This window comes from Portunus trituberculatus, unplaced genomic scaffold, assembly GCF_017591435.1.
Source record: "Portunus trituberculatus isolate SZX2019 unplaced genomic scaffold, ASM1759143v1 PGA_scaffold_413__1_contigs__length_259272, whole genome shotgun sequence".
In the NCBI taxonomy this organism is placed as follows: Eukaryota; Metazoa; Arthropoda; class Malacostraca; order Decapoda; family Portunidae; genus Portunus; species Portunus trituberculatus.
In genome coordinates this window covers 56110-128198 of record NW_025541581.1, presented here as the reverse complement: position 1 = coordinate 128198, position 72089 = coordinate 56110, and the positions used below count along the sequence as shown (strand labels likewise).

Below are 72089 nucleotides of genomic sequence, written 5' to 3'. Positions count from 1 at the left end.
AAGACACCCAAGGTCGACAGCAGAGGGCAGTCCGACCTGGGGACATTTATGGTCCCCTCCCAGAGGGGACTCCGAGGCAGGGCGTGGTGAAGCCATTATTAAATTTTGATTTGAAGAGAGTGTAAAAGTGTAAGGTGTTGTAGTGTAGTGTAGGAAGTAGTAGAAGTTGTCTTTAGAGGGCAGGCTGCAGCTGCTCAATTGTATAAATGAGACCACAAAGGGAACCGGGAAGAGAGGACACGGGAATCACTCAGTCTGCAGCACTGCCTACATCCCCGTAAGTACCTCTCCTGGAGTGAACTTTCCACACTGTGTCGGGGCTATTGATGGTAAGCACGTCACTTTGAAGTGTCCCATTGCAAGTGGCAGTGAATACATCAACTACAAAGGTTTTTCAGCATTGTTCTTCTTGCATTAGTTGATGCTAACTACAACTTCATGTTTGTAGACGTGGGATGCCAAGGACGAATATCAGACGGTGGTGTGATCGCAAACACACAGTTGTACAAGCTAATGGAGGAAAAAGCTTTAAATCTACCTGAGCCTGCTCCTCTAAACGAGAGGGAGGAAGTTGTACCATTCTTCTTTGTGGGAGATGAAGCTTTTCTATGAGTGAAACCTTGATGAAAGCATATCCAGGTTACCACGTCAAAGGATCAAAGCAAAGAATTTTTAACTACAGGATTTGTAGAGCTCGCAGAGTAGTTGAAAATGTATTTGGCATAGCATCTTCAGTTTTCCGTGTGCTGAGGAAACCGTTGCTACTGGAACCAGAAAAGGCTTCATGTGTAGTGATGACAACTACTTTACTACACAACTACTTGCGCCGAAGACCAGATTCAGCGGAACTCTACACTCCACCAGGAACATTTGATTCAGAAGAGGCAGGTGTTGTGAGAAATGGAAATTGAGAGAAGCAACGCACGAGATGGGATCACTTCTTCCCTGAAAAGAGTTGCACGCAAAACAAAGGCTACATTGCTGAATGTAAGGAGGAGATAGCTGACTATTTCTTGAATGAAGGAAAATTAGCGTGGCAAAATGACTACGCATAGAAACTTGCGGCTTTTTGTTGTGGGTTCCCTCCCCCAGGTTAAATAACTAAAGTTTTTTTTTTGGTGTGTGTGTAATTCACCTACGGTCTGCTGCTTGTGTGTGTGTGTGTGTGTGTGTGTGTGTGTGTGTGTGTGTGTGTGTGTGTGTGTGTGTGCTGATTAGCTGATCAGAATTTCCGGCAAATATAAATGGCTTGTAATGTAATATGATGCAGGTTAGCATAAAGAAATATTAATGTTTAATATATTAAATACTGTTCACTTACTGTACTCAATGTTGGTTTTGGTTGGTTCTTGTCCCATAGGAATTGCATACTTTCAAAGGCAAACCACGAGCTAGTGTAAGTCTCATGTGCTCCTGTAAAGAAAAAAAAAATAAAATAAAATAAAATATTTTGGTAGGAACGGGGTAGAATGTAGTTTAATAAGCTTATATATATATATATATATATATATATATATATATATATATATATATATATATATATATATATATATATATATATATATTATGCTCAATGTTAATAGTTGCCTAATGTGTACATTAGGCAGCGGAAATACTAATGTATACTTCATCTTCAATTCTATAGACAACAGTTTAAAGTGCACAAATCTGAGGTTAAATGGTGCACAACATTCCGTGGTGGTTAGGTTAGGTTAGGTTAGGCGGGCCTGTTAATGGATGATACAGTGGTGCTGGCAGAAGTGGGAGATTAGTGGATGTTTCTGACCCTAACCTAACCTTACCACCAGGAATGTTGTGCACCATTTAACCTCAGATCTGTGCACATTAAACTGTGGTCTATAGAATTGAAGATGAAGAGTATACACATTAGGTTATTTCCGCTACCTAATGTACACATTAGGCAACTATTAACAACATATATATATATATATATATATATATATATATATATATATATATATATATATATATATATATATATATATATGTTCATTTTCATATTGTTTTGAGTCATTGAAATAAATCAATTATAGGAATTTATTTATCCTATGTAAACATTTCTTACTAAATGTAGCCTAGTTACTATTTTTCATATTGTTAGTTATTGGTTTGAATACATGATATATGAATACCATATAATTATAGAGAGCTGTATACATCACTTTATATGCAGAAGAAGAATATTAAGTATATATGTATAATGAGTTCATATATTATGGTTGAATAAAGAATACGATATCATTTACTCACCTTTTCCAGTACCAGTACTCTTCGTCATTTTCATTTTCTCCTTCTCAAGGCTGCCAAAAGATATTCCATCTTCTTCTTGCACACATCTGCCGATGATCCCATTTCCTTGGCAATTTCCTCCCATGCATCTTGTTTACGAAGCTTATTGAAATGATGAACATGTTTTGGGTCCCAAATCACGTCCCTCTTACGGTAAGTTTCTATCAGACGTATGATATCCTCCTTACTCCACTCCATTTTTCTAGTACCTAGATAGTTCTTCACACTAAAAAAGGTGTAATATATATATATATATATATATATATATATATATATATATATATATATATATATATAATATATAATATAATATAATTATATGAAACACAATCACACACGAGCTACAACTGTACTCCTGGCTATCCTCTACAAGACTGAGCTTGCAACGGGAGTCACGGGACGATGCAACGCTCCCCGTCCACATGAAGGTAGATGCGTTGCGTATCATTCCTTTGATGTGACGGCAAAAGACCGACAAATGATGGATCGAGCCCGTTGCGTATCTTTGTATCATATTTTGATACGCAACGGTGCAACGCTCTCCCGTCCACACTGCAACGCAACGATGATACGATACGTGTAAATGCAACAAGTGTGGACCCAGCTTAAGAGCCTCATGAGCAGTCGAGAAAGACTAGCCAAGGCATTAGAGGTGACGCAGGCCCACCTGTGTAAGGCCCAGCAGAGTATGAAGGGGTATTATGACCGAAGGGCCGAGTATCAGAGTTTTGCCCCTGGAGATGAAGTGCTTGTGCTGTTACCACTTCAGTGCCAGCCGCTTGCTGCCCGCTATAATGGCCCCTATGTTATAGAGAAGAAGGTAGGTGACCTCGACTACCTGGTAGTCACTCCTGACCGGCGCAAGAGGGCTCAGCTGTGTCACGTTAACATGCTGAAGCCCTATTTTCGTTCTACTAGCCAGAAGGGCTCTTTTAGTTCTGCCGTGAAAGAGGCATATTTAGTTTTATTTTTCTGCCGGGAGGGAGAGGCTCCAGAAGTTATTGGGCCTGAATCTGTTGTTCCTACAGGGCAGTGGGAACGGAATAGCCTCCATCTTTTGAAAGAGAAGGTTGCACATTTAGGGGATCAGCAATATGAGTTGCTTCGGCGGCTGAGAAAGTACTCTTCAGTGTTTAGCAGTGTCCCGGGCAGGACACAGTTAAAAACACACGATATTAATATTGGGGACGAAAAGCCTGTCAAGTGGCACCCATACAGAGTGAGCCCAGGAGTACAATGTCATAGTAAGATAAATAAGAGGAGCAGACAACATTGTGGCCGATTGTCTGTCCCGGGGCCATTCCCTTTAATCTGTTCTGTGTCTTTTAAAAAAATTTTTGTAAATGTTTTTTATTTCCAAAATTTTTTCTATTAAGGGAGGGCGTGTGAGGGCCAGCGCATTATTTCCCCTTTATTTAATTATTTTATATGTATAGCCTCTGGCCCAAGCGCGAGCTGTTGCTGTTCCGCTGTGCGGCCACACCCCTTCTTTTTGTTTCCACCATTTTATACGCCTGCGAGCTTCACGTTAGTACAGAGGTAGCCTTCAGCGGAGTTGTGCCCTCTTGTTGAGTAGCTGCCCTTCCTAAAAGAGTTTAGGAAGGGCAGGAAGGTCAACAGGAAACATTTAATGACCCAGGTCAGTTGACCCAGGGCAGCCCGGGCAGATATATATCGCCCAGGTCATGTAAACATCCGGTGGTAGTGTTGTCGTCTTGGATGTTGTTCATACCACACGTGGAGTTCATTTGAGCTTGTACTTGATTGGTGAAAGGTACATTCTGAGGGGCGTGTTGTGTGTCAAGACACGCCCCTATAAGTTCCTGAAGGGAAATTGAAGAGGTTTGGGGCAGAGAGAGACAATTTGTGCAACGTTTATATCCCACCGCTGCCACCATGTCGTGTTCCGAGCTGTTGCACGACGTTGCACAAATTGTCTAGCTACTGGCTATAAATAGTCAAAGGTTTTTTCTATCTTTAATTTACAAAAATAATATCTATACATAAGGTGTTCGATACGGCGCCGACAAGTAACAATCACAACTCTTTCTGTTGCCTTCTCCACTGCAATTATTACAATTTCTCTTATAAACATCCTTAAGAATTGCATTAATCTCGTAAATATTCTCGCATCAAAACGGATTTCACTTCAAACATCATCCACTTTATCTTCATAACGTATTACAACATCTGAACACGGTGCTTTATTTCTCCGTAAATCTCATATGTAGTACGTACAATATTACCCCTTTTTCCCAGCTACCCGTATATAAGGATGACCTTTACTTGGTGCATGAATGCAAGCAACCACATGACGTACCATCAAATATATTAGCATACACATATAATTACCAGACTCCGTTCAACAAAAATGACAACGTAACACCACCGAAATATAATGACAAATATTGATATTTCCACACACGTGACTTCCCTCAAGTAATCTCTTTCTCTTACTACCCATACATGGAACCACGTTAACTTCGTACACAATTACATACTAGTAAATATGTTATGTAACTTATTCGTCAGAGCAACACACATGCACATACGTAGGTAGCCGTATACAAATTCCCTTACTCATAAATGAAAACGCAAGTATATAACGACGTCATTATGAACCAAAGTACAACCACATAAACCATAATAAACTAATACCACATAATACCTAAACCTCCTATCATGTTTCTTCCTCCATTCTAATTTACCTCAAAAGACTGCATTGCAACTTATAAGCTCCACTTACTGGTTATATATGAAGTACAAAATGCCGCCCTCAGCTATGCAGCCGAGGGTGGCCCGCTTAGAGCCGCGGTTGTCCTGTCTGCTTCCTCTCTCCTCTCTCTCTGCCCCAAACCTCTACAATTTCCCTTCAGGAACTTATAGGGGCGCGTCTTGACCCACACAACACGCCCCTCAGAATGTACCTTTCACCAATCAAGTACAAGCTCAAATGAACTCCACGTGTGGTATGAACAACATCCAAGACGACAACACTACCACCGGATGTTTACATGACCTGGGCGATATACATCTGCCCGGGCTGCCCTGGGTCAACTGACCTGGGTCATTAAATATTTCCTGTTGAAATTCCTGCCCTTCCTAAACTCTTTTAGTGCTCGATACGACTACACACCGCATACTGGCGAACTATCATACTTCCATATATCTTTATTTCTTGTATCTTCATATTTCTCATATTGCACTTATGATGTAGGCATCTGACATATATATATATATATATATATATATATATATATATATATATATATATATATATATATATATATATATATATATATATATATATATATATATATATATATATATATATATATATATATATATATATATATATATATATATATATATATATATATATATATATATATATATATACTAAGAGAGAGAGAGAGAGAGAGAGAGAGAGAGAGAGAGAGAGAGAGAGAGAGAAATAGCAAGAATCTAAGCTGCTCTCCGAGGGATCTCATTTAGAGCAGGGAAGAGACATGGTAACATATGGATCTTATAAAGAGATCAGCGGTAAAAAAAACACAACCCACTTATCCCCTAAAAAGAGCCCCCCCAGATGGGAACCCCCTTGTCGTGGTGGGGGGCTTGCGTGCCCCTGTGACCTGGCGAGCGAGGCTATAGGGGGCTTAGGCCCCTGCTCTTCCCTTTCGAGGGGAAGAGGGGTACCCATGCTAGTAAGGTCGGTAGTGAGGGGCCAGACTAAATGGTTCCTACGTAGTGGACCAGCAGAGCCACCAGCTGGAGGGATCGCCCAATAGGGGCTGTCCTGTGCTGGATGGTTGGGTGTCCAGGCTGGGATGCTTTGGGAGGAGGGTCTCAGCTCTGTCGTGGACAAACTTTCGTATCATTTGGGACCTTTTTTTTTAAACGACTGGTCCGCATGGAGACGAGGTACCCCGTCCACGGCAGCCAGCGCTCCCTCCCATTGTACTTCCAGAAGGTGGTTTCCCTTGCCCCTGGAGCCATTTTTTGTGTAACTATATATATATGGTGAAACACAAAAAAACTGTCAGGTTCTTGTGAGGTGGCTGACCTGTCCCGCGAGAAGTCATCTTCTGAGTGGAAAGGAGGATTCTCCTCCACAAGAGCCTCCCGCAGCAGTCTCCTGTTCTGGGAGTTCTTCTGAGGGACGTATTTCTGCTGCATATGACTCCCTTGTGATGGTAAATGTTAACCCATCATTTTCTTATCACGCCTTGCACTCACTTCTGAAGGTGTATGGCACGGTTCTTCGTATTCAACTTGTTTATGATAAGAATTTTCCATCTAACCGCTGCTCTGTGACTTTTCTATCATGTGACGAAGCCCGTCTAGCTTATGAACATGTAGCATCTCTTCCCCTCGCTGGCTCTGGCTTTAAGACAGAACTTCTCCACTCTCGCAATATTTCGGACAGCGACACGGACTACATTCACCATTCTGAGAGTTCAGTTCCTGAAATCCGTCAGATCTGGCCTCCACGTTGGTTTGTGGCCTACTACAAAAATGGGCGCGGGAATTTCATACATGCCTCCCGGTAACTGTCAAAAGAGATCGGCACGATTCATGAGGGAAACCTCAAGAAATACGGTAAGATGGTGCTAGTACGAGCGAAAGATATCACGCAGGCAAGGATGTTGCAACATCTACCATGCCCTTCTGAAAGCATGTTTGAGACTATAAAGGCACATCCCACCTTTAATTACAGCAAAGGTTGTGTGTACAGTCAGGATCTTTATGAATTCCCTGATGAGGAAATACTAATAATGTGTCCTAGCTCAGTCCAAAAGGTGACAAAGATGAGGAACTCCTCCAACATGGTCCTCCTCACCTTTTTTGGTTCCACCCTTCCTGTTCGTGTTAATATCGGACCTATTAATCTTAGGGTGAGGCGTTTTGTTTCTCGCCCTCTTCAGTGTTTCTCATGTTATTCGTACGGTCACGGTAAAAGCTCCTGCAAGGAGGCTTCCCGATGTGGTAATTGCTCTGCACTAGACTCACATTCTGAGGAGCATTGCAATGCTGCTGCTTATTGTTTTCATTGCCGTGATGCTCACCAAGTACGTTCCAGACAATGCCCTAGGTATTGCCTAGAACAGGATATTTTACAGCTCGCTAACAGTCAGTTTATTAGCCTTGGCAGTGCCCGACGCGAATTCCTTCACCGCCAAAAGGATGGTACTGGTTCGACATCCTATGCTTCATTGGCCGCACGCTCTTCAGGTGAGTCTGCTGGTCAAAAAACAACTCTTTCTGATACCTCTCGCTCTGTTAGGGCGAGTGGTCCTGTTCTTTTGGCCAATAGGTTTTTCCTTTTGTCCGATGACTCGGTTGAGTCATCTCTAAGAAGTGACGAGAATAGTAGTAGATGTCCATTTGCCACCTGTATCTCCTAAGCCTTTGAAGGGCCTGACCAAACGGCACCGTGGCTCTGCGGAGTCGATTGATTTAGCTCAGTCTAAACAATCTAAGGTTTCTCCCGGTGTACGTGACCGTGAGTCCTCCAGGGACTGCTCTGCAATGGTAGCTCCAGTTGTTTCTGTCCAGCCTTCTGTGACGCCCTCTGTCTCAGATCGGGCTTCTTGTGATGAGGACGGTCTTAGCATGGAGACGTCCGAAAGTGCAGTCTTGCCTGATCCTCGTCCTCCGAGGACCGGTAGAAGGGAATATGGTTTGCATCACCCACCGATAGGCCGAAAGGTTGCGGTCCAACGACCCGGCACATCTGAACTCCCGGTGTGTCGTGATCCGAGCTGTTGCACAAATTCTCTAGCTACTTGCTATAAATAGTCAAAGGTTTTTTCTATCTTTAATTAACAAAAATAATATTTATACATAAGGTGTTCGATACGGCGCCGAGAAGTAACAATCATAACTCTTTCTGTTGCCTTCTCCACTGCAATTACTACAATTTCTCTTACAAACATCCTTAACAATTACATTAATCTCGTACATATTCTCGCATCAAAACGGATTTCACTTCAAACATCATCCACTATATCTTCATAGCGTATTACAACATCTGAACACGGTGCTATATTTATCAGTAAATCTCATACGTAGTACGTACGTACAATATTACCCCTTTTTTCCCCAGCTACCCGTATATAAGAATGACCCTTACTTGGTAAATGAATGCAAGCAACCACGTGACGTACCACCAAATATATTACCATACACATATAATTACCTGACTTCGTTCAACAAAAATGACAACGTAACACCACCGAAATATAATGACAAATATTGATATTTCCACACAATTGACTTCCCACAAGTAATCTCTTTCTCTTGGTACCTATACATGGAATCACGTTAACTTCGTACACAATTACACACTAGTAAATATGTTATGTAACTTACTCGTCAGAACAACACACATGCACATACGTAGGTAGCCATATACAAATTCCCTTACTCATAGATGAAAACGTAAGTATATAACGACGTCATTATGAACCAAAGTACAAACACATAAAGCAATATTGTTACGGCCCGCCCGTAACATGCATTACTACCATCACCTCCTCCGCTTGTTACCTCGTTCGCCACCTCTCCGCCTCCCCTTCCACGTCACCGTCTCGTGAACCTTCCACGCCACCGTCTCGTGAACCTTCCACGTCACCGTTTCATGAAGCCCCGCTACGTACTGTCCCGAAGTTGGATTCACGCGGCCCCTTTCGACTCAACCGAAAGTGTTGAGCCAGCTCTTGGCTTTCTGGATTGGGAGTTGAGATCCAAGCCTCAACCAGTGAACACAACGCCTCTTGGGTCTACCGTGGGATCAACCATCACCCAGCATTTCACCACTGCATAAGTATCACTTCCCCTCGTCCGTGTTTTCCACATTGCCTCTATATAGGATTAGGATTATCGTTAGGTATTAAGTTGGGTTCTTTATTGTTGTATTTATTACTGTGTTATATGTATATGTGTATGTCATTTTCCTGTGTTTCATGTTATATATCTGTGTTTCATGTTTCTTGTTATATATGTGTCAATTTCATTATGGGTTATTAAAGTAACTTTTTAAAGTGACCCCCTTTTACATTTCCTCACCAGTTGAACCTGCAGTGTTTTTTTTTTTATTGTTATTGTTCACCGGCTCTTCGATGCCAATCTTACCAGTTTAGTTTAACGCGGCTTAGAGCCGCGGTTGTTCTCTCTGCTTCCTCTCTCCTCTCTGTCTGCCCCAATCCTCTACAATTTCCCTTCAGGAACTTATGAGGGCGTGTCTTGACCCACACACCACGCCCCTCAGAATGTACCGTTCACCAATCAAGTACAAGCTCACGTGAACTCCACGTGTGGTATGAACAACATCCAAGAACGACAACAACACCACAGAATAATTACCTGCCCGGGCTGCCCTGGGTCAACTGGCCTGGGTCATTAAATTTTTCCTTTTGACCTTCCTGCCCTTCCTAATCTCTTTTATGGCTGGATACGGCTACACACCGCATACTGGCGAACTAGCATACATCCATATATCTTTATTTCTTGTTTCTTATATCATTTATATTTCACTTGTGATATGGGCATCTGACAGGTGTCTTCTCGTCGTTTGATTATTTCTAGTCAGGTGAGTCACGGGCAGCCCCTTCAAAAGACTCGCCCATCCACTGCACCTAAATAGTCATCTTCAAGCTTCTACAGTGGAATTCTAGAGGCCTTCGCGCCTCGTGGGGGGAACTCCGAGCTTTGCTGTCGAAGTTCTCTCCAGCCTGTGTAGCTCTACAAGAGACTATGCTAGGTGATAGTACTTATTCTAGTCCTCCTTGCTATCGTGTCTATTTTTGCACTCCTATCCCTGATCAGGGCCACCACGGTGGCACAGCTATTCTTGTCCGTCACGGTATACCTGTTATCCCATTACAACTTAACTCTCCTCTTCAGGTGGTTGCTGTTAAAGTCTTTATAGGACGACTGTACACCATTTGCAGTTTATATCTCCCTCCTTGGCTTCCTGTCTCCAGGGGTGAGCTTGATGGCCTGGTGCGTCAGCTGACTCCGCCTTTTCTTTTGTTGGGAGATTTTAACGGCCGTCACCCATTGTGGGATGTAGGTGCTAGTAATCCTCGTGGGGTTTTAATCGGTTCTTTTATTGAGGATGAGGATTGAGGTTTTAAATTCTGGGATGTTACACATTTCCACAGTCCTACTGGGACTTTTACCGCTATCGATCTTTCTCTGTGTACATCTAATACTTTCCTTGATTTTAACTGACGGGTCCTACCTGATTTACACGGTAGTGACCACTTTCCGATTTTATTACAATCTGTGAACACTGAGCCACAGTCCCGGCCCCCACGCTGGGTTTTAGACAAGGCAGATTGGCCTCGATTCACAGACCTTAGGTCTTTTATCCGTCCGTTGGCTGACTTTTCTACCTGTGCTGAGGCTGTTGATTATTTTACCGACTTTTTAATTTCAGTAGCGCTTCAGACAATCCCTAGGACGTCAGGTCGCTTTACTAAGCGTCCCGTTCCTTGGTGGAACGCAGCATGTATTAAAGCTGTGCAAGAGAATCGGGCGGCTATCTCTCGTCTCCGGCGTCATCGTGGGGACCCGCAGTGCCTGGAAGCTATTCGGCGCTGCCGAGCTCGGGCCCGCCGCGTTTTGAAAGAGAGCCTCTTGGAAAGCCTATGTCTCTTCCATAAACGTTCGCACCCCTCTTACGGATGTCTTCAAGAAGGTCCGCCGAATTGCTGAGAAGTATTCTGCTCCTTCCCCACCAGTTTTGTTGTCTACTGGGCGGAGGGTGGCAGACCCTACGAATGTCGCCGACCTCTTCGCGGAGCACTTTGCCAGTGTTTCCCAGAGACATCCTGCAGCCCCGGGCGTATGTCACCGCCAGAGAATGGAATCTCTCGGCATAAATTTTTCTTCTACTGGAGGGGAGTCTTATAATGTCCCCTTCTCTGCCTCCTAGTTTCGGACTGCTTTGTCCCAGTGTCACGACTCTTCTCCTGGGCCAGATGATATTCCTTATGCCTTCTTGCGCCAGATGTCTGACAGTGCTTTTAACTTTTTATTAAATCTATATAATATGATTTGGCATACCGGTGAATTTCCATCTTCTTGGGCTGTCACAGTAGTTCTCCCATTTCCGATGTCTGGGAAAGATAATTTGCAGGCTACGAACTACCGTCCCATATCTTTGACATCTTCCTATATCTTTGATATCTTTTATTTGTAAAGTGTTAGAAAAGATGGTAAATATAAGACTCATGTGGTATTTGGAGAGAGGGAAGTACTTGTCACCGGTACAGTGACATGGCATTTTACAGTCTTTGTTTAATTTTTGCCTTCGTGGCCACCTTCCTATTTTTATCCTGCAGTTTTTATCCAGACGTTTTTTACGGGTTCAAGTTGGGAGTGTTCTCTCCGATGCTACAGCTTTAAATGACGGTGTCCCACAGGGAAGTGTCTATCACCTCTCTGAGGTCCTTGGACTAGCGTGTCTGGCCCTTGGCCATGATTTATTCGTTTTTTTTGGAAGAGGCTGGTCTTCTCCCTTATTTGTGAATTTTAGAATTTTATTTATATTTTGATATTTTATTCGATTATATTGTACTTTTAGTGTTTTAGCAACTTTTAATTGTATTGGTTTTATTGTTTTTAGTTTTTTATAATTGTTATTTTTCTTTATTTTTTCTTTTTTCTTTTTAAAAATTGTTCGTATATTTTAAAATTTTGGTAGCGGCGCCAAATGACCCTGGTTGTTGCGGCGCCTACATCAATATCCATCCATCCCCTAAAAAGAGGTGGTCAACGTTACTGATACACACACACACACACACACACACACACACAGGAAGAGTAGATTTTATAATTGTTATTATTCATGAATGATTTCTATAATAATGGAGAGATTACATTTACCTAGATTTAAGAAAAACTTATGAAAAGGTGGCCAATTAAAACTAAAATATAGATACCGGAGAAGATAAGAGGCGTTAATGGATAACTTCTGGAGTGGATAGAGGATTTTTTTTTAATTAGAGATGGGAACATTGGTAAGGGACCGATTATAAATTTGGAGCACAGTAACAAGTGTGGTCGCGCAAGGATCAGTATTATTATGAATATCATTCGTGGTGACATGTATCCAATTACGTGAGTCTTTTTGCTGATAATGCATAAAATATGCGGAGTTGGATTGGGAGAAGTTACAGCGATATCTAAAAACAAATTTCGTGAAATGAGATGTCAAATGAAATTTCACATTTGGAAATCCAACAATAGAGTTTCGAAAGGGTAACAAAAGGTGTAGTTATAGTTAAAGGATGAGGAATAAAACAATGAATATCATAACGTAGTAAATATATTTTTTTTGCAGAATTATCACTAGAAAAAAAAAAAAAGATAACAGGTGAAACTTTAAACCTACTAAAGAAAAAAATAAGATGCCTTTTCTTATTTAGGTGAAGAAAGAGGACAATAATTACAACATTAATAAACATTGGAATCCGCTCAGTATTTTTTTTTTATTTCCATTAAATAATCACATTATTCTATCATTGCAGTGCTGGACACCTGAATCCTCGAATGCTGGTTGAGGCCCACCAAAGAGCTGCAGAGCAAACTGGCACACATTTGTTGAGGGAGGTAGTGATGACAGTTCGTCCTACACAAAATAAGATGCACAAGTAAGTATGCACTAGGGTAATTTTATTTGGCAGCTGCAAATGTGGTCTTGCAAAAACTCCTCTTCCTGCAACATAGAGCAACCATTATATTTCATTGTTCATGATGTTTGGTTCTATTTAGGTATTTCTCATAGCTCACTGACTACAAAAGGATGGCCATAGTAGAAAAGCCTTTGCTGTTTGTCATATCCTGGTTTCCTTTTTTTTTTTTTATACCATGTGGGCTTTTTACGGAAATTTAAGTGCTAAAGGGGATACTTTTTTCGGTACCTCCTATCTCAAAGCCTACCCGGTAGGAAACCATTGCCCCTAGTGAGGAAGTCCACACTCAAACCGTGGACAGGATTGGAACCCGTGCGCTTGAAGACCTCGCGGACCCCAAAGCACGCATGGTCCCACTGTAACTAAAGAATGGACAGTACACTGGTCCCAGGAGGCTGTGAAAATATAGATTTAAAGGGGGGTGTTGAAGTTTCCCACTCGACCTATATGAAGTGGCTGTACATAAACAAACACTCCACAGAGTCCCCACTACTATAACTCACAGCCGCCGTAACCATCAGGTTCTTTCAAGGTCGCCAACAGTGCATAATTTCCCCCACTGTAAGGGAATCTCCTCAGCAACTCCTTCTCCTCCTGTACCCAACCAAGTAGAATTTATAAATGGTAGATGCTATGTGTAACAGGGCGAGGCCTTAATACCCCCTAGAGAAACCGCCCACAAGGACAATTCCACCCACTTCTCTATGAAGTATTAATGCCTCTCCACAAGCCTTGTCCACAGACTTTGATAACTCACAGACCGGAACAACATGCGCGGTATTTTATATTACTGTACTATCCTACTACAACAAGTGCTTCCTAACACCTGTCAGAATGACATCCCTAGCCTACTACTACTGCAATATATGATGTGTACAGCACATCCGGTGATGTACACACAAGCCCAGACGCCACTTACGGGTGACAACAGCTATATACGGAGTCCAGATGCTCGTCACAGACAAGTCTGGCGGACGACAACTACGCAGCCTCTCAGCATTCGATAGTGTGCGTGGCTACTACCACTACAATACAGTATACTACTGAAACTATACAAAAGAGGGGACGAACGCAAAAACACGGGAAATGCAGCCAACTCTCCTTCACTTCCCTTGGAACAACAAGCCCGTTGCTCCACACCGTCACGGCCTACCCAGCAGCAAACCAGCTATTCAAAAAGGAGGGCACAACTCCCAGACCGAGACTGGTGAGCACCCAGAAAAGCCCAGCAACACGTGTCTCCACCCTGTGCCAGAAACCAAGAGCGCACGTGTCTACTGCGAGGCTCGCAGACACATATATATATATATATATATATATATATATATATATATATATATATATATATATATATATATATATGTAACAATGTGGAACAGGTGGGTTGGTGGGTGGTGGATATATATATATATATATATATATATATATATATATATATATATATATATATATATATATATATATATATATATATATATATATATATATATATATATATATATATATATATATATATATATATATATATATATATATATATATATATATATATATATATATATATATATATATATATATATATATATATATATATATATATATATATATATATATATATATATATATATATATATATATATATATATATATATATATATATATATATATATATATATATATATATATATATATATATATATATATATATATATATATATATATATATATATATATATATATATATATATATATATATATATATATATATATATATATATATATATATATATATATATATATATATATATATATATATATATATATATATATATATATATATATATATATATATATATATATATATATATATATATATATATATATATATATATATATATATATATATATATATATATATATATATATATATATATATATATATATATATATATATATATATATATATATATATATATATATATATATATATATATATATATATATATATATATATATATATATATATATATATATATATATATATATATATATATATATATATATATATATATATATATATATATATATATATATATATATATATATATATATATATATATATATATATATATATATATATATATATATATATATATATATATATATATATATATATATATATATATATATATATATATATATATATATATATATATATATATATATATATATATATATATATATATATATATATATATATATATATATATATATATATATATATATATATATATATATATATATATATATATATATATATATATATATATATATATATATATATATATATATATATATATATATATATATATATATATATATATATATATATATATATATATATATATATATATATATATATATATATATATATATATATATATATATATATATATATATATATATATATATATATATATATATATATATATATATATATATATATATATATATATATATATATATATATATATATATATATATATATATATATATATATATATATATATATATATATATATATATATATATATATATATATATATATATATATATATATATATATATATATATATATATATATATATATATATATATATATATATATATATATATATATATATATATATATATATATATATATATATATATATATATATATATATATATATATATATATATATATATATATATATATATATATATATATATATATATATATATATATATATATATATATATATATATATATATATATATATATATATATATATATATATATATATATATATATATATATATATATATATATATATATATATATATATATATATATATATATATATATATATATATATATATATATATATATATATATATATATATATATATATATATATATATATATATATATATATATATATATATATATATATATATATATATATATATATATATATATATATATATATATATATATATATATATATATATATATATATATATAAGGAGCTGCGGTTGTGTGTGTGTGTGTTCACTAATTTTAAAAATAAAGACTTCTTACTAAGTTGAGAGGGAATAGCAAAACTGGAGAAATGAGGATCAGAACTCACCTTGTATTTTTGGCCACCTTTCCTCTTAGGAGCATGCTTCAGGGCCTCACTAATTTGATGCTCCACTGCAGAGGTTTTTGCTTCTTTGTAGGTTCTCATGCATGCTCCTTTGGGTAAAGAAACCAAAGCATATGAATGTCAGACAAATTTTTGTTTTAGTGTCAAGCATAGGACACACTATTTTCATAACATTACTACATATACTGCTTTGAGTCAGATGAAAACAAGCAATTCTGCACACTTACTGATGATAACTTTGCAGATGGGAAGATCACTAAATGGTAGCTTCCCTTTCTTTCCTTTGAGGCTGTAAAACGACCACACGGAATTAGTTCCAAGCTTTTAAAATCCTCCGGACAGCATCGCCAAGGCTGTGCCCTCCAAAAGATGACAAATACAGTGTCTGCAACAAATAATAGTAGGACCATAAATACAAGAAGATATGATTCTTCAAGACAAAAATAATCTTATATCAATATTCAAAATATCATGAAACTTTCTCATATTCAAATTTATACATTTTTATTTTACCAAATTCCTTTTGAAAGATTGATCAGCCAATTTAGAGTTTAGGTCATCCAGTTCCTCCAAGCTGCTTACTGGAGCTGGCAGTACATCCTCCACATCATCCCCTAGCCCACTGGAAGAAGACTGTAGGCAGCTTAACATCAGCCGCTGGTTTTCCTGGATTGTCTTGAAGTTTGCCATTACAGCGCTCTTGAACTCTGCATCAGGAAGAAAGATTTTCAGTCACAAAGTAATATTTCTAGAAGGTTGATTGTTACTGTCACTGGCAGACTATGAAAAAAAATGCAAGTTTTAATTTTTAAATACACTTAATACGTAAACAATGAAGGCATGCTCTACCTGCAAACTCTGTCTGTGAAACAGGTACAAGTTCTGTTGCACCTCGGTCTGATGAAGCTGTCAGAAATTTAATGTGTATAAGCACCTTGTGTGTGTGTGTGTGTGTGTGTGTGTGTGTGTGTGTGTGTGTGTGTGTGTGTGTGTGTGTGTGTGTCTGTTAATTTCATATATCAGCATTGCAGTTTAGGTCTACCCTGAGATGAGGTGAATGAAAATAAATCACTTTGTATAATCATAAGGATATGGATTTCGTTTACATATCATACAAATTAAAATTACCTGATGTGTATTTTTTTTTCAAATCTTGTGCGTTAACATGTATTATTTCTGAGGACCGTGATGAGGATCTGGTTTTGAAGGATGCATCAGACCATTCTGTAGGGAAAATGGTAATAAAAATAATAGTGGAACTTATATAACTACTATGGTGAAAGTTTCCCCAAAGACAGAAATTTGTAAATACAAGCTTTGTTGTCATACATACCTGGGGAGGAAAATCTTTCATGAACAACTGAGTTTTTGGTATGATGCGAGCTTGTTTTGGAAAGTCCAACTGAAAGGTAATTGGGTACAAATTCACTGTATGTTGTGGTTCTTAACTCATGGAATTGTGAACATATTCGCACACATACTGGCAAAAGTTTCGTGCAATATAGAAAAAAAAACATGCTTACCATTTAGGTGAGGAGATTGTGGCAGAACAGCTACAGATGGAGTGTGGGAGAACTCAGGATTATCGCCTTCATCTGTATAAGTTTACGAGCATACTAGTCATTTTGAGTTTGTCTTGTTGTCATAATGAATTAATTAAGGACACATATATGAACAAACCATTCTGTTCAATTGCCAGCATAAGCTATTACAAACCAAAGAATATAATAACGTATAAGAAAAATCTTACCATCAGCTTCATCTGAGAAGTCATATCTAGCAGGCTTTTTGGTAACTCTGCTTTTTGGACCTTCAGGTTCTGTTTCAACATTTGACGTAACCTCTGCTCTCCTGGACAGTTCCTGGGCCTTGCTGTAGGTTTCTGTGGCGCAAAAAAAATTTACGTATGTAGTTTAAATTTTCATACATGGCATTACAAGCATAAAATTATTCAGATGTTAATAATAATTTACACCTGTCATACCTGCAGATGAAAAATCCTTATCTCGTATGAATTCCATTTTTCTTTATCTGGGATTTCTTCCTTTTTCACCTTGGCTGCAGCACCTGCCCTTGGAGGCCAGTAACAAAACAGACCCTGAAATTAAAAGATTAGCACACTGTTAATATCAACGATGCATATACAAAACCAAGATTTATATTTCAAGTACTTATATCTTAACTGTCAGAGAGTATTTGTATAACGAGCAAGATCATCTGTCTGTTACTCCTTAAACCCGTTAGCATGCACCATCAACATCTTTAAAGGAAACTCACTTTTCTTTATGCATTATCCATGACTTGGGAACAACTTCAACTGCCTTTTCATCCAGAAACTCCACAACTACAAATGACATCTGTTAAAATATATTTAAAATTAATGATACATTTCCATGATCACAGGCAGCAAATTCTACACTGTAACCATTTAACATTCAAACTTTTCTACTTAAAAGTTTCCTCACCTGATAGTTTTCAGAATTCATGCAGTATTGCTAGGATTTTTGTGTGTCTTCCACTTCTACTATGTACCATAATTGCCTTTGTTTTTAGGTCGCTTTTTTTAATAAATTTCATATAACTTTTTGCTGTATTTATCTGATAAACTCCAATAATCTTGGAATCACATGGGTCATTAAATGCTGATTCTGTTCTGTTGTACACTCTGCACAGTATTTTCTGGTTTCCTTCATCATCTCTTTGGTGTGATAAGGCCACTGCTTCACAACAAGATGAATCATCCAAAATATATGTATTGTCAGGTTTGTTAGTGCAGATGATTTTCTTAAACTTTGCAGGTTTCATTTCACCTGGGTCATTCTCCAGTTCATGAATTCTTTTTACAACTTGTGATAAAGCATTTTTTCCTGATCTAACCATTTTCTTCAGTTTATACAGATAGTTCTCAAATGGAAATGCTGCACAGACATCCAAGCTTCCAAACCAACCAGCATCTTCTGCAAGGTGAAGCATGCTATGGACATTGTACACTAAGAACTCATTGCCATAGAGTTCCCGACCTCGTTTAACAAAATACACCAGTAGTTGGTGAGCATAGCCCTTATGCATCTGAATAAGTCTTGGTGACACAAGAATGCACAGAGCAACAGAAAGAGTCATAAAATGAGCATAAAGGTCACCTCTTAGGCTGCCTTTAAGAACAAGTTTGCCAGTATACAACAAAAACTGTCTGAATTCGGTTGCCTTCCATCTGTCAATTTCAGAAGGCTTCTAGGTTTTCGTGCAAAGTTGCTGGGGACAAACTGTTGCATTTCTAAGAGTTTCTTGTTGATTTCTTCAACATGCCTCTGCGTAATCCTAGTTTCTTTTTTTCCTTTTATCCATATCAGGAGTAAGCGCCTCATCACACCAAGGCAGGCTTGATGCATGTAATCTATTGGAAATGATTTTATTAGATCCACAGGAAGAGCTGTAAAAGGGGAAACCCCACAATGGTGCTCTTCTTGAATCTGGTCTCTAAATGACTCATTAGTGCGCAAGACAATATTATCAATTTCCTGATAGGTAAGCCTTCCATACCAAACTCCTTTTTGTGTACACTTATCGCATCCATAGTAACCTGAATATTGTTTAGTGGCTTTAACCATTGCTCTTGCAGGGGCATCACAAACGATGCTTTTCAGTGTTACATGTATTTTAAACTCCTCATACTGAATGCCATGCTGCAGTATGTCATTCAGCTCTCTGATCGTGTCATTCAAGAAATCTAAATTGCATGGCTTTGACGATCCACACGTTAAAGCGACAGGAAAGACAGTTACTGGCTGAATCATGATAGCACACAGCACTGGCCACATGCATGTGTTTGAGCTTTTAAATAGTGGAAGGCCATCAATATTGAGGGACACTTCCAGATTTTGTGTATTTTGTTTTGTTTGTCGAGGATATTTTTCAAAATTTTTAGTAATGATTCTTTGAGTCCCAAATAAATGTAGCTCATTCCAGATTTGTCTTCAATCTTCACATTTCTTTCAGTTTTCAATAAGGTGCGAGCAGATAAGGGTAGAGAATTATGGCCATTTGATCTTAATAGCTTTAGCAAATCATCAGCAGCATTGTGTTTTATTTGGTGTTTATTTATCCAAGATATTAGGTCACTTGAAATATTTCTTCCTTCATCTGATGACAATGAATCAGATGAATAAAAGGATTTTCTTCAATCAAACACCATGTTTCATCACCATCCTCACTACTTTCTGTACTATGTGGTGCTACATCTTCCACAGACAAGTCCTTCGCATTTTCTGAAGAGTGAATTATATCTGCACATAAATCAACAGAATCGTTACTGTCACTGCTACGGTCTTTTGTTGAACATGTTGCAATTTTTTTTGCAAATCTTTTTCTAGCTATCCAACTTCTCTGATATTGCTTTCGTTTTTCCTTTCGATCCATTTAAAACCTGGAAATCAAAGAAATGCACTAGTTTCATACTACAGATATTAGTTACACTGAAAAAAGTTGGGTGAGATAAAACAAATATCTTTTATGACTTAAAAACATTAATGACGGAAGACGCATTGATTGCTGTACAGATTTAGGGTCAGCTAGTGGCCGAAGAATCTTTTGGATATCGATAAAATTCATTGGGGTGTCATTGAAGTATCTTTGAACATCATTGGTGTTCATTGGGATAACACTGGGTTAACTGAAGGCAAAGTAAGTAAAAAAATTATAGATGTTAGTCTACATGTTAACTACTTTAATTGTAATGCCCATGCATGTGTGTGTGTGTGTGTGTGTGTGTGTGTGTGTGTGTGTGTGTGTGTGTGTGTGTGTGTGTGTGTGTGTGTGTTCATAGTGCTTAAATACAAAACATTACCTTAAAAAAACTCGTTTACTTGAAACCAGAATGGCAGGCAGGTACAGAAGCAAGGGCAAGTACAGCTACACCAAGGATTATGGCATTCACACCCTTGGGATATGTAGTTAATTATGGTGGAAATTGTATTCTGCAGCTCCAGAGAACAGCTGATGCGTAGAATGACGTATGTGCCATCAAATGATACACTAATGTTCATTGCAGGGATCCCACTGTTTGAAGCTGTTGTCTTTGTCATTCTGTCAGTGGAAAAAAAAAGACTTACAAGTTCCTGGATTCTTACTTTATAATGCCATCCTCTTATTATAGATAAAGCTACTTACTGTCTGTCAGGCCTAAAAACCTCCAATATATAAAAATTACATAATTACACCTCAGCCGCGATGTTACCAGGCCACACACAGACTACGTGACAGCTATACACTTATATAATTCCAACCGCGCACTTAAAACACCAGAATATAAGTAAACTAAGTGAAAATGTGTAACACTAAATCACACATAAAACCACATGTGATTACACCAAAATTATGTTAGATAACAGCTAGCCAGACCACGTACGTGACGCCTCTACACACTTAAATGCTTACAAAACATGCACGCACTTAAAAAATCATTATGGCATTCACACCCTTGGGATATGTAGTTAATTATGGTGGAAATTGTATTCTGCAGCTCCAGAGAACGCTTTAAAAAGTATTACACTCCTCTAAATCACGCATGAAAACCAATTATACCACCAAAATTACGTCAGATTACAACCAGGCAACGTAAAGTACCATTATATAAGTAATCTAAGTTAAAAAGGTTTAACACTCCTGTAAATCACACATACAAAACCACTACTACACCACCAAAACTACGTTAGATTACCTCATCAGCCATGGTATAAGTTTGCGCAAGGACAGACAAACAGGTACCAATCATGTACTAGAATATGGGGCTTGCGTTAAAATATATCCTACGCACGTTAATTTCACCTCTTATATGTAACTTGCACGTCTACTTAAGCCTTGGACACTCCAGACTAAGTTAGAATGGTGAATAATGACATGGAAAGTGTAAAAATTGTGATACACGGCGTGCATTGTTAACCCACGCTGTCCCTCGCCACTACATTTTTCATCACATTTCACCTTCAACACAATTTACAGGGATGATCTGCCGCTCTACCTAATCCCTGAGCACTTAATGTCATGTGTGTAGGTGTAACAAAGGTGGGGGAAAGGTGTAAATGACGTAAAAAAGATAAAAACTCACCACATTATCCGTGGCGGGTAAGCACATGCAGCAGGCGGCGGAGGAACGTGCGGGAGAGTTGCCGCTGATCGAACACTTTACAAACTATTAATGTTTATTTCGTCATATTTATATATATTACTGTTATTCTTAGTGTTTATCACGTTTTAAATTACACTGATTTGTTTTCCGGAATTGTATTTAACGTGGAAGATCTTATATACGGGGTTCTGTGCATGCTGCGTCAGCTGAAATTTAATCCCCGGCTGGCTGGCGGGAAGAGTGCCGAGGCAGCAAATTTTAGCGTAAACACCTCCGACGCTGCTTCGTCCTTCCTTCCTATACAGGGCCCATTGAATTATAGGGTCCCTCCACGCGCAGGACTGGGTAGCCGTGGGCGGGACCAAAGCAGCAGCAGAGCTCCCCGTGACGTCACAGAGCTTTGGTCCCGCCCACGGCTACCCAGTCCTGCGCGTGGAGGGACCCTATAATTCAATGGGCCCTGCCTATAGAGGAGGAAGCCATTATAACAGAAAGGAGTAATAATAATAATAATAATAATAATAATAATAATAATAATAATAATAATAATAGTAATAATACGCATGACAGGTTCTTCATATATAAATATCAATATATATAATATATATATATATATATATATATATATATATATATATATATATATATATATATATATATATATATATATATATATATATATATATATATATATATATATATATATATATATATATATATATATATATATATATATATATATATATATATATATATATATATATATATATATATATATATATATATATATATATATATATATATATATATATATATATATATATATATATATATATATATATATATATATATATATATATATATATATATATATATATATATATATATATATATATATATATATATATATATATATATATATATATATATATATATATATATATATATATATATATATATATATATATATATATATATATATATATATATATATATATATATATATATATATATATATATATATATATATATATATATATATATATATATATATATATATATATATATATATATATATATATATATATATATATATATATATATATATATATATATATATATATATATATATATATATATATATATATATATATATATATATATATATATATATATATATATATATATATATATATATATATATATATATATATATATATATATATATATATATATATATATATATATATATATATATATATATATATATATATATATATATATATATATATATATATATATATATATATATATATATATATATATATATATATATATATATATATATATATATATATATATATATATATATATATATATATATATATATATATATATATATATATATATATATATATATATATATATATATATATATATATATATATATATATATATATATATATATATATATATATATATATATATATATATATATATATATATATATATATATATATATATATATATATATATATATATATATATATATATATATATATATATATAGAGAGAGAGAGAGAGAGAGAGAGAGAGAGAGAGAGAGAGAGAGAGAGAGATCACATGCTTAAGTCAATGTTGAAATGCAACGTTATATAAACGTTCCACAACCCCATAAGATCTTTCTTATTACAGCATATTTATTAAGATCCTGTATCATCATAATTATATTGCACAAAGTATTTTAACAATATACCTAAAACAAGAAACACCTTATAGTTTTGTTAGGAGGATGACTTCCTTTGATGATCTCATCCTTCATATCCTTCATTGTTACCTTTCAAAGCGCAAGTCGATGGTGAAACGTAACGTTATGGAAACATGATCGTTACGTTCAACGACCTCAAATTTTTTTTATTTCATTACAGTACATTTAGTTAGGTCATACATCACGAGAAAACAAAGTATTAACATTCAAAGTACAAAAAGTGCATTAAACTGTTTTAGGTGGATGGCCTTCGCAACGTGGATACTACGTGGCTCTTACGTGAAAAAAAAAAAATTCACCTTATTTCATTACAGTATATTTAGTTAGGTCATACATCACGAGAAAACAAAATATTAACATTGAAAACACAAGACATGCCTTAAACTTTGTTAGGTGGATGGAATTCGTGACGTGGATACTACGTGGCCCTTACGTGAAATAAAAAATTCACCTTATTTTCACCATTACGTCACGTGAAAATTACGTAGTGTGTTTGCTGGGGTATTATCTGAATGCCACAATCGTCAAGCCAGTGTGTTACTGCTCTGGGCGTGTGGCAGGTTGCTCCGTCTTGCTGGAAAATCTCCGCATGTGTTTTTCCAAAGCACTCCTCTAGATGGTCATTAAGAAGTTCAAAATACACAATTTTGTTTACAGTTGCGTTTTTTGTGAGAATAACTAAATTCCCAACACCATGGTATGTAAAGCATCCCCACACCATTAAACTTGGGGGGTGTTTTGTGGTCTTTTGCGTGTACCGGGGGTCGGTAGGGTCTGAACCGGGGCGACGTTACACTCTAGTTCGTCCTTTTCCACTTACACAGAAGGTGCTTTCGTCATTCAAGAGCACAGTGCGCTACTTTTCAAGAGGCCAATCTTTGTATTTCTTGGCAAACTTAACCCTCTTCTTCCGCTGGCGTTCATTAATTAGTGGCTTTTTGCGCGCAGGGTAGCACTTGAACTTAAGGTCGCGTTGCAAAGTTTCCTGCACAGTACGAAGTGACACATTAGAAAAAAGTTCTGGGATTTGTTCTTTTAATTCCTTCTCTGTAATGATAGGAGTGATGTCAATTTGTCGTTTTAGCACATTCCTGGTCCTGCTACCAATTTTCTTGGGTTTCCCTGGCTGCTTCACAGGAAGCGGAAGCACTTTCTCCCTGCCAGCCTTAAATCCCTGGACGAGGTTTTGTACTGTTCTAAGCTTCAGTTTTTTTATATGACAAATTTCCTTATTGCTGTGCCCAGCTTTGTAAAGATTAATCATTCTTTGAATTGTTTTGGGATCTGTATGTTTTCAAGGCATAAGGTAATGTAAGAAAATAATGCAAAAACAGTGCGTGGTACGGAGAACCTAGGCGGTCACTTCAAACATATTCAAAATGTCAACTGTCACCAGAGGAAAACGGGGTGAGGGTAACATCCCCATACTCCCACCACTGAGTGGGGAAGAAAACGTGCATCGCTACCAGACACACGATTCATGCTGCTTTATTTTATTTTTTTTTTTTACATTACGGGAGGTTTAAAGATTTGTGCGCCAAACACCGCTATAAGGACTACGGCGCAAAGATTAGCATAGCTTGTATATATATATATATATATATATATATATATATATATATATATATATATATATATATATATATATATACATACACACACACACACACACACACATATATATATATATATATATATATATATATATATATATATATATATATATATATATATATATATATATACACACACACATATATATATATATATATATATATATATATATATATCTTGATCTTGATCTTGATGGTACAGGTGACGCAGAATTTCTTCTGGGTCAGGCCTTTGTATCGGCAGCTCCTGTAGGGAACAAAAGAACACCAGACAACAAAGAGGGCAATCACCATCTTTCACACCACTAGTTCCTGCATCTGGCACGCCACATTCTCTCCAGGAACTCTTTCACAGCCTCAATCATCCTTTCATTCGTCTCCCACACAGTCCCAGCAGCAACACCATCCATTCCCTTCCTGTCATCTCCACTCTGTCATGCCCCAGCTCCCTCAGCACCACTTGCATCATCTCATGCCTGTCTCTGGCATACTTCACACACTCCACCACCACATGTTCCACTGTCTCATCCTCTCCCAAGTCACACATCTGGCACACTTTGCTGCAGGACTCTGACCATCTATAATTCCTTGCATTCACATCCATGCACTGTGCCCTAGCTCGGAAGAGAAGATCACCACCCAGGCTTCCGTCATACCACTTTTCATACATTGGGGCCTCTTTCTCTCTATACCATACCAAGGTACTCTTTTGCTCCATCCTATTTCTCCAGTCATCCAGTCCCACACCTTTCACTACTCTGTCAATCTCACTCTTCCACTTCCTTACATCCCATTCTCTACCTTCTCCATTTCTAACAATCATACTCCAGTCTCTCTCTAAATGTCTTCCTTCTACCTGTTGAAAACCCAACTACTTACTAACCCACTCTTTGCTACCAGCCTGACACACCTCTTCCCCACTTGCTACTCCTGACATTCCACAGAAACACTTTTCTCACTATCCTTGCATCATTCATTCGTTCTAACCTAGCCTTATACTTTAGGGTCGCTTTCACATATCTCTCTCTAAAAGTGCTCCAACCCATATCACCCCTAAGGGCCTCTACTGCTGCATATCTAGGTGCATTAAGTGCCATTCTTGCAACTCTATTCTGCCCTATTTCTAACTTATCTAGTTCACTCTCATTCCAAGCAATCACATCCATACCATACATGATGCTCGGAACAGCCACGCTCTTCCAAACTTCTCGCAGCACGTCATATTTACTCGCCCTCATCCTTGCTGCACTTCCTAGACGACCTACCCACTGATTTGCCATACTTATCTTCTCATTCTTAATCTTTACACAGCCATCCGGACTCATCCACATCCCCAGATACTTATATTCATCTGTCTGCTGCACCTCATTCACTCCTAATCTCCACACATGGTTCCTCTCATCCTCTGACCTATGCACAACCATTACCTTACTCTTTTCACTACTAAATCTCACTCCAAAATCTCTTCCATACCCATCTACTACATCAAGCATACTCTGTAGCTCTTCTGCCGACTCACTCATGACTACAACATCATCTGCATACAAGAGCACACCTATCTTATCATTTCCCACATTTACACCTGCATTCATTCTCCTCATTCTAGCAGCCAATTCTTCTGTATATAAGCTAAAGAGGGTTGGTGATAATATGCAACCCTGCCTAACTCCTCTTTCACTCTTCACCCAGTCTGTCTCTATATCCCTAGTTTATACTTAGCTCTTGTATCCACATACATACTTCTCACTATGTTAACTATCTTTGCACTTAACCCAATTTTTCTAACACCCTACCTAGCATTTCTCTGTTTACCCTATCATATGCTTTCTCTATGTCTAGGAAACCTAAGTATAGTTTGCTACCATCCCTTTTCTTTCTCTCAATCAATTCATTCACTACAAACAGATTGTCTTCTGCTCTCCTGTCCACTCGGAATCCATTTTGCTCTTCGCCTAACACTCCAACTCTCTCAATCCATTTGCACAATCTCTCATTCAACACCGCACTGAACACTTTGCCTACTGTGTTAACTAACGCAATCGGCCTGTAGTTCCTCAACTCATTCTTACTCTTATATCCTCCCTTATGCAACAAGGTCACCCTGCATTCATTCCACATTCTCGGCACTCTCTCCTCCTCCCACACCTGGTTGAACAACTCAGTCATCCTATCAATCACTACTTCTCCTCCATTTTGTACATTTCATACGGTATCTCATCCGGCCCTGCTGCCTTCCCATTCTTCTGCTTCTTCACACATTTCTCCACCTCCTCCCTGCTGATCCTTTCATTCAACTCATCTGCATCCTTTCTCTCCAGTGACACATGTCCTTCATCCACATCAAAGACCTCACTTACACCTCCAATCTCTTCCCAAAACTCTTTTATTGCCCTTCTCATTTCTTCCTTATCAGTCACCACTGCCCCATTCACCTTCAGGCTCTCCACATTCTCACTGTTAGGCATCCCCTCACCCCTCAGGAATCTATACCATTCTCGCCCACCTTCCATACCTTTCTCTCTAAGGGACTGAATCACACTTCTCTCACTTGTAACTTTAGCATTCATTATCTTTCGCTTCGTCATTCGCTGCTGACTCACATACGCTGCCCATGCATTCAGGTACTCCCTTTCAGCTTCCTCACTCTCATGTCTCCTCTTTCTTAACTGTCTGCACACTCTATTCAGTCTCTTCCTTTCCTTCCTAGCATCCCTGATCTCATTATTCCACCACGGCCTACATGCATGCTTTCTGGCACTTGTTCTTGCATACCCTATCTGGCTTACTGCTGCATTTCTCACATTTTCTACAAATCTATCATTCAGTTCATCCACGTCGCTTAGACTTTCATCCTCCCAGCTCCTCTCACTCAAGTCCACCTGGAAATTCTCCCATCCTACATCTCTCAATCTCCACTTTTTCCTCTTGGCCTTGGCATTTGTTCCATCTCTTCCATTCAACTTGCACTCTAACACCAGCATGTTATGGTCTGAGACTATGTCAATCATCCCATCTTCATCAATCCACATGCGGTCAACAACTTCACGCATTCTCCCATTCACTAGCATGTAGTCAATCGCAGACTCCTGGTTCCTCCCACACCAAGTCACTCGTCCTTCAGCCAGGGTCTCATTGAGATTCTCCAAACTCACCTCATTCACAAGCTCATCCAGCATCTCACCGTTCCTGTTCATTTGTTCACCTAACATACCTATGTGGGCATTCATGTCTCCCATAACAATCACTCTCTCTCCAGCATACTCTCTTGCAATCTTTTTCAAAACACTATATTTTCTGCCATTCTCCTGACTGCTCTGTCGCCTTCCACTGTCATATACACTACCACTACGACTATCCTCTCAGCTCTGCCACTTTCACTCCTGCACTCCACTCGAACAGCTAGCACGTCCTCACTCTCAGCACTGTCTCCTATGTCCAGCTCTTCCACTCTCAGGTTCCTCACCTTTTTGTGGAGCAAGGCTACGCCTCCTCCTAACTTATCCTGTTTTCTACGCCCTTTCCCTATCATGACAAACTCATTTCCTTCCATATGCACCACGTCCCGCAGGTGAGTCTCCGTGATACCTACCACATCCAAGCTCCATTCATTCAGCTCCTTGCATAAATCCTCAAACTTGCCAGTGCCCCATCCTCTCACATTCACACACCCAATCCTCATGCATCCTGACGCCCTGTGGGTACCTCCTCTTCCTTTTACATTTACCCACTCTCCTCCCGCAGGTTCCCTTTCTCTCGGTAACCTGCTCTCTTTCACGCTTCTGTCCTCCTCTCTCATACAAACACCTGCCCCTTCTCTCTGGATTCTATCCTATTCCCTGCTGCCTTCCTCCCAACGCTGAGCCCACTCCACCAAGTTCCAGGCCACCCACACCTTTCCAATAGTGGACATGTGTACGCCATCCTGTGTCCACACCTGCCTCCAGTCCATCCTCTCCCACAGCTGCATCCCATCACATTTCCAGTCTTCCAGTCTTTCTACTACCTTTCCATTCACCCATCTCCTCTCCCGGCCAAAGACCTGACCCTCCTTGTCCCTCCTCTTAGGGATACACATCACCAGGGGCCTCCTGTGTGTTTTACGCTCCACCACTCTGACTATCTCCTCCATCACTCTCACTGTCTCTCGTCCTCCTATATCCTCCAGCCCGTTTCCTCCTCCCTCTACCACCACCAGGTCTTCAGGCTCCATCTGGTGAAGGAGCTCATCACCGCCTCACGGATGACCCGAATATTGGCCCCTGGTCTGCTTTTGTCCATCACTCTATACCCACCTTTCGACAGGAGTATATCTCTTTCTCTACTCCTCTCATCAGGCTATCTCCAAACAGCCACATCCTCCTAACTTTGCTCCCTGTCTTCAGCCATAGCCGCTTGCCATCCTGGATATGTCGCCAGGATTGCCGACCTATGCCCATCCATGCCGACTCACTATGGCCCTTACCTCTGCCACTCCTGCCTCTACTCCCAACACTGCCCTGGTCCTCCTTCCCTCTCTTACTATTGGCCTCCTGGGTACCTCTGCTGTTGGCCCGTGTCTGGCTGGGGGTATCTAGTGCACTCCTACTCCTAGCCCCTCCCTTGGCCTCCTCCTGTACCTTTGGCTCCTTACCTACCTCCTCCAGACTGCTGTCCTTTTCCACCATCACCTCTTCACTGCCCCTTCCCTCGGTTACCAGGAGTCCGTTACAGCCTTGTTGCTGTAGGAGTGGTCGGACTCCTGTGGGGTCACTGCACCTGTGGCGCCCCTCCACCTCCACATCTCCTTGACTACTAGGGTCAGGGCCTCCCTGTTCCATCCGTGCCTCCTTCTTCCTTTGCTACCCGTTTCTCCTCCCACCATGCCCTGGTAGTGTCTAGGCACTCAGGGCATAGGCCTATTAGGAAGTCGTTCCTCAGTACCTTCTGGCTGGCTTCCTTAAGGCCCACACATCGCGTGTGATACCAATCTCCACAACATTCACATGCGATGGAGTTACTCCTATTGTTCACCTCACCTTTGCATACCTTACAGTCGTTCTCGTACATCCTGCTAAAACAACAAAGAACGAAATAAAAAAAAATAAAAAAATCGGGAGCAAAACACACCACGTCTTACCTCCTCGACGCGAGTGTGAGCAGGCGAGACTCACCACGTGGGTATGATGAGTCGGTGGCCCCGCGTGGGGTCAGTGAGGACGCATTTACTACGTGTCATGATAACGCACGTGGCGGTCCCAGTGAAGGTGATGTGGGATATATTAGCCCTGGCAGAAGTATTGGAAGCAGGGAAGGCTATCGACGATCTATTCCAGCAAGCAGTATTGTTGATAGTGTCCAGTCAGCTGCCAGACTGGAGGAACTGCGATTGAAGCTGGAAATGAATAAAATGGAGATAGAAGCAGAAGAGAGGCGAGAGTTAAAAAGACTAGCTACTGAGGAGAGGGCTAGAGAAGCGGAAGAAAGACGAGAACTTCAGAGACTAGCAGCAGAGCAAGAGGCTAGAGAAGCGGAAGAGAGACGAGAGTTAAACAGACTAGCAGCAGAGAAGGAGGCTAGAGAGATGGAGAGAGAAAGGGCAGATAAAGATAGAGAGTTAGAGTGGGAGAGAACTCGCCATGCAATAAGTACGCCTGGAGTTGTTGGTAGTGTAGGAGGAGGAGGAGAACAGAGTGTAGAGCGTACTTTAGTTCAAAGTCTCCAGCTAGTCCCCGAATTTGATGAGTCTAAGGTGGCTGAATGGTTTGTCCTCTTCGTGAGAAAAAGCCAAGGAGTTTGCTTGGTCTCGAGAGATATGGGTAAGCTTGGTCGCGAATAAACTGAAGGGAAAAGCCTTGGAAGTTTATGATAAAATGTCAGCTGATGATCTGGATGATTATGAGGAGTTTAAGGGTGACATTTTGCGGGCATATGAGCTGCGACCAGAAGCCTATCACTTGCAATTCAGAGGAAAGAGGAAGCGAGCAAGTGACTCCTACCTCGAGTGTGCTCGTTCACTGGAGCAAGTGTTTGAGAGATGGGTTGCTAGCAAGGGTGTTGACTCTCTCGAGGCTTTGAAGGAGTTAGTAGTTATGGAGCAGTTCATCGACATTGCTGATAAGTAGCTGGTACCTCTGTTGAGGAAGAAGAGGTTTAGGACCTTGAAGGAGGCTGCTACATGGGCTGATGATTATGTGTTGGCCCACCATCCTGTGCAGCAGCCTGGGAGTTGGAGTCGTAAGGAAGGTAGTCCTAAGGGAGGTCCAGGGAGTGGTGGTAGTTCTTCCTCTGGCTCTCCAGGCCACTTTAGGCGATATTCTGGATTCGGCAGTAAAATGGGTTTTAGAAAGCCCCAGGCCCCCACCCCTCCCTTTTCTGCGAAGGACGGGACGGCGGGGAAGGCGGCCCCTAGAACGCCCAAGTATGATTACCAGCCTACGTGTTATCACTGCTGAGGGAAAGGGCATTTTAAGTTCAATTGCCCAAAATTAGTAACAGCTGAAACTCCAAAGTCCTCGCAGAAACCTGTTGCCTTGTTGGTGTGGCCAGATAAAGTTTGTGGTGATGAGGTGACTGCTCCTTTAGGCTTTAGAAGTGAGAATGCACGGCGTGTGCCTGAGTCGTGTTTGGAGGAGAGAGAGCAGGTTGGCCCACCTGTCCCTCCCCCTGTTGCCTTGCCCGCTGTTGTTAAGGATAGTGAGCTTGACTGGTGCCGTCCTTTCCTGTGTGGAGGCATTGTTGAGATTGATGGCACCAAGTATCCCATTACTGTACTGCGTGATACGGGAGCACAGCAGTCAGTTTGCCGAAATGTCACTGGTAGGAAGGTGACATCTAGCAAGGCAGTGTTGTGTCGTGGACTTAACACTGTGGAGGAGTTCGTGACGGCTGAGGTGACGCTGTCATGTCCTTTTGTCACTGCTACGGCGCAGGTAGCAGTGGCAGACGAACTGCCAGTCGCAGGAGTGGACTTCCTGCTCTGGAATGATTTCGCTGGTGGTCGTGTATGGATCCCAACCTCTGATGAGGATGAGGTTGCTGAAGAGTCTGGGCCAGTGGTGCAAGACTCTGTAAATGTTGTTACCCGCTCTCAGGCCCGCTGGGCTGAGAGAGAGCCTGTTAATACCCAGGAGGTTGCTAGCAGCCAGGTGGGATTGACTCCAGATGGGAGTAACAGTGCTGATGTGGTGGAGCCAGTGTTGGGCTCAACATTGAGTTCAGGTGTAGAGGCTGACAGTGACGGCGTGGAGTCACTTGTAAATACACAGGACACAGTTGATAGAACACGATATTGATGTTGGGGACGCAGAGCTTGTCAAACTGCCCCCCTACCGAGTAAATCCTATGAAGCAAGCACTGGTGTAGAAGGAGTTGGAGTACATGCTTGAGCATGGGCTCATTACTCGGACTTACAGTCAATGGAGTTCCCCAGTCACCCTGCAGCCTAAGCCTGATGGCAAGGTCAGGTTTTGTATTGACTTCAGGCGGGTTAATGCTCTAACAAAAGTAGACACTTATCTTTTGCCCCGTGTGAATGACTCTGTGGATCGAATCGGGTCAAGGGGTACTGGCAGGTCCCATTTACGGAGCGGGCTAAGGAGATAGCGAGTTTTGTGGCTAACGGCGCTGTCTATCAGAGCCAAGTGATGCCTTATGGGCTGCGAAATGCCCAAGCCATATTTCAGCGTCTCATGGACTGAGTTACTGATGGTCTGATTCACTGTGTCGTATACATTGATGACGTGGTCATCTATGACACAACATGGGCTGAGCATCTGACTAATGTAGAAGCCCTCTTTGCACGACTCCAGGCAGCGGGATTAGTTGTCAACTTGGAGAAGTGTGAATTTGTACAAGCTTGGGAGCAATAACTTGTTTACCGAGTGGGCCATGGCTACATCACTCCTCCTGAGGTCAAAGTAGAAGCGATCAGGCGGTTCCCCGTACCGACCTGTCACCGTGCCTTGCAGAGATTCTTAGGAGTGGTAGGTTACTACCGTCGTTTTGTACCGGGGTATTCGACCCTCCTGGCACCTCTTACAGATCTCTTGCAGAAGGGTAAGAAGTGGGTCTGGATTGAAGACTGTGAGAGCACCTTTCACCGAGTTAAGACCATTTTATGCGAGATGCCAGTGCTCCAGGCCTCTGACTTCAGAAGAAGTTTTGCTCTCGCAGTAGATGTCAGTCAGGTGGGAGTAGGCGCAGTTTTATTGCAGCCTGATGACCAGGGTGTTAACCACCCTGTGTGTTATTTTTCGAAAAAGTTTCCTCCCGCTTAGAAGAACTATTCAGTCATTGAGCAAGAGCTGCTTGCCATTTTGTTAGTCTTGCAGCATTTTGAAATTTACATCCCCACTTATAGGCCCCATGTAGTCATCTATTCAGGTCATAGTCCCCTTCAGTTCTTAGAAAAGTTTAAATTTAAAAATCAGCGTCTAACTCACTAGAGTCTTCTACTCCAGGAGTACAATATCATTGTCAGACATATAAAAGGAGTAGACAACGTTGTAGCTGATTGTCTGTCCCGGGGTCATTCCCTTTAACCAGTTCCATGCCTTTTTAGAAATTTTGTAAATGTTTTGTAAATGTGTGTGTAAATTGTAAATGCGTGTGATGGGCACCGTCTCGATTCCCTTTGGTTTGTTGTTTCATTATATGTGGGGCCTATGGCCACCCATCGCGGGCACCTCGGGCTGTTCTGCTGAGCGGACGGCCCGCCTCCTTCTTCTCGCTTCTCTTTGTGAACGGGAGTCAGTAACCAGCTAGCCTTCAGCGGAGATAGACACGCACTCTCGTCGGTCTGGCACAGTGTTCGGGAGATTCGTGTTGCTGGGCTTCGCTTGTTACTTACTAGTCATCGGTCTGGGAGTTGTGCCCTCCTGTTGAGTAGCTGGCTTGTTACTCGGTAGACCGTGGCTGTATAGGACAACGGGCTTGTTGTCCTGAGGAAAGTGTAGCCGGTTGGGGCTTCATTTTCTGTTGTGCGTTCGTCCACTCGGGTGTGGCGACGCGGAAAGACACGCTTTGTCTCGTCCTGTTTTGCTGTTATGGTGGCCGTGGTCACCAGTGAGGTTTGTTGGGTGGCCGTGTGCCCCCACCATCTTTTGTATAGTTTCAGTAGTAAACTGTATTGTAGTGGTAGTAGCCACGCACACTATTGAATGCTGAGAGGCTTCATGTCGGCTAATGATGCGTAGTTGTCGTCCGCCAGACTTGTTTGCGACGAGTATTTGGACTCGTGTATAGCTGGAGTCACCCGTAGGTGGTGTCTAGGCTTGTGTGTACCTCACTGGATGTGCTGTACACATCATATATTGCAGTAGTAGTAGGCCAGGGATATCAGTCTGACAGGTGTTAGGAAGCACCTGTTGTAGTAGGACAGTATAGTAATATATATACTACGCGTGTTGTCACAGTCTGTGATTCATCACCGTCTGTGGACAAGGCGTGCGGAGAGGCATTAACACTTCATAGGGAAGGGGGTGGAATTATCCTTGTGGGCGGTTTCTCTAGGCCCTAGAGAAACCTCCGGCCCGTGGGCCACATCCGGCCCGCGAAGGCTTAGCGTCCGGCCCGCCACCCTGCTAGGCTTTATTAATGCAATCCGGCCCGCGGACCTCCCACTAAAAGTAGAGAAGAAACTCTAATAAGTTTTAAGTTTTTAAATGAATAAATTATACTATTGAATTACTTTACATTTCATTATTATTATTATTATTATTATTATGACTATTATTATTGTTAGTAGTAGTAGTTGTAGTAGTAGTCGTGTGTGCATACGTTTTCTTTTATTACTATAGTATACCATGCATTTGTCTCATTTTTTATTGAATAGCAATCAGAGAAAACTAGACAAATCAGCTGTGTGTGTCTGGGTGTTGTTATTGGCGCGAGTTCACCGTAGTCTTCACGGCTATATTTTGATGTGAGTTTTGTTGTTTATTGGAGCACCTTACACCTATCAATAGAAATCTATGTTAACGAATAAATCAGAAGTACGTTGGTAGGGTATTGAATATCGAAATCTATTGTTGTGATGAATCACATTAGTAAATTAATTTCCTATCCTCAAAAGCCACCGTCATGGTTGTTTACATTTATGTAGAGTGGAAAATATCAGATTCTTTCGGTATTTTGTGGTGTTCATTGCTCAGCAGTTCGTTGCATGTTGATGAAACAAAGGCATGGTAGTGTATTTGGCCTTTTTGGCTCATTTTTTTGTAACGTGAAATGATTTTTTTGTCTAGGCATAATTTTCTTCCTTTTTAGTTCATCATGTCTGCGACCCAGCGTGCTGAGAAGAGAAAAGTGGACCTCGAGCGTCGGATCTTCAACCCTGAGTGGGAGAAGTACTTCTTCATCGAGCGCTTTGGACAGGCCCAGTGCCTCATATGCTTGAAGACTTTGGCTGTCCTAAAAGAGTACAACGTGCGCCGCCACTGGGAGACAGAGCACCGCTCGTCAAACTTCGCGTCGATGTCTGTCACCGAAAGGAAGGACGCCATCGTTAGACTATCAGGCAACTTGGAGAAACACATTTCGCTCTTCTGCAAGCAAAATGTTGAGGCTGAAAAGGTGACCCGCGCCAGTTATGAAGTCTCCCGCATCCTTGCTCGCCGAATGAAGCCATTCGCGGATGGGGACTTCATCAAGGAATGCCTCCTCGCTGTAGTGGACTCCGTCTGTCCAGAGCAGCGTTCCGCCTTTGAGAAAGTGAACCTTTCGTCCCGCACCGTTCGTCGCCGCATCGAGGATATGTCGGACAACGTGCACGACTCACTCAAAACACGCAGCTCAAATTTCGTCGCCTTTTCCCTCGCTCTGGATGAGAGCACCGACACAAAGGACACGGCCCAGCTGTCTGTTTTCATCCGCGGCGTCACCGCTGACCTTCAAGTGTGTGAGGAATTCCTCCAGCTTGTCCCGCTGCGCGACACCACCACTGGGCAAGACATCTGCGACGCCGTGCTTCTGTGTGTTGATCAGCACTCCCTGGACCTCTCCCGTCTTGTGTGTGTGACGACCGACGGTGCCCCGGCGATGGTTGGTGAGAAGAAGGGCGCCGCTTCGCTGCTAGTGCGTCACTGTGAAGCCGCCGGGTACACTCAGCCCATTAACAAGATGCACTGCATCATCCACCAAGAGTCCCTGTGCGCTAAGTCTGCCAACCTCGTTGGTGTCATGTCTGTCGTGGTGAAGGTCGTCAACTCCATCCTCTCCCGCAGCCTTAACCATCGTCAGTTCCAGGCACTGATGGATGAGGTGAACGTGCACTACAACGACCTGCTCTACTTCTGTGAGGTACGCTGGCTGAGTCGAGGGGCCATGCTGTCTCAGGTGTGCGACCTTCAGCAGGAGATTGCCACCTTTCTACGTCAGAAGAACCTTCCCCACGCTGATCAGTTCTCTGATCCGCGGTGGCTAGCTCGCCTGGCCCTGCTCACGGACATCACGGCGCACCTGAACACCCTGAACGTGAAGCTGCAAGGCAAAGACATTCTCGTGACAGACATGTACGCGCACATCACTGCCTTCGAGGTTAAACTGCGCTTGTGGAAGGCTGAATTGGCTTCTGGTCAGTTTGTGCATTTTCCTCGCCTTGCTGCATGTGCCCCTGACGATGTGGACCTGGGCACTTGTGTTAGTGTCGTCAACTCTCTACGTGAGGAATTTGCTTCCCGTTTTGCAGGAGTCAGGGTGCTGGCTGCAGACTTCAAGCTTTTCACTGCTCCCTTTGACTTCCCCGTGGAAGACGCCCCTGCCTCCCTGCAGATGGAATTGGTGGAGCTGCAGTGCAACGATGAAATGAAGGCGAAATTCCGCATCTCTTCTCCGTTGTCCTTCTTCCGCGACATCGTTCTCCCTTCTAACAATTTTCAAAAATACATTGCGCATGTCCAACGCATTGTGGCCATGTTCGGCAGCACCTACTGCTGTGAACAGCTCCTCTCAAAAATGAGATACACGAAGTCTCACCTTCGCTCCCAACTCTCGGACCGCCACCTCAATGACATTCTTCTGTTGTCTACCTCAACCATCAAGCCAGACATGGAAATGCTTCTTCATGGCAAACAGCACCAGCAGTCTCATTGATTTGTAGAGTGTTCAATGCAATTTTTGTACAATTTTTTTCACGTAATCAATGTATTATACAAAATATAGTATTTCTGATATTTCGTTTTTCACTCCGGCCCGCGACCTCCTTCCAAGAGTCTCATCTGGCACTCACTCTAAAAAGGTTGCCTGCCCCTGCTCTAGGGGGTATAAAAGTCTCGCCCTGTTACACATAACATCTACCATTTATAAATTCAACTTGGTTGGGTACAAGAGGAGAAGGAGTTGCTGAGGAAATTCCCTTTCAAGGGGGAAATTATACACTGATGGCGACCTTGAAAGAACCTGAGGGTTACGTCGGCTGTGAGTTATAGTAATGGGGACTCTGTGGAGTTTTTATATTCCCCACGGTACTGACCGTAATAAAGTATATATATATATATATATATATATATATATATATATATATATATATATATATATATATATATATATTGTGAGGGCCAGCGCATTATTTCCCCTTTATTTACTGATTTTATATATATAGTCTCTGGCCCACGCGCGGGCTGTTACTGTTCCATTGTGAGGCCAAACCTTTGTTTCTACCATTTTCTGCGCCGGCGAGCTTCACATCAGTAACAAGACAGCCATCAGCGGAGCTAGACACGCACTCTTGTGTTCTAGCACAGTTTTAGGAAGACTCGTGTTGCTGGGCTGTTCTTGTTACTCGCTAGTCACTGGTCTTGGAGGTGTGCCCTCCTGTTGAGTAGCTGGCTTGCTACTGGATAGACCGTGGCTGTGTAGGACAACGGGCTTGTTGTCCTGAGGAAAGTGTAGCCGGTTGGGGCTGCATTTCCTGTTGTGCGTTCGTCCACTCGGGTGTGGCGACGCAGAGGGACGCGTTATTGTTTCGTCCCGTTGTTGCTGTTGGTGGCTGTGGTCACCAGTGTGTTTTGTTGGGTGGCTGTGTGCCCCCAGTAGTAAACTGTATTGTAGTGGTAGTAGCCACACACCATTGAAGGCTGAGAGGCTTCATGTCGGCCAGTAGTGCGTAGTTGTTAGCCAGACGTCTCTGCGACGAGTATATAGTGGGTGTCACCCGTAGGTGGTGTCTGGGCTTCTGTGTACATCATCGGATGTGCTGTACACATCATATATTGCAGTAGTAATAGACCAGGAATGTCAGTCTAACAGGTGTTAGTAAGCACTTGTAGTAGGATAGTATAAGTATAATATACCGCGCGCGTTGTTCCGGTCTGTGAGTTATCACAGTCTGTGGACAGGGCGTGTGGAGAGGTATTAATACATCATAGAGAAGTGGGTGGAATTGTCCTTGTGGGCGGTTTCTCTATGGGGTATTAAGGCCTCGACCTGTTACACATAACATGTACCATTTATAAATTCTACTTGGTTGGTTACAGGAGGAGAAGGAGTTGCTGAGGAGATTCCTTTACAGTGGGGGAGATTATACACTGTTGGCGACCTTGAAAGAACCTGAGGGTTACGTCGGCTGCGAGTTGTAGTAGTGATTTATAATCCCCACTGTACTGACCGTAACAAGGTTGGCGATTTTGCCAGCATAACCGTCTAGTGAGCTGTAGCAGCTAACCGCAGCAGCCGGGGGTGAACTTTTAACAATATATATATATATATATATATATATATATATATATATATATATATATATATATATATATATATATATATATATATATTATATATATATATATATATATATATATATATATATATATATATATATATATATATATATATATATATATATATATATATATATATATATATATATATATATATATATATATATATATATATATATATATATATATATATATATATATATATATATATATATATATATATATATATATATATATATATATATATATATATATATATATATATATATATATATATATATATATATATATATATATATATATATATATATATATATATATTGCGAGGGCCACCTTATTATTTCCCTTCATTTGATTATATTATATGTGTAGCCTCTGGCCACCCAAGCGTGGGCTGTCGCTGTTCCGCTGTGCGGGCAAACACCCTCTCTTTGTTTACACCATTTTGTTGTGCCTCCGAGCCTCGCATCAGTATCAATGTAACCTTCCGCGGAGATACACACGCACTATCGTGGTCTGGCACAGGGTAGGGAGATTCGTGTTGCTGGGCTCCTCTTGTTGCTCACTAGTCATTTGTCTGGGAGTTGTGCCTTCCCTTGAGTAGCTGGCTTGTAACTCGGTAGACCGTGGCTGTGTAGGACAACGGGCTTGTTGTCCTAAGAAGTGTTGATGGATGGGTCTACATTTCCTGTCTGGCGTTCCTCCACTTGTGGTGCGGCGGCGCAGAGGAGAGACACATTTTGACCCGTCCTGATTGTTTTGTTGGTGGCCGTTGTCACCAGTGTGGTTTGGTGGGCGGCTGTGTGACCCCATCACTTTTGTGTAGTATCAGTAATATACTGTATTGTAGTGGTTGTAGCCACGCATGCTAGTGAAAAGCTGAGAAGCTTCGTATTGCAGGCCAGTGAGTGCGTAGTTGTCGTCCGCCAGACTTGTCTGTGACGAGTATCTGTACTCCGTGTAGGGCTATTGTCACCTGTTGGTGGTGTCTGGGTTTGTGTGTACACCACCGGATGTGCTGTACACATCATATATTGTAGTAGTCGTAGGCTAGGGGTGTCAGTCTGACAGGTGTTAGGAAGCACTTGTCGTAGTAAGACAGTATAGTAATATATACACTGCGCGTTTTGTCCCAGTTTGTGATTCATTATCGCCTGTGGACAAGGCGTACGGAGAGGCATTAATACTTCATAGAGAAGTGGGTGGAATTGTCCTTGTGGGCAGTTTCTCTAAGGGGTATTAAGGCCTCGCCCTGTTACACATAACATCTACCATTTATAAATTCTACTTAGTTGGGTACAGGAGGAGTAAGAGTTGCAAAGGAGATTCCCTTACAGTGGGGGAAGTTATACACTGTTGGCGACCTTGAAAAAAAACTTAGTGTTACGGCTGCTGTGATTTATAGTAGTGGGGACTCTGTGCAGTGTTATATTCCCCACTAACTGTACCGTAACAAACTGGCGATTTTACCAGAATAACACTCTCCCTAGTGGGCTATGAGAGTTAACCGTAGCCGTGACCATAACAATATATATATATATATATATATATATATATATATATATATATATATATATATATATATATATATATATATATATATATATATATATATATATATATATATATATATATATATATATATATATATATATATATATATATATATATATATATATTACGTACGCCACACGGCTGCGGTTAACTGCTACAGCTCAATCGAGTGTTATTCTGGCAAAATCGCCAACTGTGTTACGGTCAGTTTCGTAGGGAATATAAAACTCCACAGAGTCTCCACTCACAACCCTCAGGTTCTTTCAAGGTCGCCAACAGTGTATAATTTCCCCCACTGTAAGGGAATCTCCTCAGCAACTCTTTCTCTTCCTGTACCCAACCAAGTAGAATTTATAAATGGTAAATATTTTGTGTAACAGAGCGAGGCCTTAATACCCCCTAGAGAAAACGCCCACAAGGACAATTCCACCCACTTCTCTATGAAGTATGAATGACTCTCCGCACGCCTTGCACCCAGGCTGTGAGTGTTCACAGACTGGGACAAAACTTGCAGTATATATATTACTATATTATCTTACTACAACAAGTGCTTACTAACACCTGTTAGACTGACATCCTGACCTACTACTACTGCAAAATATGATGTGTACAGCCCATCCGGAGATGTACACACAAGCCCAGACACCACCTACGCGTGACACCCACTATACACGGAGTCCAAATACTCGTCGATGACAAGTCTGGCGGACGACAACTACTCACCATTTGCCGACATGAAGCCTCTCAGCATTCAATGGTGTGCGTGGCTACTACCACTACAGTATACTACTAAAACTAAACAAAAGATGGGGGGGGCACACAGCTGCCCACCAAACCCCACTGGTGACCATGGCCACACACAAAAAAACAGGACGAGGCAATGCCGCGTCTCTCCCACGCGTTGCCGCCAGACTACAGGACGGACGCAAAACATACTACACCTTTCCCAGAGTAATAAGCCCGTTGCTCAAACAGTCACGGTCTACCCAGTAGCAAGGTAGCTACTCAAGGGAGGGCACAACTCCCAGACCAATGACTAATGAGTTTTTGTAAAGGACAGTCCAGCCACACGTGTCTCTTCCTGTGCCGAGAACGTACGTGTTAACTCCGCTGAAGACTGGCCGGTACTATAAACAGTATACTATTGATAATACACAACAGATGATGGGGGCACACAGACTCCCACCAAACACACTGGTGACCACGGCCACCCACAAACAAACAGGACGAGACAAAACGTGTCTCTCCGCGTTGCCATACCCGAGTGGACGAACGCACTAGAAATGCAGCCTGAACCAGCCACACTTTCTCAGAACAACAAGCCCGTTGTTCTACACAGTAACGGTTACCGAGTAACAAGCTAGCTACTCAACTGGAGGACACAACTCCCCGACCGATGACTAATGAGTACGTAAAACAGCCCAGCTGGTTACTGAGGCGAGGCTCGCAGACAGAACAAAATGGTGGAAACAAAGAGAGGGTTACGGGTCGTGTGCTCAGCATAACAGCCCGAGGGGCCGCGATGGGTGGCCATAAGCTTCACAAATAATGAAATAATAAATTAAAGATGATTAAGACGGTGCCCATCACAATATATATATATATATATATATATATATATATATATATATATATATATATATATATATATATTCCGTTCCCACTGTCCTGTAGGAACAACAGGTTCAGGCCCAACAACTTCTGGAGTCTCTCCCTCCCGGCAGAAAAATAAAACTAAAGATGCCTCTTGTACGATAGAACTAAAAGAGCCTTTCTGGCTAGGAGAACGAAAATAGGGCTTCAGCATGTTAACGTGACAGAGCTGAGCACTCTTGCGCCGGTCAAGAGTGACCACCAGTTAGTCGAGGTCACCCACCTTCTTGTCTATAACATAGGGGCCAGTATAGCGGGCACCAAGCGGCTGGCCCTGAAAGTGGTAATAGCACGAGCACTTCATCTCCAATGGCAAAAATCCGATACTCTGCCCTTCGGTCATAATAGCCCTTCATACTCTGCTATGCCTTACGCAGGTGGGCCTCCGCCACCTCTAATGTCTTGGCCAATCTCTCTCGACTGCTCATAAGGCTCTTAAGCAGTGAGACAGGGCGCTCAGGCGACGGCTGACACAAAGGGTCTAGAACAACGTTGAGCGGTCCACGCACTCGGTGCCCAAATACTAGCTGATTGGGTGAGAAACCCAGGGACTCAGTGGGCGCTTCTCTCACCGCAAATAAGACATATGGCACACCCTCGTCCCAATCCTTATCTCTCTCCATGCAGAAACTCTTGAGCATGGTCTTGAGAGTTTGATAGTGTCTCTCCATGTCTCCCTGAGACCGCGGATGATAAGCTCTGAACACGATGTGCTTGATCCTCCACGCAGTCATCGTATCTTTAAACAACTTTCAAGTAAAGTTGGTCCCCTGATCGGACTGCAGCTCGGCTGGCAATTCAAAGTGTGTAAAGAAGGTTAACAAAACCTTCAATACCACCTTAGAGTGAGTGCTTCTCAGGGGAATTGCTTCAGTGTACCACGTGGTAACACCCATTATGGTGAACAGATACTTGTGACCATCCCTGGTAGTAGGCAGAGGACCTACTATATGAATCAAAACCCTCGTGAAGGGAGGATCAACAGCAGGGATGGGGTGGAGTGACGCCACAGGGGGTGTCTGATTAGGCTTGTCCACCACTTGACAAGTGTGGCAGTACTTAAGAATCGTGGCTACTTCTCTAGACATGCTGGGCCACCAAAAATTGCGACGCAACCGAGCGACGGTCTTTTGGATGTCCAGCCATGGACCCCTCATGTGCCAACAGCACAAGTGCCTCACGCAGCTTAAGCGGCACAACTACTTGCAGTAGTTCACCACCGTCACTCTCCTGCCATCTACAATACAACATCCCTTGATGCAAAACGAATGAGCTCTGCAGGCTCTGACGTGATGGCCATTGCTCAAGCCGGATATATATATATATATATATATATATATATATATATATATATATATATATATATATATATATACATTTTTATGGTTTGCAGTACTGCCACACGGCTGCGGTTAGCTGCTACAGCTCACTAGACTGTTATTCTGGCAAAATCGCCAGCTTAGTTACGGTCAGTACAGTGGGGATTATAAAACACTCCACAGAGTCCCCACTACTATAACTCACAGCCGACGTAATTCTCAGGTTGTTTCAAGGTCGCCAACAGTGTATAATTTCCCCCACTGTAAAAGAATCTCCTCAGCAACTCCTTCTCCTCCTGTACCCAATCAAGTAGAATTTATAAATGGTAGATGTTATGTGTAACAGGGCGAGGCCTTAATATCCCCTAGAGAAACCGCCCACAAAGACAATTCCACCCACTTCTCTATGAAGTATTAATGCCTCTCCACACGCCTTGTCCACAGCCCGTGATATTCACAAACTGGGAGAACACGTGCAGTATATATATATTACTATACTATCCTACTACAACAAGTGCTTACTAACACCTGTTAGACTGACATCCCTGGCCTACTACTACTGCAATATATGAGGTGTATAGCACATCCGGTGATGTACACACAAGCCCAGACATCACCTACGGGTGACACCCACTATCCACTCGTCGCAGGCAAGTCTGGCGGACGACAACTACGCACTACTGGCCGACATGAAGCCTCTCAACGTTCAATAGTGTGCGTGGCTACTACCACTACAATACAGTTTACTGCTGAAACTATACAAAAGATGGTGGGGGCACACAGCCGCCCAACAAAACACACTGGTGACCACAGCCACCAACAGCAACAACAAGACGAAACAATAACGCGTCCCTCCGCGTCGCCACACCCGAGTGGACGAACGCACAACAGGAAATGCAGCCACAACCGGCTACACTTTCCTCAGGACAACAAGCCCGTTGTCCTACACAGCAACGGTCTACCCAGTAGCAAGCCAGCTACTCAACAGGATGGCACAACTCCCAGACCAATAACTAGCGAGTAACAAGAACAGCCCAGCAACACGTGTTTCCACCCTGTGCCAGAAACCAAGAGCGCACGTGTCTACGTCCGCTGAAGACTGGCTGGTTACTGACTCCCACTTGCAACGAGAAGTGAGAAAAAAGAGGTGGGTTGTCTGCTCAGCAGAACAGCCCGAGGGGCCTGCGATGGGGTAACAAGCTTCACATATAATTAAATAATAAATTAAAGGGGATTAAGATGGTGCCTATAACACGCCCTCCCTTAAAAGAAAAAATTTTGGAAACAAAACATTTACAAAAAAAAAAAAAAAAAAAGCATGGAACTGATTAAAGAGAATGGCCCCGGGACAGACAATCAGTGAGTCAGACCATCAGTAACTCCGTCCATGAGACGTTGAAATGTGGCTGGGGCATTTCGCAGCCCATAAGGTATCACTTGGCACTGATAGACAGCGCCGTTGGTCAGAAAACTCGCTATCTCCTTAGCCCGCTCCTTCAAAGGGACCTGCCAGTACCCTTTGACAAGGTCCACTTTGGTGGTAAAATTAGCTGACCCAATTCCGTCCACAGAGTCATCTACACGGGGCAAGGGATAAGTGTCTACTTTTGTTAGAGCATTAACCCGCCTGAAGTCAATACAAAACCTGAGCTTGCCATCAGGCTTAGGCTGCAGGGTGACTGGGGAACTCCATTGACTGTAAGTCCGAGTAATGAGTCCATGCTCAAGCATGTACTCCAACTCCTTCTCCACCAGTGCTTGCTTCATAGGATTTACTCGGTAGGGGGGCAGTTTGACAGGCTCTGCGTCCCCAACATCAATATCGTGTTCTATCAACTGTGTCCTGCCCGGGACACTGCTAAACACAGAGGAGTACTTTTTCAGCCGACGAAGCAAATCATATTGCTGATCCCCTAAATGTTCAACCTTCTCTTTCAAGAGACGGAGGCTATTCCGTTCCCACTGCCCTGTAGGAACAACAGGTTCAGGCCCAATAACTTCTGGAGCCTCTCCCTCCTGGCAGAAAAATAAAACCGAAGATGCCTCTTGCACGGCAGAACTAAAGAGCCCTTCTGGCTAGTAGAACGAAAATAGGGCTTCAGCATGTTAACGTGACACAGCTGAGCCCTCTTGCGCCGGTCAGGAGTGACCACCAGGTAGTCGAGGTCACCTACCTTCTTCTCTATATATAGGGGCCACTATAGCGGGCAGCAAGCGGCTGGCCCTGAAGTGGTAACAGCACGAGCACTTCATCTCCAGGGGCAAAACTCCGATACTCGGCCCTTCGGTCATAATACCCCTTCATACTCTGCTGGGCCTTACACAGGTGGGCCTGCGCCACCTCTAATGCCTTGGCTAATCTCTCTCGACTGCTCATAATGCTCTTAAGCAGTGAGACAGGACGCTCAGGCGACAGCTGACACCAAGTCTCCCGAACTACGTCGAGCGGTCCACGCACTCGGTGTTCAAACACTAACTGATTAGGTGAGAAACCAAAGGACTCAGTGGGCGCTTCTCTCACTGCAAATAAGACAAAAAGGACACCCTCGTCCCAATCCTTATCTCTCTCCATGCAGAAACTCTTGAGCATGGTTTTGAGAGTTTGATGATGTCTCCAGGGCTCCCTGAGACTGTGGATGATAAGCACTGGACACAATATGCTTGATCCCCCACGCAGTCATCGTATCCTTAAACAACTTTGAAGTAAAGTTGGTCCCCTGATCGGACTGCAGCTCTGCTGGCAATCCAAAGTGTGTAAAGAAGGTTAACAAAGCCTTCAGCACCACCATAGAGTGAGTGCTTCTCAGGGAATTGCTTCAGGATACCGCGTGGTAACATCCATTATGGTCAACAAATACTTGTGACCAGCCATTGTAATAGGCAGAGGACCTACTATATCAATCAAGACCCTCGTGAAGGCAGGATCAACAGCAGGGATGGGGTGGGGTGGCACCACAGGGGGGGTCTGATTAGGCTTGCCCACCACTTGACAAGTGTGGCAGCACTTAAGAATTGTGCCTACTTCTCCCGACATGCTGGGCCACCAAAAATTGCGACGCAGTCGAGCGACGGTCTTTCGGATGCCTAGGTGTCCAGCCATGGGCCCCTCATGTGCCAACAGCACAAAAGCCTCACGCAGCTTCTGCGACACATCTACGACACAACACCCCTTGGTGCAAAACAAACTCCTCCCTGCATTCCAACTCCTCACTTCTCTCACCTACTCGAGCAAAGAAGGAGGCCAACGCCGGGTCCTCCTGCTGCCTACGAATGAGCTCTGCAGGCTCTAGCTGGGTAAGAGAAAGGGGACTATAGGGTCATGGGGTTGAGGCAACGCTGCAACCCTACGTCCCACACGGCCTCGAGGACGGAGAGCTGGCCCAGGCTGCTCCGCTCCTGCAATGTGATCCGGTGAGTCCTCAGAAGGATCATCACCACCAGCCAGGCAGTCACCAGGCAAGGGAACAGCTCGCTCCCTGCCTCCACGATGCTCCACAGGGGAGAAACTCCAACTCCCCGCAGAACTGGAAGTCTCCCACCCTGGGCGCCAACTTCCAACAAACTGCCTGACTTATCATGCTGGGGCCTGTGCTGAACATCAGAGCCCTCAGCCTCCACACCAGGAAGCGACTCAGCACGAGTGCTCCTCCGGAGTGCTCTGCAGAGTGAGGATAACCATCAAACAACTCAGCTACACCCAACACTCCGTCCTCACTCTCAGCAACAACTCCCAAAGCCGAGTCCGGTGCATTAACAAGTGACTCTACGCCGTCACCGTCACCCTCTACACCTAAACTCAATGGTAAGCCCAACACTGGCTCCACCATATCAGCACTGTTACTCCAATCTGGAGTCAATCCCACCTGGCTGCTAGCAACCTCCTGGGTAGTAACAGGCTCTCTCTCAGCTCAGCGGGCCTGAGAGCGGGTAACAACATTTACTGAGTCTTGCACCAGTGGCCCAGACTCTTCAACAACCTCATCCTCATCAGAGGTTGGGATCCATACATGACCACCAGCCAAATCATACCCAAGCAGGAAGTCCACTCCTGTGAATGGCAGTTCGTCTGCCACTGCTACCTGCGCCGTAGCTGTGACAAGAGGACACATGACAGTGTCATCTCAGCCGTCACGAACTCCTCCACAGTGTTAAGTCCACGACGCAACACTGCCTTGCTAGATGTCACCTTCCTACCAGTGACATTTCGGCACACTGGCTGCTGTGCTCCCGTATCACGCAGTACAGTGATGGGATACTTAGTGCCATCAATCTCAACAGTGCCTCCACACAGGAAAGGACGGCAACAGGGGGAGGGACATGCGGGCCAACCTGCTCTCTCTCTCCTCCAAACACAACTCAGGCACACGCCGTGCCTTCTCACTTCTAAAGCCTGAATGAGCAGTCAACTCATCACCACAAACTTTATCTGGCCACACCAACAATGCAACCGGTTTTTGCAAGGACTTTGGAGTTTCAGCTGTTACTAATTTTGGGTAATTGAACTTAAAATGCCCTTTCCCTCGGCAGTGATAGCACGAAGGCTGGGAATCATTCTTGGGCGTTCTAGGGGCCGCCTTCCCCGCCGTCTCGTCCTTCGCAGAAAAAGGAGGGGTGGGGCCCTGGGGCTTTCCCAAACCCATCATACTGCTGAATCCAGTATATCGCCTAAAGTGGCCTGGAGTGCCCGAGGAAGAATTGCCACCACTCCCTGGGCCTCCCTTAGGACCAACTTCCTTACGACTCCAACTCACAGGCTGCTGCACAAGATGGTGGGCCAACACATAAGCAGCCTCCTTCAAGGTCCTAAACCTCTTCTCCCTCAACAGAGGTACCAGCTCCTTATCAGCAATATGAATGAACTGCTCCATAACTACTAACTCCTTCAAAGCCTCGAGAGAGCAACCCATCTCTCAAACACTTGCTCCAGTGAACGAGTACACTCGAGGTAGGAGTCACTTGCTCGCTTCCTCTTTCCTCTGAATTGCAAGCGATATGCTACTGGTCGCAGTTCATATGCCCGCAAAATGTCAGCCTTAAACTCCTCATAATCACTCAGATCATCTTTCTCGAGACCAAGCAAACTCCTTGGCTTTCTTCTCGAAGCGGACTAACCATTCAGCCACCTTAGCCTCATCAAATTCGGGGACTAGCTGGAGACTTTGAACTAACGTACGCACAACACTCTGTTCTCCTTTTCCTCCTAAACTACCAACAACTCCAGGCATACTTATTGCATGGTGAGTTCTCTCCCACTCCAACTCTCTATCTTTATCTGCCCTTTCTCACTCCATCTCCAATCTCATCATTTCCATCTCTCTAGTCTCCTTCTCTGCTGCTAGTCTTTGAATTTCTCGTTTCTCCTCCGCAGCTAGTCTTTTTGACTCTCGTCTCTCTTTTGCAGCTAATCTCTTCAACTCTCGCCTCGCTTCTGCTTCTATCTCCATTTTCCTCATATTCAGCTTTAATCGCAGTTCCTCCAGTCTGGCAGCTGACTGGACACTCTCAGCAATACTGCTTGCTGGACTAGATCGTCGGGAGCCTTCCCTGCTTCCGATACTTCTTCCAGGGCTAATATGTCCCACGTCACCTTCACTGGGACCGCCATGTGCGTTATCATGACACGTAGTAAATGCGTCCTCACTGACCCCACTCATCATACCCACATGGTGGGTCTCGCCGGCTCACACTTGCATCCTCACCCTCCACTGCTGGGGTGAAAAGACCAGTAACTCTCTCCATGGTGCTCACAGGGACTCGTCCTCACAAACAATAAAATAATATAAGTAATAATACCCCAAACAATAACACTACACACTATAAAGCTCTTGGTTGATCCTGGCGAGGTCGCCACTGTTACGGTTTGCAGTACTGCCACACGGCTGCGGTTAGCTGCTACAGCTCACTAGACTTTTATTCTGGCAAAATCGCCAGCTTAGTTACGGTCAGTAAAGTGGGGATTATAAAACACTCCACAGAGTCCCCACTACTATAACTCACAGCCGACATAACCCTCAGGTTCTTTCAAGGTCCCCAACAGTGTATAATTTCCCCCACTGTAAGGGAATCTTCTCAGCAACTCCTCCTCCTGTACCCAACCAAGTAGAATTTATAAATGGTAGACGTTATGTGTAACAGGGAGAGGCCTTAATAACCCCTAGGGAAACCGCCCAGAAGGAAAATTCCACCCACTTCTCTATGAAGTATTAATGCCTCTCCACACGCATTGTCCACAGCCTGTGATACTCACAAACTGGGACAACATGCGCAGTATATATATATTACTATACTATCCTACTTCAACAAGTGCTTACTAACACCTGTTAGACTGACATCCCTGGCCTACTACTACTGCAATATATGAGGTGTACAGCACATCCGGTGATGTACACACAAGCCCAGACACCACCTACGGGTGACACCACTATACACTCGTCGCAAACAAGTCTGGCGGACGACAACTACGCACTACTGGCCGACATGAAGCCTCTCAGCATTCAATAGTGTGCGTGGCTAATACCACTACAATACAGTTTACTACTGAAACTATACAAAAGATGGTGGGGCACACAGCCACCCAACAAACACACTGGTGACCACAGCCACCAACAGCAACAACAGGACGAAACAATAACGCGTCCTCCGCGTCGCCACACCCGAGTGGACGAACGCACAACAGGAAATGCAGCCCCAACCGGCTACACTTTCCTCACGACAACAAGCCCGTTGTCCTACACAGCCACGGTCTACCCAGTAGCAAGCCAGCTACTCAAAAGGAGGGCACAACTCCCAGACCAATGACTAGCAAGTCACAAGAACAGCCCAGCAACACGTGTCTTCACCCTGTGCCAGAAACCAGGAGCGCACATGTCTACCTCCGCTGAAGACTGGCTGGTAACTGACTCCCGCTTGCAACGAGAAACGAGAAGAAAGAGGTGGGTTTACTGCTCAGTAGAACAGCCAGATGGGCCCGCGATGGGGTCACAGGCTTCACATACAATAAAATAATAAGTTAAAGGGGATTAAGACGGTGCCCATCACAATATATATATATATATATATATATATATATATATATATATATATATATATATATATATATATATTGTGAGGGCCAGCGCATTATTTCCCCTTTATTTAATAATATTATATGTATAGTCTCTGGCCCAAGCGCGGGCTGTTGCTGTTCCGCTGTGCGGCCACACCCCCTCTCTTTGTTTCCACCATTTTGCGCGCCTGCGAGCTTCACATCAGTACATAGGTAGCCTTCAGCGGAGATAGACACGCGCTCTTGTGTTCTGGAACAGTGTTAGGGAGACTCGTGTTGCTGGGCTTCTCTTGTTACTCACTAGTCATTGGTCTGGGAGTTGTGCCCTCTTGTTGAGTAGCTGGCTTGTTACTGGGTAGATCGTGACTGTTAGAGCAACGGGCTTGTTGCTCTAGGAGAGGTGTAGTAAGAGTGGCTGCATTTCTTGTGCGTTCGTCCACTCGTGGTGGGGCGGCGCGGAGGAGAGGCACGTTTTGTCTCGTCCTGTTTGTTTTGTTGGTGGCCGTGGTCACCTGTGGGTTTGGTGGGCGGCTGTGTGCCCCACCATCTGTTGGGTAGTATCAGTAGTATACTGTGTATAATAACCAGCCAGTCTTCAGCGGAGGTAGACACGCTCGCTCTTGGTTCTAGCACAGAGTGGAAACACGTCTTGCTGGGCTGTTCTTGTTACTCGCTAGTCACTGGTCTGGGAGTTGTGCCCTCCTGTTGAGTAGCTGGCTTGCTGCTGGGTAGACCGTGGCTGTGTAGGACAACGGGCTTGTCCTGAGGAAAGTGTACCCGGTTGGGGCTGCATTTTCTGTTGTGCTTTCGTCCACTCGGGTGTGACGACGCGGAGGGACGCGTTATTGTTTCGTCCCGTTGTTGCTGTTGGTGGCTGTGGTCACCAGTGTGTTTTGTTGGGTGGCTGTGTGCACCCAACATCTTTTGTATAGTTTCAGTAGTAAACTGTGTTGTAGTGGTAGTAGCCACGCACACCATTGAAGGCTGAGAGGCTTCATGTCGGCCAGTAGTTTGTAAGGTTGTCCGTCAGACTTGTCTGCGACGAGGATTTGGACTCGTGTATAGCTGGTGTCACCCGTAGGTGGTGTCTGGGCTTGTGTGTACATCACCGGATGTGCTGTACACATCATATATTGCAGTAGTAGTAGACCAGGGATGTCAGTCTGACAGGTGTTAGTAAGCACTGGTTGTAGTAGGATATAATATAATTATATAATATACCGCGCGCGTTGTTCCGGTCTGTGAGTTATCACAGTCTGTGGACAAGGCGTGTGGAGAGGAGTTAATACATCATAGAGAAGTGGGTGGAATTGTCCTTGTGGGCGGTTTCTTTATGGGGTATTAAGGCCTTGCCCTGTTACACATAGCATCTACCATTTATAAATTCTACTTGGTTGGGTACAGGAGGAGAAGGAGTTGTTGAGGAGATTCCCTTACAGTGGGGGAGATTATACACTGTTGGCGACCTTGAAAGAACTTGAGGGTTACGTCGGCTGCGAGTTGTATTAGTAGGGACTCTGTGGAGTGATTTATAATCCCCACTGTACTGACCGTAGTAAAGTTGGCGATTTTGCCAGCATAACTGTCTAGTGAGCTGTATATATATATATATATATATATATATATATATATATATATATATATATATATATATATATATATATATATATATATATATATATATATATATATATATATATATATATATATATATATATATATATATATATATATATATATATATATATATATATATATATATATATATATATATATATATATATATATATATATATATATATATATATATATATATATATATATATATATATATATATATATATATATATATATATATATATATATATATATATATATATATATATATATATATATATATATATATATATATATATATATATATATATATATATATATATATATATATATATATATATATATATATATATATATATATATATATATATATATATATATATATATATATATATATATATATATATATATATATATATATATATATATATATATATATATATATATATATATATATATATATATATATATATATATATATATATATATATATATATATATATATATATATATATATATATATATATATATATATATATATATATATATATATATATATATATATATATATATATATATATATATATATATATATATATATATATATATATATATATATATATATATATATATATATATATATATATATATATATATATATATATATATATATATATATATATATATATATATATATATATATATATATATATATATATATATATATATATATATATATATATATATATATATATATATATATATATATATATATATATATATATATATATATATATATATATATATATATATATATATATATATATATATATATATATATATATATATATATATATATATATATATATATATATATATATATATATATATATATATATATATATATATATATATATATATATATATATATATATATATATATATATATATATATATATATATATATATATATATATATATATATATATATATATATATATATATATATATATATATATATATATATATATATATATATATATATATATATATATATATATATATATATATATATATATATATATATATATATATATATATATATATATATATATATATATATATATATATATATATATATATATATATATATATATATATATATATATATATATATATATATATATATATATATATATATATATATATATATATATATATATATATATATATATATATATATATATATATATATATATATATATATATATATATATATATATATATATATATATATATATATATATATATATATATATATATATATATATATATATATATATATATATATATATATATATATATATATATATATATATATATATATATATATATATATATATATATATATATATATATATATATATATATATATATATATATATATATATATATATATATATATATATATATATATATATATATATATATATATATATATATATATATATATATATATATATATATATATATATATATATATATATATATATATATATATATATATATATATATATATATATATATATATATATATATATATATATATATATATATATATATATATATATATATATATATATATATATATATATATATATATATATATATATATATATATATATATATATATATATATATATATATATATATATATATATATATATATATATATATATATATATATATATATATATATATATATATATATATATATATATATATATATATATATATATATATATATATATATATATATATATATATATATATATATATATATATATATATATATATATATATATATATATATATATATATATATATATATATATATATATATATATATATATATATATATATATATATATATATATATATATATATATATATATATATATATATATATATATATATATATATATATATATATATATATATATATATATATATATATATATATATATATATATATATATATATATATATATATATATATATATATATATATATATATATATATATATATATATATATATATATATATATATATATATATATATATATATATATATATATATATATATATATATATATATATATATATATATATATATATATATATATATATATATATATATATATATATATATATATATATATATATATATATATATATATATATATATATATATATATATATATATATATATATATATATATATATATATATATATATATATATATATATATATATATATATATATATATATATATATATATATATATATATATATATATATATATATATATATATATATATATATATATTGTTACGCCACTCTAGCATTGACTATCTGCTGCTGCTCACTGAGGAGAGTTTTGGTCTGGCACGATTGCCAGTTTATTACTGTGTAGTTAGTGGGGAATATAACACTCCACAGGGCCCCCCTTACTATAAATCACAGCAGCCGTAACACTCAGGTTCTCTATAGGTCACCAACAGTGTATAACTTTCCCCCACTGTAAGGGAATATCCTTAGCAACTCCTTCTCTTCCTGTACCTAACTAAGTAGAATTTATAAATGGTAGATATTATGTGTAAAAGGGCAAGGCCTAAATGCTCCCTAGAGAAACGCCCGCAAGGACAATTCCACCCACTTTTCTATGAAGTATTAATGCCTCTCCACACGCCTTGCCCACAGACAGTGATGAATCAGAGACTGGGACAACACGCGCAGTATATATATTACTATACTATCTAATACTACGACAAGTGCTTCCTAACACCTGTCAGACTAATTTCCTTAGGCTACGACTACTACAACATATGATGAATACAGCACATCCGGTGGTGTACACACAAGCTTAGACACCACCTACTGGTGATAACCAGCCATACAAGAAGTCCAGATACTCGTCACATTCATGTCTGATGGACGAGAACTACGCACACCTGGCCGACAGCATATAGCCTCTCAGCATTCACTAGTTTGCGTGGCTACAACCACTACAATACAGTATACCACTGGGGCTATACTAAAGATGATGGGGGCACACAGCCACCCACCAAAACACACTGGTGACTACGGCCACCACAAGACAAAACAGGACAAGACAATGCCGCGTCTCTCCCACGCTTTGCTGCCACAAGACAGGATGGTCGCAAAACAGAAGTGCAGCCAAACCAACTACGCTTCTCCTAGAGCAGGCATCACCAAATGGCGGACCCCGGTCCGGATCCGGACCGAGCGATGGTTCTGTCCGGACCCGTGACCAATCTGCGGCCGGGTGACAGCGGGGAGGGAGGGTGTGGCGGGTGGCGGGGCGCCGTGCAACGCTGGCGGGTGTCAACAGGCCAGTGAGAGCGTGAACACTCTCAATTTCCTGCAGTAGGAAGGTCAAGCTAATATGCAGGGTGGCAGGTATGACCAAAGGGCGTGGTGGGTATCTGGGTGGCATGCACCTTTCACCATGGTGACGAGGTGGTGGACGGTGGCAGCCAGCAGGCGACACGCGGGCAGTGTATAGTGTGGGGGTGGGGGTGAGAGCGGGGGTGGAGAGCGTTCGAGCGTGCTGCCAACGTTGCCAGACTGTCTTACTCAGCCTCTTATATTCACCGGCTTCCGACCCAAAAACTGTCTCGTGGACCTCAGTAAGGAGATTCACTTATAATTATCGTTAAAATAGTTTATTCCTGATGTTTCTTGGCAATAGTTAAGCGTCAGAAACCGGTAAATACTATGCTCTGAGTACGACAATCTGGCAACAGTGCGTGCTGCCTTGACCTTGCGCTCTCAGTGCACCACAGCAGAGAGGAAGAGACAGATGAGAGCATGGCTTGCTCCAAAAGACGCAAAGTTGATGCGGAAAACCGTTGTTTCAAAGAGGAATGGACAGAGAAATTTTTGTTCATTCTTCCTGCAAGCAGCTCCAAACCAGTGTGCCTCATCTGCTCCGAAAGCGTGGCACTAATTAAAAGTGGCAACGTGAAGCGCCACTACGAATCTAAGCACAGCTCATTTGAGCAAAGTTATCCCTTGAAGTCTGAGCTGAGGGCACGCAAAATAACCGAACTGCAAGCCCAGTATGACAGATCGACCCGACTCATCACGCATACATTTACAGCCCAGCAACGTGCAAACGAATGCTCACTAAAGGTATCGTGGATTTTGGGGCAACATAAAAAAACTTTTAGTGATGGGACAGTAGTGAAGGAGTGCTTAAACGCTGTTGCTGAGACACTGTTTGAGGGAAAACAAAAGGACGACATGTGTGAAAAATCAAACAAATCCCGATGTCAGCTTCAACAGCAACTAGAAAATCTGAAATATTAGCAGATGATGTACTGGCACAGCTTGATGCTGCAATTCAGAGTGCACCATGCATATCTTTGGCCATTGATGAGTCTACAGATGTTACTGATAATGCCCAGCTTTTGGTGTATGTGAGATTTTGTAACAAAGATAAGAAGGAGATCTGTGAGGACCTGCTGGGTGTAACACCACTGGAAACACACACAAGAGGAGAGGACATATATGCAGCAATAAAAGAGATGCTGAGGAAGAGGGGCATAGATCTGAAGCAGGTTGTCTCTGTCACCACAGATGGTGCTCCTGCCATGATTGGAAAAGAGAGGGGGGCTGTGTCCCGGATGAAAGAGGACAACCCAGATCTTCTTGCATACCACTGTCTCATCCATCAGACTGTTCTGTGTGCCACTCTATCACAACATTTTGCTGAAGTAATGAACACAGTGATGAAACTCATCAACTTCCTTAGGGCATCCTCATCCCTTCAGCATCGCCTCCTGAGAGAATTCCTGGCAGATGTTGAGGCAAATGCCAATGACCTGCTACTGCACAACAATGTGAGGTGGCTGAGCAAAGGAAATGCACTGGGACGTTTCTGGTCTGTTCGAGAAGAAATTGCAGCTTTCTTAGAGCAGGTCAAGAGTCAGAGAGCAACACAGTTTTCACTTTTTCTGCAAGATGAGCACAAGATGAACATGGTTGCCTTTTTGGTTGACATTACATCACATCTTAATGAGCTCAATGTAAAGCTGCAGGGCCAGAACAACACAGTTGCTGATTTGATGACAGCTATTCGCTCTTTCCAGAGGAAGCTGGACATTTTTAAAGAAGATCTTGAAGGAGGGTGTGAACACTTCCCAAAACTGCAGGAACAGATCCAGGGTGAGAGAGACGTTTATCCCACGTCTCTCCCACGCGTTGCCGCCACAAGACAGGACGGACGCAAAACAGAAGTGCAGCCAAACCAACTACGCTTCTCCTAGAGCAACAAGCCCGTTGCTCTAACAGTCACGGTGTACCAGTTGCATGCCAGCTACTCAAGGAGGGCACAACTCCCAAACCAATGACTACTTGAGTACCTCTAACACACAGTCCAGCACACGTATCTCTATCTTGTGCCCAGAGCGTACGTGTTACCTCAGCTGAAGACTGGCCGGTTCTATAAACAGTATACTACTGATACTACACAACAGATGATGGGGGCACACAGCCGCCCACCAAACCCCACTGGTGACCACGACCACCTACAACAATGAAGACGAAACACTAACGCGTCTCTCCGCGCCGCCACCACGAGTGAACAAACGCAACACCCGAGAAGTGTAGCTTACGCTTCTCGTAGAACAACAAGCCGCTGTTCTACAGCCACGGTCTACAAGTAACAAGCCAGTTACTCAAGCAGGAGGGCACAACTCCCAGACCAATTATTAGTGAGCACCTAGAGAAGCCCAGCAACACGTAGCTCTACCATGTGCAAGACCCACGAGCGTCCGTGTCCACCTCAGCTGAAGACTACCTTGGTACTGACTCCCGCTTGCAACGAGAAGCGAGAAGAGGGAGGTGGGTTGTCTGCTCAGCAGAACAGCCCGAGGGGCCCGCACTGGGTTGCGCCATATAATAGGCACCTAATGAAATAATAAATTAAAGGAGATTAAGACAGTGCCCTCACATATATATATATATATATATATATATATATATATATATATATATATATATATATATATATATATATATATATATATATATATATATATATATATATATATATATATATATATACAATATACAAATAAATAAATAAATAAATAAATAAATATATATATATATATATATATATATATATATATATATATATATATATATATATATATATATATATATATATATATACCTCCCACATTTTAAAGGTTGACAAAAGGAAGAAGAAACATCTTTTGTGTGAAATTAATTTTACTGTTTAACCACAGGATTAGTTTTTTTTTTTTTTGTTTATAAAAGTTACATTTTCTAAATTGTGAACTCTATTCACTATACCCTGTTGTGGACGATTTCTGAAGGTTTCCATACCTCGAAGAGTCATTCCAGGCAGTATTTCTGCAATCATTAGACGAATAGCATTTTTTATTTTTTCAATTATACCCGGTCGATAAATGTAGACATCAGCTTTCAAATAACATCAAAGGGGTTGAGATAAAGCGAGCGTGTTGGGCACTGAATGTCACAGCGTAATGAAACCATATGTCCTGAATACATTTCTCTCAGAGCTTCCATTGATTTTCTTGCTGTGTGAGGTGGTTCCATCCTGCAGAAAATCACAGTCGGATTGCGAAGATGGTTTATTTTTAGTTCCAGAAATGTCTGTAGCATCTCTTATCGACCAGATACAATTGCAACCGAGTGATTTCCCTCCTCAAAAACTAAAAACCCCATACACCTAATTTCGAAACTGCACACCATACAGTCACTTGTTCACTGTTTAGAGGTCTCTCAGGAAGCTGTCTATTTTTATTTTCTTCCCAAGAATGAAAGTTTAGCTTATTCACGCAGCCTGAGAGATGAAAGTGAGCTTCATCTGTTATGAAGATGAATAGTATTTACAGGAATATTTTGAAGGACATCTTCTGAATATGTAGGACAGAAACATACTTGAACTGTTATTTTCATCAATAATAGCCACAAATTTTCTTTTTACATCAAGCGATTTAATCTAGATGAAATCTAGATCTAGAAGAAAAAATATTTACAGTGTCGTAAATAGAATATACCTGAAATAGTGAATAAGAAAAATAAAAGTAAAGTGAATGTTAAAGAACTGCAAAATCTAAAAAAATAAAAAAATATCAATTGTTTTTTTCTTATTTAAATAGATTTTGTAATGAAAATTTATGTAATTAGTTAAAACTTTTGGTGTATAGACTATAAGGTGATTGATATTCTCATCTTTTCTTTTTATTCTAGGAAAGTGGTATTTGAAGATAGGCCATGGATGTGTCTATGAGGAGACGAAGTCCAGTCTAGCTGAAGTGACACAATGGTACCAGCAGCAGTCTGGAATACCAGAATGTGTGCAGGAACTTACTCAATACCTCAAATACCTCCTGCCAGGTTAGAATTAATGGTTGTTGACAGCTTAGTTTAATTTCGTAATTCCATAGCAACTAATAGGCTGCATTAAGTAGAAATCACAAATACATGAGTACAAGAGTTAACGTGTGTATGCTTCAAGAAGCTTTACTTATGTTCTACAGATATAGGTGACAAGCAATTCTGACCAATACTAATTGTTACATACATAAATTGGGTATAAGTGATGTCATCAGGATCCAACTACGAATCGTGACACTGAGATAAAGATAAAGCAGTCATTAATTCAGAGAGAAAAAACTGGACAGCATAACATTCCCCAGCAAAATGAAGTAAAATCAATACCTTCAACAACCAATCTTCATCTAGCCTCTGGCACAGCAGTATCTCTCTGAGACACACCAGTAAAGTCGGCAATGATGTCTGTAACGATCTCGAGATCCGTTACTGCTATTGTCTCTTCAGTACGCAATAAGACAGGAGGAGAGAGAGGTGAAATCTTGCCGGAAATCTTGGAAAAAAAAAAAAAAAACACAAAGTGGCATTCTAACATTGATGGAAGAACTGCAGGATTGCTAAGCGCAAATAAATCACCGAAATAGACTGCTGCTTAGCAACAAAAATTGAAATCAGACAACAAACGAATGGATGTGCTAAGTTTCGTATAACGCTGCCAATCTGCCCTATTCAAATGCCAGCGAGGAGGTTGTGGCCGCGTCTCATAATCAACAATTCAATAGAAATTGGAAAATGGTAACTACCGTACAAATTCGCCAACTAAAATCAAGAAGAGAATCATAGTTACAAATAAAAAAAAAGTCAATAAAAGTAAAATTTCATGTTTGGTATTGAGAGTGTGTCACATTTTTAGATTTAAGAATAGATGATTGTTGGTAGCATCCCACAATGGATGGCAACCTTTAAATTCCTCTAAGAAGAGAAAGGGATTTAGAAGATCACGAAAAAAGGCGTCAACAGGAAAACAAGAAGAGAGATAAAACCTTCATACATTAGGTATAGAATCTGTTACTAAAGCAGATGAGTCTTCCTCCGAGAAGAAACAAGCCCAGGTCAATTGTCAAGGATGCTCGCCGTAACGGACGAGGTTCTTTCGGCTGACCGCACACAAGAATTTATAATGACAGAAACCTTTGACAGAGGCATACTCGACAGAACGACTGAATCGATGGAACCATGGTGTCTTTTTGGGACAGGCTGCTTGGAGGTTTTGTACTCGAACCTGCTGGGTAAAAGTCAAGACAATGGCTGAAAGGGGTATATCAGAGGCCTCATCTACACTGTCACCATCCATCTCCAGCTGAAAAACTGAGATAGAACGAAGAGCAGATACAGAGTAACGGTCTACTCGGGGAAACATCTGGGGCGATATTCTACAATCCGTCATAGCAAATGACGTCGGTACTATTCTGGCCGTCAGGTCCTACAAAATTTATGACTTTTACTCTTTATTTGTAAAGACTAATTCGGAGGTTAGAAATAACAAGATAGGATTTAGTTAAAAAAAAATTAAATTTGCATAAACATGGTCCCATTGAAGAGCCTGTAAACAAATATTGCCAGCGAAATTCCTTTTCCGTAACAAGAGTGTACACCCTAATAGGTTACATAAGGTTAGGTTATGTTAAATTAGGTTAATGCCCTAGTGGAGGGGTCGAGAGGGGGAGGGGGCTAAGTTACATTAGGTTAGTTTAATGCCCTAGCAGGTGGGGTCAAATTAGGTTACATTAGAAATTAGGTTAAGATAGATTAGATTAGGTTATGCTTGGTTAGGTTAGGTTGGAAAAACTTGAAATATTTTGGAAAATTTCCGTAGTTTTTTTTTTAATGCTCATATTGCATTTATTTTCCCCACCAAAACCCCCGATTCCCCACAGCCCCCCAAACGGGGGGGATGGAGGGGATGGGAGGGACAGACTTGTTATAAAGAATTACCAACAGATTTTTTACACTTAACAGATTTACCTGTGACGTCTGTTACAAGATGTTTATGAACAAGGTAGATGCAGATCTGTGCTACAAAAATCATTTGGATATGTGCATCCAGCCTCTGCCGCATGTACCAGGGAAGTCAGAAAATATTCCTTACAAAAATTTTATGTGTAGTGTTTTATTTCAGCCTTGCCTTCAAATATCCCATTCCCATAATAATATCTTTATATTACAGTGGAATGAGGCTGACTCTTAGCTGTACATCTCAGCTTGGGATGATCCTGCGAATAAAGAGTACAATAGTTTTTCAGGCGAGCGACGAGTGAGATTCGTCTCGCAGTGTTAATATCGTTTTCAGTAGCAGCGTTCGCGTGTAAAAGTGAACGCTTCTGGACCGTTCGCCTTTTGCAAAGTGCTACTGAAAACGCCTATATTTATATATATATATATATATATATATATATATATATATATATATATATATATATATATATATATATATATATATATATATATATATATATATATATATATATATATATATATATATATATATATATATATATATATATATATATATATTGTTACGTGCGTCACACGGCTGCGGTTAACTGCTACAGCTCACTAGAGTGTTATTGTGGCAAAATCGCCAACTTTGTTACGGTCAGTACAGTGGGGATTATAAAACACTCCACAGAGTCCCCACTACTCAGTCCCTCACAGCCGCCGTAACCCTCAGGTTCTTTCAAGGTCGCCAACAGTGTATAATTTCCTCCCCTGTAAGGGAATCTCCTTAGCAACTCCTTCTCCTCCAACACTCAACCAAGTAGAATTTATAAATGGTAGATGCTATGTGAAACAGGGCGAGGCCTTAATAACCCCTAGAGAAACCGCCCACAAGGACAATTCCACCCACTTCTCTATGAAGTATTAATGCCTCTCCACACGCCTTGTCCACAGACTGTGATAACTCACAGACCGAAACAACACGCGCGGTATATTATATTACTCTACTATCCTACTACAACAACTGCTTCCTAACACCTGTCAGACTGACATCCCTAGCCTACTACTACTGCAATATATGATGTGTACAGCACATCCGGTGATGTACACACAAACTCAGACACAACCCACGGGTGACAACCACTATACACGGAGTCCAGATACTCGTCACAGACAAGTCTGGCGGACGACAACTACGCACTACTGGCCGACATGAAGCCTCTCAGCATTCAATAGTGTGCGTGGCTACTACCTCTAAAATAGAGTATACTACTGAAACTATACAAAAGATGGTGGGGGCACACAGCCGCCCACTAAACCACACACGGCCACCAACAAACAAACAGGACGAGACAAAGTGTGTCTCTCCTCCGCGCCTCCACCCGAGTGGACGAACGCACGAGAAATGCAGCCCCAACCGGCCACACTTTCTCAGAACAACAAGCCCGTTGTTCTACAGCCACGGTCTACCGAGGAACAACGCAGCTACTCAAAGGGAGGGCACAACTCCCAGACCGATGACTAACGAGTACTTCGAAAGCCCAGCCAACACACGTCTCTCTCACTGTGCCAGAACGACGAGAGGGGTGTCTATCTCCGCTGAAGGCCAACTCTGTACTATAAACAGTATTTTACTGATACTACACAACAGATGGTGGGGGCACACAGCCGCCCACCAAACACAATGGTGACCACGGCCACCAACAAACAAACAGGACGAGACAAAGCATGTCTCTCCGCGTAGCCACACCCGAGTGGACGAATGCAGCCAAAACTTACTACACCTCTCCCAGAGCAACAAGCCCGTTGCTCTAACAGTCACGGTTTACCCAGTAGCAAGCCAGCTACTCAACAGGAATCAAATCAGAATCAGAATCAAATCTTTATTCCATTTTGCAATGGTTATTATCTTACATAAATAGATACATTATGACATCTAAAGATATTGAATTTAGTGGAAAACTGCAAATATTATAAAATAAAATTTACACGTAGGTAACTAATATTAGTTCTGCCATGATTTGGGCAATGTATCTAATTTGACTAAAAACTTTAGACATACATCTGCGTTACAATTAAAACAAAACAGAAGTAAAATAGGGTAAAATTACTATATAAAAGCGTAACATCAATATAAAGTAATCAGGGGTAAAAACAAAATAAAATCTTCAGACTAACAATAATGTTGCTAAGTGAACTGTTGGTTAAAAAGATGGAGGAACAGATGTTTCTTAAATGAGAGTAAAAGTGTGAATTTGTGATGTGGTGGGGAGGCTGTTCCAGAGTCTGGGTCCAGCCACTAGTGTGGAACGCTCCCCTGTACACGTGTTGCTTTTGGCACATATAATTGGTGTTGTTGTCTGGTAGCAGCAGTAGAAATCTCACTCACTAATGGCATTTTAACAATAGCGTTGGGAGAACTCCTTGTTACATTGTACATCATAACACCCAACTCATACATATATCTTTGATTTATCTTCAACCATCCAAGCTCCTCAAGAATGGTGTGGCATGTTCGTGTTTAGCTGCACCACCAAGAGCAACTTTTGCGGCAAAGTTTTGCAATTTTTGAATTTGATTCAGAAGTGTTTTGCTTGTTGTACCCCACACCTTTATTCCATAATTAATAATACTTAGAACCAGTGATTGTATAACTGTTTTTCTTGAACATTTGCTGAAACTGTCTTTTATCCGATTGATGTAAATTATGGTACTGAAGATCTTGCCACTTATTTTATTTACGTGTGAGTCGAAAGTCATGTGCTGATCGAAATATATGCCGAGATTCTTGAGAGAGCTGCTGGGAATGATTGTGGCGCCGTCAACCCGTAAGGTGGTGTTGGGATCTGTGATATGAGTCCCCTACTGCCAATAAACATACACTGCGTCTTTTTGGTGTTCAACAATAAGCCATTTGAGTTGAAATAGCGCTTGGCTTTTGACAGAGTTTCTTCTCCCTTACGTATTAAGTCTTCTAGCCTGTCAATACGTCCAGTGTGAATGAATTGTGTATCATCAGCATACTGTAAAATAAGGCAGTCTGAAAGGTATTGTGAGAGATCGTTTACGTAAATAATAAATAGAATGGGTCCAAGGACAGATCCCTGTGGAACCCCATAAGAAACATCTATTTTATCTGATATGTGTTTACCGATTCTAACGGACTGCGTTCTTTTGTGCAAATAACTGTTGAACCAAAATGAGTCAATTTTTAGCATGTTAAGTTTTCTCATCAACATTTTATGGTTTATGCTATCGAATGCTTTTGATAGATCACACAGTGTAATTAAGGATAACTGTTTGGTGTCAATATTTTGATATAGTTTATCAGATAGTTTTAAGAGAGCACTTTCAGTGGAGAAAGAGGCTCTGAAACCGTGTTGAGTGTTGCTGAGCAGGTGATTCCTTTCCAGATGTGCCATGAGTTGTCCTGCTATTACTTTCTCTAAAACCTTTGAAATAATGGGCAGCAAAGATATTGGCCGATAGTCTTTGGTTCGTTGATATCTCCAGATTTGAAAATTGGGACTACTATGGCGTGTTTCCACAGGGAAGGGAATGAACCAGTCACAATTGAAGTGTTAATAATATATGTTAAGTAATTAATAACAACTGGCAGGGACTCTTTTAGAAAATTCAGTGAAATGCCGTCAGAGCCGCAAGAGGAAGTGTTCTTTAGGTGTTTTATTATTAGTATTATGCTGTTACTGTCAGTAGGCTGAGGTCGGAACAAACTGTCATCTGGAGTGTTTGCTGGGTCAGTAGTGGCTTGTACTGCGTTCTCATGATCTGGTAAGTTTTGTTGTGATTTCTCAAATGTCAGTTTCCCAATGTTCGCAAAGAAATTGTTAAAATAATTTACTTTGTTTTCAAGTTCTACAGTATTTCCTGTTAACAAGGGACAAGCTTTATTTGTTGCGGCAGGTACAAGTTGTTTCAGCGTGTTCCAGATGGCGGCTGTGTTGCCTCTGTCATCCTCAAGTTTTTGGTTAAAATAATCCGATTTATATTTATTAAGTAACGTCTTTACTTGTTTTTCTGGGTCTTATATTCGTCCTGCAGGAGAACATTATGTCTGTCCTTCTTAAGGCGCATCTGTGTGTTGTCCCTCTCCTCATTATCTCGCGTAGGTGCGCGTTGATCCACGGGGCTGGAGGCCTCCTAACCTGCCTTGTCACTAAAGGAGCACAAACGTTTAAGCATCTTGTGAAACATTTAGTAAAAATATCAACCTGAGTCTCCACATCATCTGTTGCAAATACTTTATCCAGCTCGTTACTCTCCTGCCTCAGCAGATTTCGAAACGTGTCGGAAGAGTAAAACGTAAATCGCGAAAAGTTTTAAAATTGGTGGACGTTTTGGTTTCTTTAAATTTACCGTAACAGTAATTAGGTCATGGTCAGCTACAGGGCAAGGAACGGTGTCGCTATGAATGACTGACTCGGGCTTGTTTGTTACGATAATGTCTAACAGAGTGGCAGAGGTGGGAGTGATTCTCGTAGCTTTTGTAATTAACTGACTTAATTTCGCATTTGCAATAATTTTCTTTAACTTACTGTTATTTGATAAAAGATCATCATTAAAATCACCTAAAATATAAAATGACTTGTTTTTCAGGCTTACAGATTTGATGACGTCAGTGATATAATCATATGTACATAAAAGAGATTTTGGATGGGCACAACTCCAAGACCAATGACTAGTGAGCAACAAGAGAAGTCCAGCAACACGAATCTCGACTGTGCCAGAGCCACGAGCGTCCGCGTCTACCTCAGCTGAAGACTAACTCTGTACTGAGGCTCGCAGACACAACAAAATGGTGGAAACAAAGAGAGGATGGTTGGCCGCACAGCGGAACAGCGACAGCCCGCGCTTGGGCGGACAGAGGCTACACATATAATATAATTAAATAAAAGGGAAATAATGCGGTGGCCCTCACACGCCCTCCCTTAAAAGAAAAAAAATTGGAAACAAAACATTTACAAAAGATTTTTAAAAGGCATGGAACTGATTAAAGGGAATGGCCCCGGGACAGACAATCAGCCACAACTTTGTCTGCTCCTTTTATATGTCTAACTATGACATTGTACTCCTGGGCTCACTCGATATGGGGGCCGTTTAACAGGCTTTTCGTCCCCAACATCAATATCGTGTGCTATCAACTGTGTCCTGCCTGGGACACTGCTAAACACTGAACAGTACTTCCTCAGCCGCCGAAGCAATTCATCCTGCTGATCCCCTAAATGTTCAACCTTCTCTTTCAAAAGATGGAGGCTATTCCGCTTCCACTGCCCTGTAGGAACAACAGGCTGAAGCCCAATAACTTCTGGAGCCTCTCCCTCCCGGCAGAAAAATAAAACTGAAGATGCCTCCTGCACGGCAGAACTAAAAGAGCCCTTCTGGCTAGTAGAACGAAAATAGGGTTTCAGCATGTTAACGGGACACAGCTGAGCCCTCTTGCGCCGGTCAGAAGTGACCACCAGGTAGTCTAGGTCACCTACTTTCTCTATAAAATAGGGGCCACTATAGCGGGCAGCAAGCGGCTGGCCCTGAAGTGGTAACAGCACGAGCACTTCATCTCCAGGGCAAAACTCCGATACTCGGCCCTTCGGTCATAATACCCCTTCATACTCTGCTGGGCCTTACACAGGTGGGCCTGCGCCACCTCTAATGCCTTGGCCAATCTCTCTCGACTGCTCATGAGGCTCTTAAGCAGTGAGACAGGGCGCTCAGGCGACGGCTGACACCAAGCCTCCCGAACAACGTCGAGCGGTCCACGCACTCGGTGTCCAAACACTAGCTGATTGGGTGAGAAACCCAAGGACTCAGTGGGCGCTTCTCTCACCGCAAATAAGACAAAAGGACACCCTCGTCCCAATCCTTATCTCTCTCCATGCAGAAACTCTTGAGCATGGTCTTGAGAGTTTGATGATGTCTCCAGGGCTCCCTGAGACTGCGGATGATAAGCACTGGACACAATATGCTTGATCCCCCACGCAGTCATCGTATCCTTAAACAACTTTGAAGTAAAGTTGGTCCCCTGATCGGACTGCAGCTCTGCTGGCAATCCAAAGTGTGTAAAGAAGGTTAACAAAGCCTTCAGCACCACCTTAGAGTGAGTGCTTCTCAGGGGAATTGCTTCAGGGTACCGCGTGGTAACGTCCATTATGGTCAACAAATACTTGTGACCAGCCCTGGTAGTAGGCAGAGGACCTACTATATCAATCAAAACCCTCGTGAAGGGAGGATCAACAGCAGGGATAAGGTGGAGTGGCGCCACAGGGGGTGCCTGATTAGGCTTGCCCACTACTTGACAAGTGTGGCAGCACTTAAGAATCGTGGCTACTTCTCCAGACATGCTGGGCCACCAATTGCGACGGAAGCGAGCGACGGTCTTTCGGATGCCCAGGTGTCCAGCCATGGGCCCCTCATATGCCAACAGCACAAGTGCCTCCCGCAGCTTATGCGGCACAACTACTTGCAATAATTCACCACCATCACTCTCCTGCCATCTACGACACAACACCCCTTGGTGCAAAGCAAACTCCTCCCTGCCCTCCAACTCCTCACTTCCCTCACCCACTCGGGCAAAGAAGGAGGCCAACGCCGGGTCCTCCTGCTGCCTACGAATGAGCTCTGCAGGCTCTAGCTGGGTAAGAGAAAGGGGGACTATAGGGTCATGGTGTTGAGGCAACGCTGCAACCCTACGTCCCACACGGCATCGAGGACGAAGAGCTGGCCCAGGCTGCTCCGCTTCTGCGGGTGAGTCCTCAGAAGGATCATAACCACCAGCCAGGCAGTGACATTGCAAAGGGAACAGCTCACTCACTGCCTCCACGATGTTCCACAGGGGGAGAAACTTCCCACTCCCCTGCAGAATTGGAAGTCTCCCCACCCTGGGCGCCAACTTCTAACAAACTGCCTGACTTATCATACCGGAGCCTGTGCTGAACATCAGAGCCCTCAGCCTCCACACCAGGGAGCAACTCAGCACAAATGCTCCCTCCGGAGTGCTCTGCAGAGTGAGGATAACCATCAAACAACTCAGCTACACCCAACACTCCGTCCTCACTCTCAGCAACAACTCCCAAAGTCGAGTCCGGTGCATTAACGAGTGACTCCACACCGTCACCGTTAGCCTCCACACCAGAACTCAGTTTTGATTCCAACACTGGCTCCACCACATCAGCACTGCTACTCCCATCTGGAGTTAATCCCACCTGGCTGCTTGCAGTCTCCTGGGTAGTAGCAGGCTCTCTCTCAGCCCGGCGGACCTGAGAGCGAGTAATAACGTTTACAGAGTCTTGCACCACTAGCCCAGACTCTTCAGCAACCTCATCCTCATCAGAAGTTGGGATCCATACACGACCATCAGCCAAATAATTCCCAAGCAGGAAGTCCACTCTTGCGGCTGGCAGTTACGTCTGCCACTGCTACCTGAGCCGTAGCAGTGACAAGAGGACATGACAGCGTCACCTCAGCCGTCACGAACTCCTCCAAGGTGTTAAGTCCACGACACAACACTGCCTTGCTAGATGTCACCTTCCTACCAGTGACATTTCGGCACACTGACTGCTGTGCTCCTGTATCACGCAGTACGGTGACGTGATACTTTGTGCCATCAATCTCAACCGTGCCTTCACACAGGAAAGGACGGCACCAGTCAAGCTCACTATCCTTAGATGCGGGCGAGATAACAGGGGGAGGGACAGGTGGGCAAACCTGCTCTCTCTCTTCCAAACACAACTCAGGCACACGCCGTGCCTTCTCACTTCTAAAGCCTGAAGGAGCAGTCAACTCATCACCATGAACTGTGTCAGGCCACACCAACAAGGCAACTGGTTTCTGCGAAGCCTTTGGAATTTTAGCTGTTACTAACTTTGGGCAATTGAACGTAAAATGCCCTTTTCCTCGGCAGTGATAGCACGTAGGCTGGTAATCATACTTGGGAGTTTTAGGGGCTGCCTTCCCCGCCGTTTCATCCTCTGCAGAAGAAGGAGGGGTGGGGAAGAACTGCCACCACTCCCTGGAACTCCCTTAGGACCACCTTCCTTACGACTACATTTGCTCCAGTGAACGAGCACACTCGAGGTAGGAGTCACTTGCTCGCTTCCTCTTTCCTCTGAATTGCAAGCGATAAGCTTCTAGTCGCAGCTCATATGCCCGCAAAATGTCACCCTTAAACTCCTCATAATCATCCAGATCATCTGCTGACATTTTATCATAAACTTCCAAGGCTTTTCCCTTGAGTTTATTCGCGACCAAGCCTACCCATCTCTCTCGAGACCAAGCAAACTCCTTGGCTTTCCTCTCGAAGCGAACAAACCATTCAGCTACTTTAGCCTCATCAAATTCAAGGACTAGCTGGAGACTTTGAACTAAAGTACGCTCTACACCCTGTTCTCCTCCTCCTCCTACACTACCAACAACTCCAGGCGTACTTACTGCATGGCGAGTTCTCTTCCACTCCAACTCTTTATCTTTATCTGCCCTCTCTCCATCTCCAATTTCATCATCTCCATCTCTCTAGCCTCCTTCTCTGCTGCTAGTCTCTGAATTTCTCGTCTTTCTTCCGCAGCTAGTCTGTTTGACTCTCGTCTCTCTTCCGCAGCTAATCTCTTCAACTCTCGCCTCTCTTCTGCTTCTATCTCCATTTTCCTCATTTCCAGCTTTAATCGCAGTTCCTCCAGTCTGGCAGCTGACTGGACACTATCAGCAATGCTGCTTGCTGAACTAGATCGTCGGGAGTCTCTCCTGCTTCCGATACTTCTGCCAGGGCTAATATATCCCACATCAACTTCTCTGGGACCGCCACGTGCGTTATCATGACACGTAGTAAATGCGTCCTCACTGACCCCACGCGCGGCCAACGACTCATCATACACATGTGGTGAGTCTCGCCGGCTCACACCCGCATCCTCACCCTCCACTGGTGGGGTGAAAAGACCAGTAACTCTCTCCATGTTGCTGACAGGGACTCGTTCTCACAAACAATAAAATAATATAAGTAATAATACCCAAGACAATAAACTACACCACTATAAAAGCACTTGGTTTATCATGGCGAGGTCGCAACTTTTATTGTTATGTACGCCACACGGCTGCGGTTAACTGCTACAGCTCACTAGAGTGTTATTCTGGCAAAATCGCCAACTTTGTTATGATCAGTACAGTGGGGATTATAAAACACTCCACAGAGTCCCCACTACTATAACTCACAGCCGCCGTAACCCTCAGGTTCTTTCAAGGTCGCCAACAGTGTATAATTTCCCCCACTGTAAGGGAATCTCCTTAGCAACTCCTTCTCCTCCTACACTCAACCAAGTAGAATTTATAAATGGTAGATGCTATGTGTAACAGGGCGAGGCCTTAATACCCCCTAGAGAAACCGCCCACAAGAACATTTCCACCCACTTCTGTAATGCCTCTCCACACGCCTTGTCCACAGACTGTGATAACTCACAGACCGGAACAACACGCGCGGTATATTATATTACTATACTATCCTACTACAACAAGTGCTTCCTAACACCTGTCAGACTGACATCCCTAGCCTACTACTACTGCAATATATGATGTGTACAGCACATCCGGTGATGTACACACAAGCCCAGACACCACCCACGGGTGACAACCACTATACACGGAGTCCAGATACTCGTCACAGACAAGTCTGGCGGACGACAACTACGTACCACTGGCCGACATGAAGCCTCTTAGCATTAAATAGTGTGCGTGGCTACTACCTCTAAAATAGAGTATACTACTGAAACTATACAAAAGATGGTGGGGGCACACAGCCGCCCACCAGACCACACTGGTGACCACAGCCACCAGCAAACAAACAGGACAAGACAAAGTGTGTCTCTCCTCTGCGCCCCCACCCGAGTGGACGAACGCACGAGAAATGTAGCCCCAACCGGCCACACTTTCTCAGAACAACAAGCCCGTTGTTCTACAGCCACGGTCTAACCGAGTAACAACCCAGCTATTCAAAGGGAGGGCACAACTCCCAGACCGATAACTAACGAGTACTTCGAAAGCCCAGCCAACACGCGTCTCTCCCACTGTGCCAGACCGAC

At 41.3% G+C, this 72089-nt stretch overlaps 5 protein-coding genes and 1 long non-coding RNA gene across 7 annotated transcripts in view; 2 read left to right on the top strand and 4 right to left on the bottom strand.

Moving 5' to 3' along the window:
• Positions 1 to 2288, bottom strand: part of LOC123500575 — a 6547-nt gene extending 4259 nt beyond the window's left edge. The window contains exons 1-2 of the mRNA XM_045249263.1: positions 2272 to 2288; positions 1322 to 1413 (exon numbers count right to left, since the gene is read on the bottom strand). Of these exons, the coding sequence (XP_045105198.1) occupies positions 1322 to 1369 (48 nt within the window). The 5' untranslated portion in view covers positions 1370 to 1413; positions 2272 to 2288. The remainder of the gene's footprint in view (positions 1 to 1321; positions 1414 to 2271) is intronic.
• A 13899-nt stretch (positions 2289 to 16187) lies between these two features.
• Positions 16188 to 18321, bottom strand: LOC123500576. Of its 2 annotated transcripts, none has more exons than XM_045249264.1 (9): positions 18192 to 18321; positions 17958 to 18089; positions 17731 to 17802; positions 17541 to 17609; positions 17336 to 17431; positions 17057 to 17113; positions 16721 to 16914; positions 16435 to 16496; positions 16188 to 16296 (listed from the first exon to the last, which is right to left on the bottom strand). In XM_045249264.1, exons 1-8 carry the CDS (start codon positions 18226 to 18228, stop codon positions 16464 to 16466), a joined length of 690 nt encoding a protein of 229 aa, XP_045105199.1. In that variant the 5' UTR covers positions 18229 to 18321; the 3' UTR covers positions 16188 to 16296; positions 16435 to 16463. The 2 variants fall into 2 exon arrangements, with proteins under 2 accessions (XP_045105199.1, XP_045105200.1); XM_045249265.1 differs by having other exon boundaries at positions 16790 to 16914.
• A 214-nt stretch (positions 18322 to 18535) lies between these two features.
• Positions 18536 to 22606, bottom strand: LOC123500577. The gene is made up of 3 exons (XR_006673384.1): positions 22311 to 22606; positions 21051 to 21289; positions 18536 to 18564 (listed from the first exon to the last, which is right to left on the bottom strand). It is a non-coding gene; the product is annotated as an uncharacterized LOC123500577 (long non-coding RNA).
• Positions 22607 to 35963: 13357 nt separating this feature from the next.
• On the top strand, positions 35964 to 37781 carry LOC123500580 (general transcription factor II-I repeat domain-containing protein 2-like). Its single transcript, XM_045249269.1, has one exon. It carries the CDS (start codon positions 35964 to 35966, stop codon positions 37779 to 37781), a length of 1818 nt encoding a protein of 605 aa, XP_045105204.1.
• A 7504-nt stretch (positions 37782 to 45285) lies between these two features.
• On the bottom strand, positions 45286 to 56782 carry LOC123500579. The gene is made up of 5 exons (XM_045249268.1): positions 56429 to 56782; positions 55722 to 56232; positions 48009 to 48019; positions 46788 to 46914; positions 45286 to 45625 (listed from the first exon to the last, which is right to left on the bottom strand). The coding sequence occupies exons 1-5, from the start codon at positions 56601 to 56603 to the stop codon at positions 45286 to 45288; spliced, it is 1164 nt and encodes a 387-aa protein (XP_045105203.1). The 5' UTR covers positions 56604 to 56782.
• Positions 56783 to 56948: 166 nt separating this feature from the next.
• Positions 56949 to 60307, top strand: LOC123500578 (SCAN domain-containing protein 3-like). Its single transcript, XM_045249267.1, has 4 exons — positions 56949 to 57846; positions 57998 to 58090; positions 59926 to 60072; positions 60288 to 60307. Exons 1-4 carry the CDS (start codon positions 56949 to 56951, stop codon positions 60305 to 60307), a joined length of 1158 nt encoding a protein of 385 aa, XP_045105202.1.
• The last annotated feature ends 11782 nt before the right edge of the window (positions 60308 to 72089 follow it).

Bases quoted from the DNA above. Each gene is read 5' to 3' on its own strand.
- LOC123500580 (XM_045249269.1), top strand. From the start codon at position 35,964: ATGTCTGCGACCCAGCGTGCTGAGAAGAGAAAAGTGGACCTCGAGCGT.
- LOC123500579 (XM_045249268.1), bottom strand. From the start codon at position 56,603: ATGAGGCACACTGGTTTGGAGCTGCTTGCAGGAAGAATGAACAAAAAT. The intron at 56,233-56,428 runs ACGCACTGTTGC...TCTGGCAACGTT, and splicing joins GAGCGCAAGGTCAAGGCAGC to GGCAGCACGCTCGAACGCTC. The intron at 45,626-46,787 runs GTATTTGTTGAC...TCGGACTTACAG, and splicing joins ATTACAATGGCTGGTCACAA to TCAATGGAGTTCCCCAGTCA.
- LOC123500576 (XM_045249264.1), bottom strand. From the start codon at position 18,228: ATGGAATTCATACGAGATAAGGATTTTTCATCTGCAG. The intron at 18,090-18,191 runs GTATGACAGGTG...TTTGCGCCACAG, and splicing joins TAAGGATTTTTCATCTGCAG to AAACCTACAGCAAGGCCCAG. The intron at 16,497-16,720 runs GTAAAATAAAAA...GTCGTTTTACAG, and splicing joins AATCTTTCAAAAGGAATTTG to CCTCAAAGGAAAGAAAGGGA.
- LOC123500578 (XM_045249267.1), top strand. From the start codon at position 56,949: ATGTCAGCTTCAACAGCAACTAGAAAATCTGAAATATTAGCAGATGAT. The intron at 57,847-57,997 runs GTGAGAGAGACG...GTTGCATGCCAG, and splicing joins ACTGCAGGAACAGATCCAGG to CTACTCAAGGAGGGCACAAC. The intron at 58,091-59,925 runs GTACGTGTTACC...TTTTTATTCTAG, and splicing joins CTCTATCTTGTGCCCAGAGC to GAAAGTGGTATTTGAAGATA.